Raw genomic sequence first — 72,089 nt, forward strand, 5'->3', positions numbered from 1 at the left:
CTATTGATGAAGATTTTTCTGACAGAGGTCAGGAAAAACAAAATAATTTCCTCTTGTCTCTCACTTCAGGCTACTGCTTATCCTTCAGTGGCTCGATGTATGGAGGTAATCGGTCTGATGGTGGCTTCCATGGACATCATTCCTTTTTCTAAATTTCAGAGCGCTCTTCAGTTGGGCATATTCAGAAAATGGAATGGTGACCACGCCTATCTATCTCAGAGAATAGAGTTATATCAGTCGTCAAGGGACTCTCTCCCGTGGATTTCTCAGGAACATCTGTCTCAGGGCACATGCTTCCTGGGTAATCATGACCACAGACGCCAGCCTGCTGGGCTAGGGAGCAGTTTGGAACTAGTTAAAAGCTCAGGGCTTTGGACTCGGGAGGAGTCTGCTCTTTCCGTCAACATCATGGAGTTGAGGGCAATTTACAATGCTTTATTAGCTTGGCCTCAGTTGTCCTCAGCCCAGATTCTTCAGTGGGCAGAGACCCATAATTGCTGTCTATCTGCCATCCGCATTTCAAGAGTAGATAACTGGGAAGCAGATTTTCTGAGCAGACAGACCTTTCATCCCGGGGAGTGGGAACTCCATCCGGAGGTGTTTTCCAGCTTAGTCCTCAAATAGGGGGTGCTGGAATTGGATCTGATGGGGTCCCATCAGAACACCAAGCTTCCAAGGTACGGTTCAAGGTCAAGAGATCCGCAGGCCGTTATGATAGATGCTTTGGCGGTTCCTTGGGTTTTCAGGTTGGCATACCTGTTTCCTCTGTTTGCTCTCCTTCTACGAGTCATTGCTCGTATCAAACAGGAGAGGGCGTTGGTTATTCTAATAGCCCCTGTGTGGCCTCACAGGATCTGGTTTGCAGACCCAGTGGAGATGTCATCTCTCCCACCTTGGAGACTACCTCTGAGAAAGGACCTCCTGATTCAGGGTCCCTTCCTTCATCCAAATCTCGTTTCTCTGAAGCTGACTACTTGGAGATTGAACGCTTAATTCTGTCTAAGGGTGGTTTTTGAGACCATGATTCAGGCTCGCAAGCCTGTTACTAGAAAGATTTACCATAAGATATGGCGTAAATATCTTTATTGGTATGAATCCAAGGGCTACTCTTGGAGTAGAATTATAATTCCTAGACTGTTATCTTTTCTTCAGGAAGGCCTGGAGAAGGGATTGTCAGTCAGTACCCTGAAGGGTCAGATTTCTGCTTTATCAGTTTTACTGCATAAACGTTTGGCAGATGTGCCAGATATGCAATCTTTTTGTCAGGCCTTGGTCAAAATTAGGCTTGTCTTTAAGTCTGTTGCTCCTCCTTGGAGCCTTAACCTTGTTCTTAAAGTTTTACAGCTGGCTCCGTATAAGCCTTTGCATTCCATAGACATTAAATTGTTATCTTGGAAGGTTTCTTGTTGCTATCTCTTCTGCTCTTCTTATTGTTCATGCCGATAAGGTGGTTCTTCATACTAAGTTAGGTTTCCTTCCTAAGGTCTAATAGAAATATCAATCAGGACATTGTTGTTCCCTCGCTGTGTCCTAATCCTTCTTCTTCCAAAGAACGTTTGTTACACAATTTCTACTAACAGGCGACAGGATTTTCGCCAGTCCTCTGCCCTCTTTGTCTGTTTCTCTGGGAAACTTAAAGGTCAGAAAGCGACTGCTACTACTCTTTCTTTTTGGTTACGAAGTATAATTCGTTTGGCTTATGAGACTGTTGCACAGCAGCCTCCTCAGAGAATTATGGCTCATTACACAAGAGCTGTTTCATCTTCTTGGGCTTTCAAAAATGAAGCTTCTGTGGAACAAATTTGCAAGGCTGCAACTTGGTCTTCTCTACATACTTTTTCCATATTTTCCAAATTGGATATTTTTGTGCTCGCTTTGGCCTCTTTTGGGAGAAAGGTTCTTCAAGCGGTGGTGCCTTCTGTTTAGGATTGCCTGTCTTGTTCTTCCCTATGTATCTGTGTCCTCTAGCTTGGGTATTGGTTCCCAACAGTAATTACTCAAGCCGTGGACTCACCATATCTTAGGAAAGAAAAACAAAATTTATGCTTACCTGATAAATTTATTTCCGGATATGGTGAGTCCACTGCCCCACCCTTTATTTTAAGACGGTTTCTCTTTTGACTATAACCTTGTGTTACTCCTTTTTCTCCATTTCCCTTTGGTCTAAAGACTGGGGGTTGTTGGTGTGGGAGTGAAACTTGGCTCTTTGCCTCCTCCTGCTGGCTGGGGGTGGTATTCCCAACAGTAATTACTCAAGCTGTGGACTCACCATATCCAGAAATAAATACATTTATCAGGTAAGCATAAATTTTGGTTTTTTTGGGTGGTTTTTGTCAACTTTTTTTTTACTTTTCAAATTCTTAGACCTACTGAAAACAAATATTTGCACGTGCTCAATTCACATAAAGTTCAAATTAAACTTTTTAAACTATGAAACTTGTACAAAAAAAATAAATATTATAATGTGTGTTAATTTATGATTGCAATGACGTGTTTGGAAGTTTAGCATGTTAATTATAACATGTATAAAAAATATATGAAGTTGGGGCGGAGCCTGGCTGCTGCCATAAGTGCAGCGTATTTCTGGTGCTTTGCAATAGGGATCCTAACTAAACTATGAAATCCTTAGTATAAGCTTATAAAATACTCAACATACAGTAGCTAAAAATCCGGAGACTATCTGGTACCTTTCCGATCCACTAGACACACCGGATGATGGTATAGCGGAGGAGCTTCGACACATGCAGTCAATGGCCGTGATAGACATAGAGACTGAAGTGAATCCGACGCCATAATCACTCTACACGAGTGCCGGAAACAAACAAACAAGCAGCAGAGAACTCACTATGCCCACTTAAGCACAGCAAAACTTATCCCACCATGCAGCATCGTAGTCAATGAGCCACTACTGCGATATATCCAGAACAGAGTCACCACCATCTTAGGCCTTCTTACATCACAAGACTACACAGATTCCCAGACATAGATGTACATCACACTTGGGAAGTAGCCTCTAGATTTGCACCAGTAAACATGGAATCAAGGCAACTATATTGCAATAACCTCAGCATATGAAAGACATATATTCATAATTTGGGCCAAATCTGGCAAATATTCCTTACTGACACTGATTCAACATATCTGTGCCTAAAAATAATAATAATACATAAATAAAAAAAGAGGTATAAACTAAGCCACCTGGCATCACACAAGCTATATCGCTTAACTCCATAATAGAACATTGGGAGGTGAGGTCACAGAGACTTGTACCTCTATAACCACTGTACGTTGAGAACCTATAGTCAATAAAGGACACATAGACAAAAATTTAAAGCATACATATAGATACCTTTACAACTAAACTGATCTTATATTACTATATATGAGCCACATTGCCTTTCTTAATCTACCAAGGTTAACGACTTAATACTATCCTGCAAAACCTTACAAGGTAAACCAGAAATAGGCGACAAACCTCTTGACCTTAAATGGTAAAAGGCACAATTGTATCTCACTCATATAACCCTGCCTTATAAACATGGCCACCAGAAGAACTACAAAACAAGACAAACCCTCCAAGCCCTCATTAGGGAAGTCTCTTACTATGTCATCCTATATTCAGGGCTTAGATTCCTCTGACATCAGAAACAAAAGGCTTTCTGTGGATCCCCAGATCAACACAGACTCCAGCTCGCTGCTAGATGAAGTACACATGTCTTCATCAATATTACAAGACCTGCCTTCTAAACAAGATATTGCAGACATTGTCCGCACTTGCATAAGGGAAGAGCTTGCAGGATGAAACAAGACATCCACACTTTGGGGTTTCAAATAGAATCCTTAGAAAACTGCCAAGCAGAAATTAAGGACGATGTGCAGAATCTAACTGACCAAGTCACACAACATCAAGAAACTATCTCCTCATAGAATCTCCTTTAGAAGATAGAACATACGAATTAGAGGAGTCCCTGAACGTGTTCTTCCTCGAGACTTTCCTGTCTATCTACAAACATTTCAACAGATAAAATACTCCACTTGTACTACAGAGATACAATGGGTAAGGGCTCACAGGTCACTTAGACATAAACCACCTGATACAGCCCCACCAAGGGACATAATCATTTGTTTCAAGAATTTCTTAGAAAAATAAATGCTCATGAACCATTCAAGGAAATTACAGCCAGTCTGCTACTGAGGCAATGTCTTATAGTTTTATCAAGACTTATCCTTCCAAACATTGCAAAGGAGAAAAGAGTTCACGCCTCTCACTACACTCTTGCGCAACAAAAAGATCACTTATCGCTGGGGCTTCCCTACTCAGGTTTGGGTACTTCGAAACAACACCCGTCTGATTTGCAGAACGTCTGAAGACATCACCTCCTTCTGTAAAACACTGGGAATAGATCCCCCACCAGAACCTGAACCATCAAATACTTCCTCAATACTACCCTCCAGAAGAAACAAAGACCATCCACTTCTTGAACACTGTTGCTAATAAAAAAGACAAAACCAATACGTCACCTAGGTTGACAACCAGCCTTTCAAAATCTACACGCCTGACACAGGACATGCCAGATACAATAAACACTACAAGACGACACTGGTGCTTCGATTTGAATTTCTTCAGAAATCTGTCAACTGTGTATTGTATACAACATCTACACATAAACTATTTCCATTTAAAGGTTTAGCAATCTAATAATCTGTAAAGTTTTATAACTAAATATTCTCTTAAAGCCCTAGAGTAGATAGTAGCTGCAATGCTTAACTATAAAGAACAGAGTCCTCTGGTTAATCCCCTCAATAGATCCGCAACAAGCAGCAGAGAACTCACTATGCCCACTTAAGCACAGCAAAACTTATCCCACCATGCAGCATCGTAGTCAATGAGCCACTACTGCAATATATCCAGAACAGAGTCGCCGCCATCTTAGGCCTTCTTATATCACAAGACTACACAGATTCCAAGACATAGAGGGACATCACACTTGGGAAGTAGCCTCTAGATTTGCACCAGTAAACATGGAATCAAGGCAACTATATTGCAATAACCTCAGCATATGAAAGACATATATTCATAATTTGGGCCAAATCTGGCAAATATTCCTTACGTCCACTGATTCAACATATCTGTGCCTAAAAATAATAATAATACATAAATAAAAAAAAAGGTATAAACTAAGCCACCTGGCATCACACAAGCTATATCGCTAAACTCCATAATAGAACATTGGGAGATGAGGTCACAGAGACTTGTACCTCTATAACCACTGTACGTTGAGAACCTATAGTCAATAAAGGACACATAGACAAAAATTTAAAGCATACATATAGATACCTTTACAACTAAACTGATCTTATATTACTATATATGAGCCACATTGCCTTTCTTAATCTACCAAGGTTAACGACTTAATACTATCCTGCAAAACCTTACAAGGTAAACCAGAAATAGGTGACAAACCTCTTGACCTTAAATAGTAAAAGGCACAATTGTATCTCACTCATATAACCCTGCCTTATAAACATGGCCACCAGAAGAACTACAAAACAAGACAATCCCTCCAAGCCCTCATTAGGGAAGTCTCTTACTATGTCATCCTATATTCAGGGCTTAGGTTCCTCTGACATCAGAAACAAAAGGCTTTCTGCGGATCCCCAGATCAACACAGACTCCAGCTCGCTGCTAGATGAAGTACACATGTCTTCATCAATATTACAAGACCTGCCTTCTAAACAAGATATTGCAGACATTGTCCGCACTTGCATAAGGGAAGAGCTTGCAGGATGAAACAAGACATCCACACTTTGGGGTTCCAAATAGAATCCTTAGAAAACTGCCAAGCAGAAATTAAGGACGATGTGCAGAATCTAACTGACCAAGTCACACAATATCAAGAAACTATCTCCTCATAGAATCTTCTTTAGAAGATAGAACATACTAATTAGAGGAGTCCCTGAAAGTGTTCTTCCTCGAGACTTTCCTGTCTATCTACACACATTTCAACAGATAAAATACTCCACTTGTACTACAGAGATACAATGGGTAAGGGCTCACAGGTCACTTAGACATAAACCACCTGATACAGCCCCACCAAGGGACATAATCATTTGTTTCAAGAATTTCCTTTTACTACAGAGATACAATGGGTAAGGGCTCACAGGTCACTTAGACATAAACCACCTGATACAGCCCCACCAAGGGACATAATCATTTGTTTCAAGAATTTCTTAGAAAAATAAATGCTCATGAACCATTCAAGGAAATTACAGCCAGTCCGCTACTGAGGCAATGTCTTATAGTTTTATCAAGACTTATCCTTCCAAACATTGCAAAGGAGAAAAGAGTTCACGCCTCTCACTACACTCTTGCGCAACAAAAAGATCACTTATCGCTGGGGCTTCCCTACTCAGGTTTGGGTACTTCGAAACAACACCCGTCTGATTTGCAGAACATCTGAAGACATCACCTCCTTCTGCAAAACACTGGGAATAGATCCCCCACCAGAACCTGAACCATCAAATACTTTCTCAATACTACCCTCCAGAAGAAACAAAGACCATCCACTTCTTGGAACACTGTTGCTGATAAAACAGACAAAACCAATACGTCACCTAAGTTGACAACCAGCCCTTCAAAATCTACACGCCTGACACAGGACATGCCAGATACAATAAACACTACAAGATGACACTGGTGCTTCAATTTGAATTTCTTCAGAAATCTGTCAGCTGGGTATTGTATACAACATCTACACATAAACTATTTCCATTTAAAGGTTTAGCAATCTAATAATCTGTAAAGTTTTATAACTAAATATTCTCTTAAAGCCCTAGAGTAGATAGTAGCTGCAATGCTTAACTATAAAGAACAGAGTCCTCTGGTTAATCCCCTCAATAGATCTGCAACTGTTACACGCCAATGAGTATTGCTACATAATAGGAGAAATCACGTTGGGAATAGATTATCCATATTTCATGCTTGTAGTAGAAACAAACCAGACCCACTTAATGGTTAAATGCTCCCCAGAACAGCTTCTAATCCAAAAACTATGTATACAGGTTACCTAAATTTCAATATCCTTGAAGAAAACTTGTCCAGGATACATGTCTCTTAACAAAGTATATCTTCTCATAGGACTTGCTATGCAGATTCCCCCATAAACTGCTCTCAATATAGCCTATATTAGGAAGAGAGTCTTTTACTTGTTTGATTTGTTCAATATGTATTGTTTCTTTATATTGTTATACTTGTTTTAAATGTTATTCATAATAGAAACATGTTACTTCATTATACACTTTGCTTTGAACATTGCTTTGATGTATACAGTTTTGCTTACTATTATACAATTGTTCTCAATATCTGATATTAGTTCACATTATACTCTTATGATACCTATCAAATCCATACTATACAATGACGGCACATGCTAGACTTGACACTATACACCACTTGACTTTATTAACCCAAAATGCAAAAGGGTTAAACTCACCCCACAAAAGATCAAAAGCTTTATCTGACCTAGCTAAATGCCACACCGGCATACTATTCCTACAGGAGATCCATTTCAAGCATCATAAAGAACCCAAGTACTTTGGGAAATTATACACAACTCACTACCATAGCTCTGGTCCGACAAAAAAAAATGGAGTGAGTATTTTAATTAGTAAACCCCTTCCGTTTACTTTAACCCAAAAGGTCACAGACAAAAAAGGGCATTTTCCGGGTTTAGCTGGCCTTCTATATGGGAGGCCCGTTACACTTATAAACATATACACTCCAAACACCAATCAACTCCCATTTTTTCATTACATGTTCAAGAAAACATTTGATTTAGCTAAAGGTCCAGTATACCTAGCCGGAGATTTCAATGTTCCCATGCACCCCAAAACTAATCCTACAATTCAAATCTCACGCAAACTCACCACTACACTTTGGAAAGGCCTAAAAGACTTAAATCTCTATGACACATGGAGATTCATACATCATAATACTAAAGATTTCACCTTTTTCTCTCATCCCAATAAAACATACAGCAGGCTGGATTACATTCTTACTAATCAAAAACGTCTCACCCATGTACACAAATGTGATAAATCCCCCACATCTTGGTCGGTATTAGAATAGGAATAATTTTTATTATTTTGGATAATTTCGTTTGTTATTTTTTGTAATGGTAGTGTTTTTTATTTTTTGTAATTGTAGGTGTTAGTGTAAGGCTGCTTAGGTTTTATTTCACAGTTAAAGGATTACTTTCTGTTATAATGTTTAAGCTAAACAACTAACATATTAAAGTTAATAAACATTAATTAAAACCTACTGACCTATATTTTCTCCAAAACGAAGTTTCATAACATTCTAAAAGTTATATATTTTATTCGCCGATGATGTCACATTATCCTGCCCACTAATTTCAGCACTGCATGTTCAAAATACTTAAAGGATTACTTTCTGTTATAATTTTTAAGCTAAACAACTAACATATTAAAGTTAATAAACATTAATTAAAACCTACTGACCTATATTTTCTCCAAAACGAAGTTTGATAACGTTCTAAAAGTTATATATTTTATTCGCTGATGATGTCACGTTATCCTGCCCACTATTTTCAGCACTGCATGTTCAAAATACTTAAACCAATAACTTTGTGTTTAAAGCGCCATTTTGAAACCTAGGTATTGTAAACGGATTGGTACAGAGCAAAGGATACCCACGGAGTCGGTTTGGAAAACAATTAAATTTGCAGACAAGATTTCTGACATACGGTAGAGATATGTTAATGAAATGCTATTGATAAAAAGCGTATTTGGGGTAGTTAGTAACAGGCATAGAAAATATTTACTTACAGTGGCCCTTTAAACCAATAACTTTGTGTTTAAAGCGCCATTTTGAAACCCAGGTATTGTAAGCGGATTGGTACAGAGCAAAGGATACCCACGGAGTGGGTTTGGAAAACAATTAAATTTGCAGACAAGATTTCTGATATACGGTAGAGATATGTTAATGAAATGCTATTGATAAAAAGCGTATTTGGGGTAGTTAGTTAGTAACATGCATAGAAAATATTTACTTACAGTGGCCCTTAAAGTATGTATTTAGTTTATAATTGTAACTTTAATTTATCTCTTTTTTAATTATGTTAAAGTTAGGGGGTGTTAGGGTTACGTTAGGTTTAGGGTTAGGTTTAGGTTAATAGTTTAATTTAGGTTGTTGCAATGTGGGCGGCTGGCGGTTTAGGGGTTAATAGGTTTATTTAGTGGTAGTAATGTGGGAGGCCAGAGGTTTAGGGGTCAATAACTTTATTTAGTGGAGGCGATGTCAGGGAGCAGCGGAATAGGGGTTAATAGATTTATTATAGTGTGGGCCATTTTGGGGTGCAGGGGACTAGGGGTTAATAACTTTAGTATAGTGGCGGTGATATCGGGAGTGACAGATTATGGGTTAATAGATTTATTTAAGTTGTGGTGATATCGGGAGCGGCAGATTAGGGGTTAATAACATTATGTAGGTGTCGACGATGTTGGGGGCGGCTGATTAGAGGTGTTTAAGACTTAGGGTTTATGTTAGGGTGTTAGGTTTAAAAATATAACTTTTTTTTACCCATAGACATCAATGGGGCTGCGTAACTGAGCTTTTCATTCCGTGCTTCAGGTGTTAGGTTTTTTCTGACACCTTCTCCACATTGATGTCTATGGGGAAAGCGTGCATGAGCAAGTCAAAACAGTGTTTGATATTGGAGCTTAAAAACACCATATCGCACGCACGACGGCTGTTTGTAAACTTATAATGGTTGCGCTATAGAGGGTTAAATAACACAACTTTTGCTGCATTCATTAATTTCCCTATATCACGCATAACTCATAATATAGGTGTATATAAAAAAAGACTCTTTACACAAAACTATTCCTTTGACTTGGAACGATACATCGATGGATGTATATTATGAACACTTTCTGAAAAACAACAAGAACTGATTAATAGACCAATATCCTTACAAGAAACACTATCAGCCATAAAAACCCTGAAAATAGGCAAAAGCCCAGGCCTGGATGACTTTACAACCTAGTACTATCATACCTTCTCCTCTTCTTTAGCCCCTTTCGTTACGTCACTTTTTAAGGAAGCAAGTAAAGACAACCCGTTCCCACCCACAATGCTAGAAGCACAAGTCGTAGTATTGCCAAAACCAGGTAAACCACCCACCATCCCAGCTAATTTTCGCCCAATCTCCTTGTTGAACATAGACATCATACTATTTGAGAAAACTCTGGCCTTTAGAATAAACTCAGTTCTACCCACCATCATACATACCAATCAAGCTGGCTTTACCCCTTTCAGAGAGGCTAGAGACAACACCACTAAGATTCTCCATCTTATGGAATTTGCCCACCAAAAAAAAATCCCTTCAGTGTTTCTTTCTATGGACACGGAAAAGGCCTTTGATAGATTGGCAATTCTTAAATCGCACATTACAAAAATTTGGCTTTAATCAAGAATTTATCGGGAAAATCTTTACTCTTTATAATAACCCACAAGCAAGGATTAGATTAAACGACTCTGTATCCACCCCATTTACTATTGCCAACGGAACAAGACAAGGAATGCCCCCTATTACCGCTGCTATTTGTTATGGCAATGGAAGTTTTAGCCTCATACATCAGGAATAACAGAAATATTCAGGGTTTTAAAATTGGCCCAACAGAATACAAAATAACATTGTACGCAGATTATATTTTCCTAATGCCAACAGACCCTGAAAAATCAATCTCCCCCTGATACAAACACTACAGACTTATAGCCTTTACTCCAATTTTAGCATCAACATCACAAAATCTGAGTTGCTCGGTATTAATCAAACAACACTTAGTTTGAGGACAATCCAAAACCAATTTAGCTTTCTTACTCAAAATAAAGCCATTAAATACCTTGGAGTTTACATCTCGCCACAACTAGAAGATATAATCACATTGAGTTACAATCCCCTTACAAAATACAAAATATGCTTTGCACCTGGAACCAATGACCCCTTTCGTGGCTGGGAAAAATGAATGCACTAAAAATGATCATCCTTCCAAAGATCCTATACCTCCTCCAGACCATTCCCATACCCTTACCAGACCACATGTTATTTAACATACAGAAACAATTGAATTATTTTATTTTGTCACACAAACGACCCTGATTCGCTACTAATACCTTATACAGTCTCAAAGAAATGGGAGGAATTGGACCCCTAACATATATCATTACAGACTTGCAGCTTTTCTAATGAGAATAGTTGATTGGTGTAGACATACATCCAATAAAATGTGGGTCCTATTGGAACACTCACTCACTGGCAGTCTTGGCTTGGGTGGTAACAGCTGAATTCCAGCAACCCAACGATAGTATCACAATACAATAACTAGAAGCACAACAGAAACATATAAAATATGGGATACACGTATCAAGAAATACCCTCTGTTCTCCACCGTATACTCACCTTTAACACCATTAAGGACCGAACCCACATTCCCATTGTGTTGCCTACTTCAGCCACAGACACAACCCTCTCTACAAAACTCACTGCCACACTTACTTCTTCATCATGAAGGCAAAATCAAAACATATGACGAGGGCTAGCCGGGCCGGTGTGTACACACATTGAGGAGAGGCTCTGTGTACTTCCTTCTGACCTGCGGGGAACTTCTAAACCCCAATTATAGTGGCTGACTCCTGGGTGCACCTCCTGCATGGACTTGGAGACTGTTTGTGTCACAATCGGAGTGATCTCACCTGTGCTGGGACACACGCTGTTCCTCTGCCTTATGAGAAGGGCTCCGGTGGCCATCTTGAAGTTGATGCGTAGTTACAGCCCAAGTACAGAGCTACTAACTGAAGAGATCCCCAGGTACCATGTTCACTTCTGAAAGGGGTGAGTAAGGAGAGTCAATGGAGGGGGTTTCCCCACACTACCGGCTGGTGCTTCAGATCCTCTGAGGCAGATTGTGGTGCAGAGGCAGCTCCGGTGGCCATACTGGACTTTATTTCAGGCCCTTACAATACCCTAATATTGGCTGTCTTATAATTATTATTACAAGTCTGCAACTTGGATGAGTGGTGGGGGAGAGGTGACAGAGGAGAAATTTTTAATAACATTGTATAATCCATCACAAGTTTGGCAGTGATTTATTATATTACTACACTCTTGCACTGCTGAGGCTTACTACCTACACCCACGTGGTGCTCTGCATCCTCTCATTTGTACAGCTGTGAGCTGCTAGCACTACCATAAGTGTCTCAAATTGCAGCCTAGTGAAAACCTCTGCCCTAATTTTTTCTAGTGAGTTCCTGGGACACCTCAGCCCCAGATAATATAGAAGATTAAATGTTACTTATGGGGGAGAGGTGTGAGGGATCCCTGGGGCCCTGATATGCTTTAACTCGGGGAATGATCTACAGCACATAAGTCCCTAGATGTCTCCTAGAGGTGCCTGATCTATTCATACAAGTTTGGCTGGTGGTGAATTTTTTCTCTTTTTTGTACTTTACACAGTGTGTTGCTCATAATGATGTCTAATTCTCAGAAAAAGAAAAACAAAAAGGGGATTGTTTTAAAAAGGACTGTTATGGATCATTTTTCCACCCCTCATGATAAAGGGGAGGAAAGGGACACTTTACCCTCTAGCCCTGAGTCATCTCCGCTAATTGATCCAGCGTTCCAAGACATTCAAAATTGGGAACATAATAAAGTGACCCCCTCTTTTATTTTGAATTCCCTAAAATCAATGTTGGACACTCATCACTCCTCATTTTCGGATCAATTGAATTCATTTTTGGCAGAGATTCGCAGAGATATCAATGCAGCCAATGCTAGAATTGATATTCTAGACCACAAACAGGACTTGAGCGTAGACCAGTCTAATTTAACAAGCTACACGCAAAATTTGGCCATTCAGATGTCAGATTTGGAAGATAAAATTGCGGATCTAGAAAATAGATCAGGCAGAAATAACTTGAGAATCAAAGGTGTCCCTGAGGAGGTCTCAAACAAGGATATCAACGGGTTCCTTACTGAACTGTTCTCTCTACTTGCCAATCCAATGTCTGCTAATGATAACCTAATTGACCGGGCCATAGGGTCCACAAACCAAGAGGATCTGAACAGCCCAGAGATATTGTTGTGAGACTCCACTTCTACACTTACAAAGAGAGGGTTCAAAGGGCTCATCTTAGAAAACCTGCCTTGGCAAAAAAATTCAGAGACATACAAATATTTTCGGACCTAGCATCCCGTACACTCCGTAGATCTTTTGGAGAAGTTACCCGCCTTCTGAGACAACACAATGTTAAGTATAGGGGATTCCCTACAAAGCTGATTGTGTCCAGAGATGACCATACATTCATCATTTCAGATGCTTCACATGGCTTACAGCTGGTCCAGTCCTGGAATCTTCACTCTGCTGAGGACTCCCCTTCAACTTCGGCCAAAGCACGTTCCGAAAATACACCTCAGGAGATAACATCAGGAAGCATACAACATGTTCACCCCCCGGTGGCGGGATCTCTGAGAGCGGGAGCTACTAGTTGGGATCCCAAGCCCCAACGGAAAAAATTGCAGGACAATACATAAGTTCGTATTGCCTGCACTCTTGTGATCCTCCTCATCCAGGTCTATCCCTGAGAAATTCAAGGTGGTTGATGGTTCTCCCGAAGTCTTACACTGATAAGTATTATGTTACTTGTTTACATTCTGTATTGTTGTATATAGTTTGAGGCCTGTGCATGTTGCGTTGTTATTTGGGCCTTTCATTATGCCCTACACCATGGGCACTGACTCTTTTTTTTCAGGTGGGAAGAATATATTTGCAGGCCTCTATGACTTTTATTTTCCCCAGCCCTAGTTCTCTGGACTCAGACTCTATCCTCATCTGGGGGGATTAAAAACTTTCCATAATATCTGTGTCTATTACCCCCCTACAGGTTTTTGGTTGTTTGGCTTTATTGGTCTTGTTTTGTTGGGTTGGTATTGTTTTTTATTTTTTATCGCCTAGATTTAGAGTTCTGCGGTAGCCGTCAAAAGCAGCGTTAAGGGCTCCTAACGCTGCTTTTTACCGCCCTCTGGTATTTAGAGTCAGCCAGGAAAGGGTCTAACGCTCACTTCCAAGCCGCGACTTTTCCATACCGCAGATCCCCTTACACCAATTGCGTATCCTATCTTTTCAATGGGATCTTTGTAACGCCGGTATTTAGAGTCTTGGCTGAAGTGAGCATTAGACCCTCTACCGACAAGACTCCATCCGCAGAAAAAGTCAGTAGTTAAGAGCTTTCTGGGCTAACGCCGGTTCATAAAGCTCTTAACTACTGTGCTCTAAAGTACACTAACACCCATAAACTACCTATGTACCCCTAAACCGAGGTCCCCCCACATCGCCCCCACTATAATAAAATTTTTTAACCCCTAATCTGCCGACCGCACATCGCCGCCACTAACATTATACCTATGTACCCCTAATATGCTGCCCCTAACATCGCCGACACCTACATAATATTTATTAACCCCTAATCTGCCCCCGCCAATGTTGGCGCTACCTTACCTACACTTATTAACCCTAATCTGCCGACCGGACCTCGCCGGCACTCTAATAAATGTATTAACCCCTAAACCGCCGCACTCCCGCCTCGCAAACCCTATAATAAATAGTATTAACCCCTAATCTGCCCTCCCTAACATCGCCGCCACCTAAATTCAAGTATTAACCCCTAATCTGCCGACCGGACCTCGCCGCTACTATAATAAATGTATTAACCCCTAAAGCTAAGTCTAACCCTAACCCTAACACCCCCCCTAAGTTATATATAATTTTATTCTAACTAAATAAATTAACTCTTATTAAATAAAGTATTCCTATTTAAAGCTAAATACTTATCTGTAAAATAAACCCTAATATAGCTACAATATAATGAATAATTATATTGTAGCTATTTTAGGATTTATATTTATTTTACAGGCAACTTTGTTTTTATTTTAACTAGGTACAATAGCTATTAAATAGTTATTTACTATTTAATAGCTACCTAGTTAAAATAATTACAAAATTACCTGTAAAATAAATCCTAACCTAAGTTACAATTAAACCTAACACTACACTATCAATAAATAAATTAAATAAATTAACTACAATTACATACAATTAAATAAACTAAACTAAATTACAAAAAAAACAAACACTAAATTACAAAAAAATAAAAAAAGAATACAAGAATTTTAAGCTAATTACACCTACTCTAAGCCCCTAATAAAATAACAAAGCCCCCCAAAATAAAAAAAAATCCCTACCCTAATCTATATTTAAAAAGTTAACAGCTCTATTACCTTACCAGCCCTTAAAATGGCTTTTTGCGGGGCATGCCCCAAAGAAATCAGCTCTTTTGCCTGTAAAAAAAAAAACACACTACCACCCCCCAACTTTACAACCCACCACCCACATACCCCTACTCTAACCTAAACCCCCTTAAATAAAACTAACACTACCCCCCTGAAGATCTCCCTACCTTGAGCCGTGTTCACCCAGCCGGGCACCGTGGACCAAAAGAAGACATCCGGAGAGGCAGAAGTCTTCATCCTATCCGGGCAGAAGAGGACATCTGGACTGGCAGACATCTTCATCCAAGCAGCATCTTCTATCTTCATCCATCCGACGAGGAGCGGCTCCGTCTTCAAGACCTCCGGCGCGGAACATCCTTCTTCAACGACGACTACCTGACGAATGAAGGTTCCTTTAAATGATGTCATCCAAGATGGTGTCCCTCGAATTCCGATTGGCTGATAGGATTAAGGTAGGAAAAATCTGATTGTATCAGCCAATCAGATTCAAGTTCAATCCGATTGGCTGATCCAATAAGCCAATCAGATTGAGCTTGCATTCTATTGGCTGAATATTATGTAGGTATCGGCGATGTTAGGGGCAGCAGATTAGGGGTACATAGGTATAATGTAGGTTGTGGCGGTGTCCGGAGCGGAAGATTAGGGGTTAATAGTGTAATGCAGGGGTCAGTGATAGCGTGGGCGGCAGATTAGGGGTTAATAAGTGTAAGGTTAGGGGTGTTTAGACTCGGGGTACATGTTAGGTTGTTAGGTGCAGACTTAGAAAGTGTTTCCCCATAGGAAACAATGGGGCTGCGTTAGGAGCTTAACGCTGCTTTTTTGCAGGTGTTAGGTTTTTTTTCTGCCCAAACTGCCCCATTGTTTCCTATGGGGGAATCGTGCACACGCACGTTTTTCCAGCTAGCCGCTACCTTAAGCAACGCTGGTATTGAGAGTTGAAGTGGCGGTAAATATGCCTGTATGCTCCCTTTTTGGAGCCTAATGCAGCCCTTCAGAGAACTCTAAATACCAGCGTTGTTTAGAAGCAGCGCTAGAAACAAAAACACGCGTAACTAACGCACCCCTTTAGCCGCAAAACTCTAAATCTAGGTGTATGTTTTTTAATGGTGTATGTTATTTTGTTCTTGCTTAGCACTTAACAATATGATCGTTTATGAATGTCGGGATTGCCAAATTGTTATTTTTTTTATTTTTTTTTTAAATGTTTATACTCCATGCATATGCCTTTGTTATAGGATTTTCAGTATAATTATCTTTAGTATGTTATGTATGCATTGTTTTCTAGGCTCCTTGCATTGTCCTTTAATATGCTCATCTTTTGCGTTCATAATTATGCTTGACCATACATATCATAAGTGCTAAACATGTTTGTCCTACCTCATAGAATGATATTTCATATTGTCTCCTGTCTCTATAACTTTTCTACCTCACCCACTATTTCTATAGGTCTTTACTATAACTGTCACCGTCACATAGTCTATCAGTAGTTACGAACCATCTTTCCCCTAGGCTAATGTCTACTAGCTGCTAGTATTGTTTTTTTTGGGTCCTAGTGATATGATCTGTCCCATTGTTAGATTACCAAAATTTTGACCCTGGTTCTCACCTCCTCTGGTCTAACTGAGGGGTTCATGTGAGATATTACTACTCTGTAACCCTAGGTTGCTTATTACCCTGAGTTTTCCCGTGGTTAGTGTATAGTTATGTTTTGATGCATTATCCAATGTTGCTGATATGGCCTGACTATTTCAGCATTTTCCGTACACTATCTACTGCTATCCCTGGGAACAATTCAGAGACCCTAGACCCCCTGCCGAGTATGTTGGGTCGGCCCAATGGTCGAGATTTTAGTTATTCAAACCATTACCTGTTACCATTATAGTTTTTTATGTTAAAAATACGGTTTGCTATGTATGATCTTTTGTATTCAAATGTTCCCCTTTTAGTACAAAATATTGTTGTACACTTTAGCTGTCCTAATCTTCCTTTGTTACTAATGAAGTTCTTTATAGTAAAAACAAACCTTACATATAAGGATTGTATGGGCCCATGTGTCCTCCTATTGGTTTAAATTGATGTTCTTTTCTTTTTATTATGTGCTGGGGTTAGAAATTTATTTTTGTTATTATGACAGCTCTTATTTTAGCCCTATTGCCTTACACAGCATGGGTCCTTCGGGGCTCTTATACTTCTGGGTTCCTCTGTACCTCTCCCCCTCTTCCTATACCTATCTATCTACCCATTTATCTCGCTCTTCCCTTACCCTGCTTGCCTTGCTGTTGAATTTAGAGCGGGTCCTCCCTTATTTTCTTTCATTTTTTTTTGTTTCTCCCGTTTCTTTTTGCTTGCTTCTTCTGGTCTGGCTGGCTCCTTCCAGTACCCCCCAACTAGGCCTGAACATACCTTTTAAGTGCCTTCTCTGATGTTTTTTGAATAGAAATTTTCTCTTTTTGTTTAGAAGCCTAATTGCAGTTTCCCTTGTAATATACCGCATATTATAGATACCCTTGTACCCGTGGCTCCCTATTTGCAATATACATTTGCTTACTAATAACCTCTCCAGGTTCTTCGTTCTTTTCTTTTAAGTCGGATATTACCCTGACTCTGGTCTCCACACTCTCCCCCTATCACCTTCCTTCCTCGCATCTCCTGCTCCCTTCCCCCTCTTCCTCTCTTGGTAAACCATTTCTTTTCCCCTCTTCTAATTTCCCCTTTCTTTTCCTTTCTACTCCTCCCCCCCCCCCCCCCCCCCTCGGTTTATAATCTTTTTTTTTTTTCTCCCTCTCTTTCCTTTCCCCTCCTCCCCGAATGACGATGGCCGCTGTATGTGTATCTCACAATGTGAGAGGTCTTAATTCCCCAACTAAACGAAGCCTACTCCTTCGCTCCCTCAAATCTCTGCATGCTAAGATAGTTTTCTTGCAGGAAACCCATTGGTTAGCGGATAAACCAGTTTTGCTGAGATCTTCCCTATACCCGCACATTTTCTCGGCATCCTTTACTAAAAAGTCGAGGGGAGTCGCTATCCTGCTACATAAGGATATATCATTTGAACATTTACATACGGAGGTTGATCCTCAGGGTCGTTATTTCATTTTGGTATGTAAACTGGATGACAGGATATACACATTAGCCTCTTACTATAGCCCTAATACAAAACAGATTAGACACCTTAGGAAATTTCTCATTAGGCTACACAAATTTAAAAAAGGATCGCTATTAGTTGCAGGAGATTTTAATATGGTCCTGGACCCAATCCTAGATAAACGTATCCCTCAGTTGCGCAAATTGGATAAAGCCTCCTTTGTGACTGCGAAACACTTCTATTCCCTCTTGGCTCAGGCTGACCTATTTGATGTGTGGCGTTCCCTACACTCTGGGGATAAAGACTTCACCTTCTATTCCCCCGTGCATAATTCTTACTCTAGGATAAATTTTTTCCTATGTAGTTCTTGGCTTTTAGATCAGATATTGATGGCTTTAATTGGTAATTGTACTTGGTCCGACCACTCTCCCATTGCTATTCAACTCACACTAGCATCAACGGTCCCACCTAGACCACCTTGGCACCTTAGGGACTCTCTCCTTTCTATCCCAGGCCTTAGAGAAACTATCTCCGGGGAAATTTCTTACTTTTTGCAGCATAATGACACAGGCGACGTTGATGATTTTTGTTTATGGGGATCCCTTAAAGCCTTTCTGAGGGTCTTTTTATTAAGGTACAAAGTAAAACCCGCAAAAAGTCAACTGCGTCTCTAGCCCAATTACATAGGACTCTTAGATCTCTCATCACCCAACACATGTCCACGTTAAATCCCTCTCTTGTATCTCTTATTGAATCCACTAGGAGCTCTATAAGGATGTTGGAGAATCAAAAGGTGCAGGATTGTCTTAGGGCTAATAGGCGTCTCTGTTATCATAAAGGTAACAGGCCGGTTTTCCTTATAGCGAGAAAATTGAAGAATCACACGGCCCAATCCAGAATTCCCTACCTTCTGAAAGGGGGAACTAAGATCACTAATCCTAAGGATATAGGGGCGGAGTTCGCTCACTATTACTCACATTTGTATAATCTCCGGATGGAGCAGCCTCATTCGAACCTCCCAAGTTTGCCTCGGGAGCAGATGGAAGCAATCGATTTCCCACCCACAGTAGATGAAATTACTTCAGTGATCCTAAAACTGAAAAATCGTAAAGCTCCGGGCCCGGATGGGTACACCTCCCTTTCTTATAGGTCCTTTGTACACCAGATTTCTCCAGTCCTGGCAAGGGTATTCGGTAAGGCAGGGGCCATGGGCTCTTTTCCTGAGGAATTCTTGCAAGCAACCATAGTTACCCTACCAAAGCCGGGCAAACCCCCAGATGCATGTCCTAATTTTAGGCCTATTTCTTTGTTGAATGTTGACACCAAGGTGTATACTAAAGTGCTAGCTAACCGCATGAACGCTATTATCCCCCAATTAATAAACCCTGACCAGGTTGGCTTCACGTTGGGTCGTGAGGGCCCTGATAACACCAGGAGGCTCCTCAATATTCTTCTGGAGGCCGGTCGACTCGGCCAACCTTGTGTCACTTTATCCCTCGACGCTGAAAAAGCCTTTGACCGGGTCGACTGGCTATACCTGAGAGAGGTGTTGCTGGCATTTGGCTTCCCCTTGGCAACCTGTAATAGAATTTTGGCCTTATACTCTTTCCCCTCAGCCAGGGTCAGTGGGATAGGTTTTTGCTCCCCTAGCTTCAAAATTTCTAATGGAACCCGTCAAGGCTGCCCCTTGTCCCCGCTGCTCTTCGCCCTTGCAATGGAGCCATTAGCGGAGAGAATTAGAAGTTCTCCAGAGATCGAGGGAGTTGATATCTCAGGTAGCTTACATAAGGTAATCCTGTTTGCGGACGACCTCACTATAGTTACCTCCAGGCCTTTATCCTCACTTCCAGCCTTGTTTCTTATCCTAGAGGAGTTTGCAAAAGTCAACTATTATAAGCTGAACTTCTCTAAAACCATCGCATATGCGTTAAATATTCCAGACATAGATGTCCAGTCGTTAACAGTCCGGTTCCCCTTCCAGTGGTCCGTGGATAGGATACAACATCTGGGTGTTTATCTTTCTCATGATATCCCCACGGTCATCTCTAGTAATTTTGCCCCTCTCTTTCATAAATTTAAGACCCTATTGAAGCAATGGGACTCCTCATTTCTATCTTGGTGGGGACGTATAGCTGTGGTAAAAATGAATTTACTCCTTAAAATAACATATCTTTTCCACTGTCTCCCAATTCCCATTCCCAAACCTTTACTAATTCAATTCCAAAGGATATGTAATCTTTTCGTTTGGAAGGGAAGGAGAATGGTGGTAAAATACCTATATAATCCAGTTTTGGCAGGGGGGGGGCGCTCTCCCTAATATTCTCAAATACCATGAAGCAGCGAGACTAGCCCATTTATCAGCTTGGGGTGACCACCAGTTAACTAGCAGATGGGCGGCCATAGAACAAAATTCTATACTCTCTGGGATCCCCTTGCACTATTTAATCTGGCTTCCTAAACATGTTAGGCGCTCGACAATCTCTGAGAATTACATAGTACAGGCAAATCTCAGATTCTGGGACAAAGTTCGTCACTCTGCCGGTATATCTCCGCACCCTTCCCCAATTCATCGTTTGGCTGGCCTCTTACAAGCCTTACTGAACTCACACTTAGAGTGGTGGGAGGAACAGGGGTTCTTGACTGTGTCAGACCTATGGGTTGTAGCTGCTTTTCAAACTAGGTTTCCACATAGGCCCCTATTTCATTTTGAATTTTATAGACTAAAGAGCTTCCTGAGATCTTGGGGGTTCCTTGGTGCCCCTCTTAGATCCTGTACTAGGTGGGAGAGAAGATGGAACCCGGAGAAGCGTATCTCTAGGGTATTCTCTATAGCCTACTCGGATATTCTGAATATGCCTGTTTTTTGTAAGACTCCCCAAGTTAAGCAATGGGAGAGAGTGCTTGGATTTGAGGCATCGGAGGAGCTCTGGTCTAGAGCCATATTGCACACCAAGAAAGCTATACACAATGTTAACTATCTGGAATTGTTTCACAAACTTTTATTCCAATGGCATTTGACCCCTCTTAGATTATTTCAAATTTCTCATTCTCACTCCCCCTTGTTCTGGAGGGGCTGCGGGAGACTAGATTCTGTGGTTCATATGTGGTGGTCTTGCCCCAAAATCCATAGGCTTTGGACTAGGGCTCTTCTATGTTGTAGGCGGTTTGGAGTAAGTTGGGGGGACCATGCTCAGAAGGGTCTGTTCCATATGTTCTCTGAGAGGCTGCCAGCCCAGGTTCTCAATTTATGTATATATTTATTTACAGCAGTTAAATTGGCTATTGCCAGATCCTGGCGTCAGCCTAAAAGCCCAGGGTGGCCTCTAGTCCTTACAATTATGTCACAAATGGAGTCTATGGAATGCCCCATCTTTGCGGCTAACAACAAAATTGATATACATTGCCAGAGCTGGGAACTTTGGAGACAATGCCTTGAGTCAGGGGGGACCCCACGTACTTAATACAATAGGCAAGTGCTTTCACCTATCACTAAGTCAGTATCAGTCTGCCGGGGAACTGCCCCCTTTTTGAACAACCTTACGCCCTCCCCCCCCTTTTTTTTCTCCTCCTTCCCATCCATTCTCTATACATTTTTCATTTCTCTATCTCTTTGTTCTATCTTCTTCCAGAGTCAAGAATACTTTCGTTTAAGTTTTTCCTGGACTATCCGAATGTTTATGGAGCCATGGTTCTTAGTTAATATTTCTTACCGCGCAGGTGTATTTATGTTACTACAGTGTATGCACTGTTTGTTTTGTATGTATGTTTATAGGGTGTGATTCAATATGGGTCTTTGATGTTTATATAACTATGTAGTTCATGATATTGTACAGAGTGAGGGGTTATTGGTTAATGAGGTTTATCTCACACCCCAACTCTTTCTCATTCTTGTGGTCAATCCATGATGTGAATTCTTTGAACTTGTATTTTTATGTTACCAGACTGTAATCATTTGGAAAATGTTTACCCTTTTCTTTCTCCGCAACACTGTAACGTATATTTAGTATTTTTGTAAAGTGGTACATATATATGCAAATTTCACACTATTTACTAACACACCCTAACACATCTAATTCCCATTTCAGACACCAACTAACATGTTTTGAGACTATGGGGCCTATTTAAGAAAGTGCAAGTGGGCATGAATCCGATATTGCGAATCATGTCCACTGCACATCGATAATTGCCAACAGCATATGCTCTCAGCATTTATCATTGCACCAGCAGTTTTTGTGAACTGCTGGTGCAATGTTGCCCCCTGGATTGGGTTGATTTTCGGCGATGTCTGTCCACCACCTCAGAGCAGGCGGACAGGTTATGGAGCAGCAGTCTTTAGACCGCTGCTTCATAACTTGTGTTTCTGGCGAGCCTGAAGGCTCGCCAGAAACACGGCGCATCAAGCTCCACACGGAGCTTGATAAATATGCCCCAAAATGTTTTCTTCCCCAGCTCCATAAAGGGATTTTATCATTAATGTATGTTACTGTCCTCAACCTTCTATATCTCTCCCCCTACATATGTGGAAAAATTGGTGCACATTTGACACCCAAAGAGTGGAGCACTATCTTTAAACAAATGACCAAAACCTCATCTTCCATCTCAGTGAGGGAAATGAACATTAAGCTATTAAATAGATGGTACTACACTCCAGCCAGGCTGCATCAACTATTCCCCAACTCAACCAACCAACCCAACTGTTGGAGAGGTTGCTCAGAGAATGCCACCATTTTTCACATTTGGTGGCAATGTCCCAAAGCCAAATCGTACTGGCTCTCTATTAAACCAGAAATCGAAACAGCCCTGACTATAGCCCTTCCCTTTAAGCCTTGGATATTTCTTTTTAATAAATTCCCTAAAGTAAAGTGCAAATTGAGACTAACACTCCTTACCATTATGGCAAACTCAGCTAAAAGACAGATACCACTACAATGGAAAAAAACTGATCTTCCATCTATAGAATCATGGAAATCTATAGTGACACGCACACTTCAACTAGAAAAATATCACTTTACGTTCACTAAATGCATAGACGAATATCACAACATTTCATTCCTTTGGGATGAATATTTAAATACTTAAAGGTTTAAATGTAAATAAATAAAGAGTATTGTTGGATAACGATATAGAAAGTAAACTCCTATCGTAGATAAATTGTACCTATAAATTGTACCTATAATGTGAAACTGTGCAACTAACGTTTCAATTACATACGTGTATCTTGCATTGTAAACTTGCTTAAATTGTTTATTTTGTATTAATCTTATTCTGTATGCCTTCAATTTATTTCAATAAAAATTGCACACGTCATGAATTAATACTACTGTTTAAGTTAAAAAAAATGCAATTAAAACATATTAACCAGTCATTAGCATCAGTGTTGGATTAATAATCTGTCATTTAACTTTTACTTACAGTCAGAGGCGTAACTAGAAACCACAGGGCCCAGGTGCAAGAATCTAAGAAGGGCCCCCCCACCCCCCACCCAAGAATGGTTCAAAGTATCTACTTCAAACACAGGATATATATATATAAAAAAAACAAAAACAAATTGCTCCTAAAATGAAAATTTTAACTTTTTGTTACTCAAACAAAGGTTACACATTGTTTTGTATTCCATAAAAACCTAATTAAAAAGCTGACTGCAAAGTAACAATACCCACAAAAGAGCTGAAACCATTAATGCAAATTTTAACTGTATCTTTGGTTTCAGCTTCTGCTCCAAACACAGGATATATAAAACAGTAAACAAGAATGTTGTTTAAAATGCATTTTTTTTAACTTTGTTACCCAAAGGTTACACCTTGTGTTGTATTCAATACAAACTTAATTAAAAAATCTGAACCATCTGCTCACAAATATTTTACCAATCTAATAAGAATTAAGAAAAACATGAGAAATTGAAAAAAGAGAGGGAAAAAGAAAATAAATAAAAAAATAAAGAAATTAGAAAGTCTTAAATAACTTTTAACTTCTACTAGAGGCCTAGATTTAGAGTTGGGCGGTAACCGTCAAAACCAGCGTTAGAGGCTCCTAACGCTGGTTTTTACCGCCCTCTGGTATTTGGAGTCAGTCAGGAAAGGGTCTAACGCTCACTTTTCAGCCACGACTTTTCCATACCGCAGATCCCCTTACATCAATTGCGTATCCTATCTTTTCAATGGGATCTTTCTAACTCCGGTATTTAGAGTCGTGGCTGAAGTGAGCGTTAGAAATCTAACGACAAAACTCCAGCCATAGAAAAAGTCAGTAGTTAAGAGCTTTCTGGGCTAACGCCGGTTTATAAAACTCTTAACTACTGTGCTCTAAAGTACACTAACACCCATAAACTACCTATGTACCCCTAAACCGAGGTCCCCCCCACATTGCCGCCACTCTATTAAATTTTTTTAACCCCTAATCTGCCGACCGCCACCTAAGTTATACTTATGTACCCCTAATCTGCTGCCCCTAACACCGCCGACCCCTATATTATATTTATTAACCCCTAACCTGCCCCCCACAACGTCGCCGCCAGCTACCTACAATAATTAACCCCTAATCTGCCGACCGCAAAGCGCCGCTACCTACGTTATCCTTATGTACCCCTAATCTGCTGCCCCTAACACCGCCGACCCCTATATTATATTTATTAACCCCTAATCTGCTCCCCTCAACGTCGCCTCCACCTGCCTACACTTATTAACCCCTAATCTGCCAAGTGGACCGCACCGCTACTATAATAAAGTTATTAACCTCTAATCTGCCTCACTCCCGCCTCAATAACCCTATAATAAATAGTATTAACCCCTAATCTTCCCTCCCTAACATCGCCGACACCTAACTTCAATTATTAACCCCTAATCTGCCGACCGAATCTCGCCGCTACTGTAATAAATGGATTAACCCCTAAAGCTAAGTCTAACCCTAACCCTAACATCCCCCAAAGTTAAATATAATTTAAATCTAACGAAATAAATTAACTTTTATAAAATAAATTATTCCTATTTAAAGCTAAATACTTACCTGTAAAATAAACCCTAATATAGCTACAATATAAATTATAATTATATTATAGCTATTTTAGGATTTATATTTATTTTACAGGTAACTTTGTATTTATTTTAACCAGGTACAATAGCTATTAAATAGTTAAGAACTATTTAATAGCTAAAATAGTTAAAATAATTACAAAATTACCTGTAAAATAAATCCTAACCTAAGTTACAATTAAACCTAACACTACACTATCAATAAATACATTAAATAAAATACCTACAATTACCTACAATTAAACCTAACACTACACTATCAATAAATTAATTAAATACAATACCTACAAATAACTACAATTAAATAAACTAACTAAAGTACAAAAAAAAAAGAACTAAGTTACAAAAAATAATAAAATATTTACAAACATTAGAAAAATATTACAACAATTTTAAACTAATTACACCTACTCTAAGCCCCCTAATAAAATTACAAAGCCCCCCAAAATAAAAAAATGCCCTACCCTATTCTAAATTAAAAAAGTTCAAAGCTCTTTTACCTTACCAGCCCTGAACAGGGCCCTTTGCGGGGCATGCCCCAAGAAATTCAGCTCTTTTGCCTGTAAAAAAACACATACAATACCCCCCCCAACATTACAACCCACCACCCACATACCCCTAATCTAACCAAACCCCCCTTAAATAAACCTAACACTAAGCCCCTGAAGATCTCCCTACCTTGTCTTCACCACACCGGGTCCCGATCTGTCCAGAAGAGCCTCCGAAATCTTCATCCAAGCCCAAGCCGGGGCTGAAGAGTGACGTCCATCCTCCGGCTGAAGTCTGGATCCAAGCGGCAAATGAAGAAGTCCATCTTCGGGAAGAAATCTTCATCCTATCCGGGCAGAAGAGGACATCCGGACCGGCAAACATCTTTATCCAAGCCGCATCTTCTATGTTGTTCCATCGGATGACGAGCGGCTGATCTTGAAGACCTCCGGCACGGATCCATCCTCTTCGTTCGACGTCCAACTGAAGAATGAAGGTTCCTTTAAATGACGTCATCCAAGATGGCATTCCTCGAATTCCGATTGGCTGATAGGATTCTATCAGCCAATCGGAATTAAGGTAGGAATATTCTGATTGGCTGATGGAATCAGCCAATCAGAATCAAGTTCAATCCGATTGGCTGATCCGATCAGCCAATCAGATTGAGCTTGCATTTTATTGGCTGTTCCGATCAGCCAATAGAATGCAAGCTCAATCTGATTGACTGATCGGATCAGCCAATCGGATTGAACTTGATTCTGATTGGCTGATTCCATCAGCCAATCAGAATTTTCCTACCTTAATTCCGATTGGCTGATAGAATCCTATCAGCCAATCGGAATTCGAGGGATGCCATCTTGGATGACGTCCCTTAAAGGAACCGTCATTCTTCAGTTGGACGTCGTCGGAAGAAGATTGGTCCGCGCTGGAGGTCTTCACGATGGACCGTTCCTCATCGGATGAAGATAGAAGATGCCGCTTGGATCAAGATGGTTGCCGGTCTGGATCGCCTCTTCTTCCCGGATAGGATGAAGACTTTGGAGCCTCTTCTGGACCTCTTCAGCCACAGGATTATGGATCACCAGCCCCCGCTTGGGTTGGATGAACATTTTGGAGCCAGGACCGATCATTGATACCCGGTGAGGTGAAGATAAGGTAGGAAGATCTTCAGGGGCTTAGTGTTAGGTTTATTTAAGGGGGGTTTGGGTTAGATTAGGGGTATGTGGGTGGTGGGTTGTAATGTTGGGGGGGTATTGTATGTGTTTTTTTACAGGCAAAAGAGCTGAATTTCTTGGGGCATGCCCCGCAAAGGGCCCTGTTCAGGGCTGGTAAGGTAAAAGAGCTTTGAACTTTTTTAATTTAGAATAGGGTTGGGCATTTTTTTATTTTGGGGGTCTTTGTTATTTTATTAGGGGGCTTAGAGTAGGTGTAATTAGTTTAAAATTGTTGTAATATTTTTCTAATGTTTGTAAATATTTTTTTATTTTTTGTAACTTAGTTCTTTTTTATTTTTTGTACTTTAGTTAGTTTATTTAATTGTAGTTATTTGTAGGTATTGTATTTAATTCATTTATTGATAGTGTAGTGTTAGGTTTAATTGTAGGTAATTGTAGGTATTTTATTTAATTTATTTATTGATAGTGTAGTGTTAGGTTTAATTGTAACTTAGGTTAGGATTTATTTTACAGGTAAATTTGTAATTATTTTAACTATTTTAGCTATTAAATAGTTCTTAACTATTTAATAGCTATTGTACCTGGTTAAAATAAATACAAAGTTACCTGTAAAATAAATATAAATCCTAAAATAGCAATAATATAATTATAATTTATATTGTAGCTATATTAGGATTTATTTTACAGGTAAGTATTTAGCTTTAAATAGGAATAATTTATTTAATAAGAGTTAATTAATTTCGTTAGATTTAAATTATATTTAACTTAGGGGGGTGTTAGTGTTAGGGTTAGACTTAGCTTTAGGGGTTAATACATTTATTAGAATAGCGGTGAGCTCCAGTCGGCAGATTAGGGGTTAATGTTTGAAGTTAGGTGTCGGCGATGTTAGGGAGGGCAGATTAGGGGTTAATACTATTTATTATAGGGTTATTGAGGCGGGAGTGAGGCGGATTAGGGGTTAATAACTTTATTATAATAACGGTGCGGTCCGGTCGGCAGATTAGGGGTTAATAAGTGTAGGCAGGTGGAGGCGACGTTGTGGGGGGCAGATTAGGGGTTAATAAATATAATATGGGGTCGGCGGTGTTAGGGGCAGCAGATTAGGGGTACATAGGGATAATGTAAGTAGCGGCGGTTTACGGAGCGGCAGATTAGGGGTTAAAAAAAATATGCAGGTGTCAGCGATAGCGGGGGCAGCAGAATAGGGGTTAATAAGTGTAAGGTTAGGGGTGTTTAGACTCGGGGTACATGTTAGGGTGTTAGGTGCAGACGTAGGAAGTGTTTCCCCATAGCAAACAATGGGGCTGCGTTAGGAGCTGAACGCGGCTTTTTTGCAGGTGTTAGGTTTTTTTTCAGCTCAAACAGCCCCATTGTTTTCTATGGGGGAATCGTGCATGAGCACGTTTTTGAAGCTGGCCGCGTCCGTAAGCACCGCTGGTATCGAGAGTTGAAGTTGCGTTAAATATGCTCTACGCTCCTTTTTTGGAGCCTAACGCAGCCATTCTGTGAATTCTCAATACCAGCGGTATTTAAAAGGTGCGGCCAGAAAAAAGCCAGCGTTAGCTACGCACCCCTTTGGCCGTAGAACTCTAAATCTAGGCGTAAGCTTTTACATATACCCCAAGAGTTAAGCTATTTGTTTTCAAACAAAGTTTAAAAAATAGCATATTCCCCAAGTTAAACTATATTTTCCTAACTTTAAATTCTACACAATTTCCACAAAAGTTCACAAAAGTGAACATTCAAACAAAACCAAATTTGAATTGTACTAGACTATATATTTTAAGTTCAAATCCCATGCAAATATGAGCAAACAAATTCAAGAATAATTAAGAATAAAATTCAATATTTTTAAAAAAACAAATTGATAGAAACTGGATGTTTGTGTATTTACAAAACCAAATTAAATAGTTTTTTTTTCTAAGAGACCACTTAGACTTTAATTCAGAATCAAATTCAATATTTAAAATAAAAATTAAATTTCAAGAAAAACACAATAGAAACTGGATAAATAATATTTAGTAGATACAACACACTCTTGTAGCAAAAGTAGCCAAGGAGCCTGAAATATTCCTTAGTTTATTAAAAGGTAAATCCCTATATAATTTAATCTTCCCCAAAAAAATTATATGGAAATATCTACACTTCGTGATTGCCAAAATGTGTTGGTAATTAGTACCAGAATATTAAACCAAGGGGGTTGCCCACTTTTTAAAATTATTTTATTGGAAGACAAATAATATAGGTATGAAGATTAACAATTATCTATAAACTGCAAAATATAAAACAAGTCTCAAGAAATACCAAAAGCTACAACATCCAGTCCAAATTATACAGGACAACTTTATCTTAAACAAACCCAGATTAAGCAATATTAACTAAACATAGTGAACAAGATAATTTATCCCACAGTAAATGCACAAGAATGCTAATATACTCAGCCAGTTCAGTCCTCCAATGCTCTCTCTCTCATCAGTTGCTTCCAGGGGGTGAGGAAGATAAAAAAGGGTGTATAGTAACTGTTAGCTCCCATTGTATACTTAATTCACTTAAGGTGTGTCCTACCATACACCAATTAAAGGCTACATGGGAGTGTCCTTCTTAGACAAAGACCAAAGGCCTAGTCTATATTTTAAAATATGTTTGTAAATTTAAAAATTAACTACTTGAACACTCTAGGGATAAATTCTTTGGTTTTATGACACCACAATAACCACTGGGTGAATATCCAGGTCATCTGTGATGCCAGGTTGAGTATAATGAGCGTATGCTCTGGACTGTCTGGTTCCAACCACGATTCCTTCATCCTCTAGAATTCTGCCATCTACTATCGGTTCCAGGAGAGATAAATGTCAGAGGGAATCCTCATAGGTAAATATCTCATATATTTATACATATGTATATTATAGATTTTGTTCATTCTGATTGCTAATATCAATGCTCTTTTTCTTTTACGCAGGTGATTCTGGATATTCTTGTCTTCCATGGCTGTTCACACTCGTCCACAACCCCAACAGAGTGGAAGAGGTGGGCTACAACGAGGCGCATTTCGCCACATGAACAGTGGTTGAGCGCACCTTTGGGGTTTCCGCTGCGTGGACATCTCTGGCGGGGTTCTTCAGTACGCCCCCTCTAAAGTCTGTTTGATTTTCCTTATATTCTGTATGTTGCACAATATTGCCATTGAAATCCCTGATATGGAGTGCTTGGATGTCCCTGAATATGGCGGACATTTATCTCAATTAGAGCAAAATGATGCAAGGGGAGTCCAAGCTCGAGAAGACTATATTCAGGCAGTTTTTGGACAGTAATGTTGTCAGTACTGACAGTGCAAAATACAGTATTTTTATTTCTTCAATATTACTTTACACTATTATTTTTGTTCCAAAAAGCTGATATATTTCGGACGTTTTTTGTAATTATTGCCATTTAAATATTGACAAAATGATATTGTATATCACTATCTTGATAATGATTGAAAGTGTTTCATGCTGTCTATCTTGCAATTGTTCAATGTAAAGGTGTTTCAAAACAGATCTTTAAATAAATATCTTCAAATAATTTTTTTGGGGGGTACACTTGACTCTGTTTTTCATTTTAAATTTATAGAAATACACTTTTTAACTTTGTGTTTACCTTCTAACTATGGGCGCCATGTACTAAGCTTCGAATTGACCGTTCGTCTGTATTTCCGCATCAAAATTCGCTCACGATCTGCATCTCGTATTTACCAATCTGCGATCGAATATAAAAACCACTATTTTTCATCAGCTATCGTAATTTTACGCAACTGATCGTTCCTAAGCCTTTTTCCACTTACTACATCTTCAATCGCACGTAAATTCGCTTTAATCGGAAATTATGAATGTTACAACTAATCCGTCCGCTCCAACTTTCACTGTAACTTCGCGTGATTTGCTTCACGACCATTTAGGTAGCGAATACAATAGAAAACCATAGGGGGTATCAACCTGACGCCAGGTAAAAGTACTTAAGTGAAAGGACTAGACTACTATTGTATCATTATTGGTTTTTGGATCACTGAATGAAGATGGAGACACTTTTACACATGTTTCTTTTCCGATTGATTCAATTACGAAGAAGAAGGTCTATACAGGCACCGGTTGACAACAATGGATTGCAAAGAAGGAGAGGTAGAAGAATCAGAGTCCCTAGAGTTTTCCTTCTACGTATGGGTTTGGAAGGCATTTCTGATCGGGAGATTATCCAGAGATTCTGTTTGGACAGAGAAGCTATTATCGAACTTTATAATGAAATAGCAGAATACCTTGAGCCTATGACAGCGCGTTCACAAGCCATACCCGGACTATTAAAACTTTTGGCAGCCTTACACTTTTTTGCCACCGGTTCATTCCAAGCTGTGTCTAGCATTATAATTGGCATCAGCCAGTCTGCTTTTTCGAGGCACTTAACCAAAATAATTAATGCATTGATGGTCATCTTTCCAAGGTACGTGTGCCTTCCATCGACTCCTGAGGATTGGCAATCTGTGAAGTCCAATTTTTATAGAATGTCCAGAATGCCCAATGTCCTTGGAGCCATCGATTGCTTCCATGTTGCAGTCAAACCATCACGAGAACGTGAGGAAGTTTTCAGGAACCGAAAACAGTACCATTCCCTCAATGTTCAGATGGTATGTGACCATAACATGAAAATAATCAGTGTCCGTTCTAACTTCCCTGGATCCTGTCAGACTGCTTTGTAACTTTGCTCTTTCGCGCCGAACGAAGCTTTAAAGTTATCAATAATCCAATTGTCTTCGAGACACAATAGACGCAAAATTTTACGGCTTGGTTTTTAGTACATTCATGTAACGAAGTTCTATCCGCATGGTGCGAATGCCGGCGGGTTAATTCGATACGGTTTGTGCGAAAAATTTGACGCCTTAGTACATGGCGCCCTATGCTTCTGCAATCTGCCCCTTATCATTTCAGTTCTTTTGACAGACTTGCATTTTAGACAATCAGTGCTCACTCCAGGGTAACTTCACGTGCATGAGCTCAATGTTATGTATATGAAACACATGAACTAATGCCCTCTAGTGGTCAAAATTATTTCAGATTAGAGGCAGTCTTCAAGGTGTAAGAAATTAGCATATGAACCTCCTAGGTTTAGCTTTCAATTAAGAATACCAAGATAACAAAGCAAAAATGGTGATAAAAGTAAATTGGAAAGTTGTTTAAAATTACATTCCCTATTTAAATCATAAATATTTTTTTTTGTATTTCCCTGTCCCTTTAAACAACTTTACATTTCACACATAGCAAAAACTTTTATTCATTCTGTTGCTATCATTTGTTGAAGGAGAAGCAATGCAGTACAGGTTTAGAAATGAATACATGTGTAAGCCAATGTCAATATATATATATATATATATATATATATATATATATATATATATATATATATATATATTTATATATGTACAGTATCTCACAAAAGTGAGTACACCCCTCACATTTTTGCAAACATGTTATTATATATTTTCATGTGACAACACTGAAGAAATGACACTTTGCTACAATGTAATGTAGTGAGTGTACAGCCTGTATAACAGTCTAAATGTGCTGTCTCCTCAAAATAACTCAACACACAGCCATTAATGTCTGAAGGGTTGGCAATAAAAGTGAGTACACCCCTAAGTGAAAATGCCCAAATTGGTCCCAAAGTGTCGATATTTTGTGTGGCCACCATTATTTTCCAGCACTGCCTTAACCCTCTTGGGCATGGAGTTCACCAGATCTTCACAGGTTGCCACTGGAGTCCTCTTCCACTCCTCCATGACAAAATCACGGAGCTGTTGGATGTTAGAGACCTTGCGTTTGAGGCTGCCCCACAGAAGCTCAATAGGGTTTAGGTCTGGAGATATGCTTGACCCGTCCATCGCCTTTACCCTCAGCTTCTTTAGCAAGGCATTGGTGGTCTTGGAGGTGTGTTTGGGGCCGTTATCATGTTTGAATACTGCCCTGCAGCCCAGTCTCCGAAGGGAGGGGATCATGTTCTGCTTCAGTATGTCACAGTACATGTTGGCAGTCATGTTTACCTCAATGAACTGTAGCTCTCCAGTGCCGGCATCACTCATGCAGGCCCAGACCATGACACTCCCACCACTATGCTTGACTGTAGGCAAGACACACTTGTCTTTGTACTCCTCACCTGGTTGCCGCCACACACGCTGACACCATCTGGACTAACTAAGTTTATCTTGGTCTCATCGGACCACAGGACATGGTTACAGTAATCCATGTCCTTAGCCGTGAGGTGCCATGTTGAACTTCCAGTGACCAGTATGAGAGAGTGTAAGAGCGATAACACCAAATTTAACATACCTGCTCCCCATTCACACCTGAGACCTTGTAACACTAACGGGTTACATGACACCGGGGAGGGAAAATAGCTAATTGACAACGATTTAGACATTAATGGCTGTGTGTTGAGTTTTTTTGAGGGGGACAGCAAAATTTACACTGTTATGCAGGCTGTACACTCACTACTTTACATTGCAGCAAAGTGTCATTTCTTCAGTGTTGTCACATGAAAAGATATAATAAAATATTTACAAAAATGTGAGGGGTGTACTCACGTTTGTGAGATATTATATATATATATATATATATATATATATATATATATATATATATATATATATATATATATATATATATATATATATATATATAAAACGCGGAAGGGAACTGCACTCTCATACCAGACCGGGTACACATCCCATGACCCTGCAACATGCTCAGCCCTGGGTGCCACTGGCACTCACAGGAAGCTGTGCTGTCCCCAGAGTCACAAGCAGTTAACCCCAGACAGGTCTGGGTGCAAGAACCATAGGGAAAATTACAAAACAAATTAATACAACACACAGAGAAAACCCAGCACTCACTTACAAGCTCTCAGCTAAGATTTAAAAGCAAAAATGGAAAGGTTAGTCACCGCATCTGGCCAAATGGGACAAGCTCAGGTACCACGTCAAGGTCCTCTCCAATACCTGAGACCCTAAAACAGCCACACAATGCAAACTTACAAATCCAAACAAACTGAAAACAAGAAAAGGGTGCACAGGAATATGTAACCACCCTAGACATATACAAAACACGGAAGGGAACTGCACTCTCATAAGGGACCGGGTACACATCCCATGACCCTGCAACATGCTCAGCCCTGGGTGCCACTGGCACTCACAGGAAGCTGTGCTGTCCCCAGAGCCACAAGCAGTTAACCCCAGACAGGTCTGGGTGCAAGAACCATAGGGAAAATTACAAAACAAATTAATACAACACACAGAGAAAACCCAGCACTCACTTACAAGCTCTCAGCTAAGATTTAAAAGCAAAAATGGAAAGGTTAGTCACCGCATCTGGCCAAATGGGACAAGCTCAGGTACCACGTCAAGGTCCTCTCCAATACCTGAGACCCTAAAACAGCCACACAATGCAAAGTTTCAAATCCAAACAAACTGAAAACAAGGGAAGGGTGCACAGGAATATGTAACCACCCTAGACATATACAAAACACGGAAGGGAACTGCACTCTCATACCGGACCGGGTACACATCCCATGACCCTGCAACATGCTCAGCCCTGGGTGCCACTGGCACTCACAGGAAGCTGTGCTGTCCCCAGAGCCACAAACAGTTAACCCCAGACAGGTCTGGGTGCAAGAACCATAGGGAAAATTACAAAACAAATTAATACAACACACAGAGAAAACCCAGCACTCACTTATATATATATATATATATATATATATATATATATATATATATATATATATATATAGAGAGAGAGAGAGAGAGAGAGAGAGAGAGAGAGAGAGAGAGAGAGAGAGAGAGAGAAACTCCAGCACTCTTTTACAATCTCTCAGCTAAGAATAAAATAAAAAATAGAAGGTTTGCACCTTTCACTTGTTCACAGTTTGTTGGATTGAGAGCTTACATTGTGTGGCTGCTTTTGAGGGACACAGGTTTTGGAAGGGACCTTGATGAGGTACCTGTGCTTGTCCCATTTGTCAAAATGCGGTGACTAACCCTTCAATTTTTTATTTTAATCTTAGCTGAGAGATTGTGAGTGAGTTATGGACTTTTTCTGAGTGTTTTCTTTTAAATTAATTTCTTTTGTAATTTTCACTATTGTCCTTGCACCCAGGCCTGTCTGTGCCTAACTTCCTGTGACTCTGGAGACAGCATAGCTTCCTGTGAGTGCCAGTGAGCACCCAGGGCTGAGCATGTTGTAGGTTCATAGGATGTTTACACAGCCCAGTCTGAGAGTGCAGTCCCCTTCCCTGTGAGAGAGAGAGATAGAGAGAATGCAGTTTTAAGAAACCTTCTAATTTTCTCATATAGTCAATTAATCTTATTTCTCTTGCTATCTGGATTTGAAAAGCAAGATTGTAATATTTAAAGACGTGACATTTTTTGTTCTCAACCTGGGTTGTTCTTGCTGATTTGTGGATAAATGCATCCATCAATATGAACCAAAAATTAACATTTTCCTTAGCATAGATGCCTTATTTTTTTAAATAAAGATAGCAAGAGAACAAATATAAATTGCTAATATAAGAAAATTATATATTTTCTTACTATTGCATGCTTTATTAAAAGAAAATATTTGTGTTCAGTGTCCCTTTAATGAAAAAAGGGTTTTTTTAAAAAAAAAAAAGGAAACATGAGGATGAATAAATTTACATAATCTAATTAAATTTCAAATTACTTTACTATCACGTGCTACTTATGACTCCTGAAATTAATGTACCTTTTAATAGAAGTGAGTTGTTTATGCCTAAACTTGTGACTATATAATGAATGGTTTTCTTTTTTTAAAAATTAAAAACAAAAATGGTGTAGATTGACCCTTTAATAAGCAGAGAAAAGTATATCTTACCCATGCATTGAATTTGATCAGCAAGCATTTGTAAAATTTGTATTATGTGAATAAAATAATAACAAACACATTTATTAGGCCAGAATATCATTTATTGATATTTTCTGAAAATAAGAAAAAATATAATATAAATTACATGCATAAGAAAAATTAAACATAAATTAGATTTTAAATAAATTGATGTAAAAAACAAAAATAAACGTTCTAGTCTTTTGCACGCTTAGAGGCATGGGGAGACTGTGGGGGAGATCTCTCCCTTGCTGACTGGCCATGAATTAACATTAAAAATTTCTGTTAAAATGCCGGTTGTCATCGTCTGCGCTCTCCCTATGATCCAATTCAGCCTGCTCTACAGCTACCATGGCCCTGTCTACAGCTAACCTCTACCTATCATAATTTAACCTATCACTATCCCTCTGTCTTTCATATAAATCTCTTTCCCTCTCTAAGTCTAATCTTGCACTATACTTCTGCCTTTCGTATACAAATTTTTCCCTCTCTAAATCTATTCTTTCTCTTTCTATTCTCAGTCTTTCCCTCTCTAAATCTAATCTTTCCCTATCTACTTGAATGCCCCTCTCTAATATATGCCCCTGTTGCTCGACAGATAATCTCAATGCCCCATGCAACTCTTGGTGATCAGCCCTGCACTGCCTGGCCAGATTTAATATTTCACAACTGCTTAAACTTAATTTATTTGAAGCAGTTTGTGGCCAGGGTCAGAACGGCCATGAGCTGCTGGGGCACGAGCAGCTGGGGCAGGAGTGGCACCAGGGTTCATAGAAGCTAGGTCTTCTGGGGCAGGAGGGGCAGCAGGGATGAGAACATCTGTATCTTATGTTTCCTGGGAGATTTCCTGCAACTGGGATTCCTGATATCGGTTCTCTCCCAGGGACTCCTCCTCCACAATTGCTCTCATCTCTTGAAGACACCCGGCGATCTCCTCAAATAAATTGTGTGCACGTCCGGTATCTAAAGAAATGGGAAAATAAAAATAATATAACACTTAATGTAAAGTGAAAGATTAAAGGTAAATAAAAGTAAACATATAGCTTTCATGATTCATATCGAAATAATAAATGTAAGACACTGTATTTTAACATGCAAGATTCCGATAGTTAATGTTATCTTAAAGGGATATTCCATCAAAGTTTTGAATCCACATTATTGCATTTCATTTTTGCTATATACATGTAGTAACAAAAGTGCTCCTAATAAAAGCTATAGCTGTTTCAAACGTGTATTTAAGTATTCACCGTGCACCAACATTTTCAACACAGCACTTGTTAAGAGAACCAAAAGAGCTTTTTTAAAAAAAATTTAGACTCTGTTTTCTAATTACTGACATGATACAAGCCCCACTGGTGCTGTGAGAAGCTTCAGTATTGAAAATGCTGTTGCGCTGAGAATATCTAGCTCTGATCCACATGGACGTGCATGTAAAAATGTTACCAATAAAAACAGTTATAAGTTTTAATTGAGGCATATATATATATATTTTTATTTATATATATATATATATATATACATGTATAACATGTATATGTGTGATAATGGCGATGTTTGCAGAGGTTAAAGGGATATTCTATTAAAAATAGAAGGCTAATGATTGTGATAGAGCATGCAATTTGAAGGAACTTTAGAAATAAATCCAATTAACATTTTTCTTGGTTCTCTTGTTAGATTGTTTTAAATGTATGCTTAGGAGAGCACATAGGTAGAACTTGATGATTGGTGTTTAAACGTAGCCAAACAATCATCAAGCAATACTCAGGTGATGATCCATAAGGTCAGGCTGTGTGGCTGCTGGGAAGAAGCTATAGCTGGACTCAGTATGGATACTGACAGCCAATTGTAGTGTGGCATCATCATCAGTGGCAGCAGCTGCTTTAGCTGCAGCAGCTGCACTGGTAGAGGCTGGAAAACATATAAAAAAAATTAGTAGAAATATTATTGCATATAATAATGTCAAAAAAACAAAAGGCCTATAATTTCAAACAAAATAATTTGCGAGATAAATAACGCATGTAATAGAACTTTAATTACCTGCCAACTCGTCAGTATCATGCCCGACCAAATCCAGACCGAGCATCATATTTCCCCCAACTTCTCCATCAGCTGAGTCTCATATGGAGAGAACTCAGCTGTATACGCATCACCACCGCCTGTAGTGCGTGCAGACTGCCTCTCCCTGGTCAGCTTGGCCTTTAAGATTCTCTTGATGTCTAAGAACCTTTTTTTACAGTGCTCCACCGATTTCGCATGAGTGCCTTCGGCAGAGACACTGCCAGCTATATCTCTCCAGATCTGTTGTTTTCTAGAGAGAGTAGTCTGTTGGGCTTTTGAACCATAAATTTAAATCATAGTGATCCAAAAACTTGGTTACTAGCACCAGGTTCTGTTCAAAATTGAACTGTATATTGTGCCTGGATTTTGACTTACCAGTCTCCGCAGACACCGAATACAGTCCAAAAAAGAAAATACAACAAAGTCGCAAAAAAAAAAAAAAAAAGAATTACTCTTACTGAGCTCACACATAGAAGTTTACTAAGAAACACGTATTAGACTCCATTTCCCATGCCCATTTTATAGTTAATTAGTCAATACGTAAACAATCAGCCGTTAACAATTAAATATACAATCATAAATTACATTTTTTAAGAGTATTATCTTTTTGACGCAGTTATTCAATTCTTTTAGTACATCCTATTCATAAGTCCGTCATTGATGTCGCATATAATATTAAATGTTCAGACAAATGTAATTTTTAAAATTAACTTGTTGATTTATAAAATTGATATTGTTATATAATCAATTACTTCATCAATCCAATTAGTCCCACCATTGATTCAATATACTTATTTAAATAAATATACATTCAATTTGTTTTATACTTGGATCATTAGTGAAACAGAAAAAATATATATTGTTACTGGATACACTTTTCATAACTCAGTCATTGGTGACGCATATTATATAATATGATTACAGTTTCACTGTGGATTACATAGCAATGGTCATGAACACATGATGAATATAATCTGCCAATCAAACATTAATAATTTGTTTCCATTGTCAATAACCAATCAGATTGCTCTCTACTTGGGGTAGTTGTGTCACACTTAAAAATTAATTTAGAGTGAAAGTGATTTTTAGAGATGACCCGACCTCCAGTATTTACAGATGGGGAATTGGTGATATTGGTGTAAGGAATGAACCGTTACTTCCCAAGAGAATTGGAGCAGTGAGGGGGATAGCGCATGAGGACAGGGACAGCATCATCTATGAGATGATGGGGCGGATGAGACAAGTGTCTGGCATCCGACGGTTGCGCCGTCAATGTCTCCGCAGGTTCAGTGACCTGAGGGGGAGAGAATTGGAGTGCTACATAGCGATAAGGTCACTGATTGGGAGATGTAAATGTAATTTATTATATTGTGTATTATACGTACAAATTAATTTTTTCCCATACATTTTTTTTATTGAGGTAAGGCACAATGTAAATACACAAACTATCAAAAATTTGAACAGTCAATATGGACAATACATATATTCATTCAAATATACTTTTGGATATATTCTTAAAGGGACAGTTCACCCAAAAGCTTTCTCCCCTTTAAATTATTCCAATGATCCTTTTTACCTGCCAGAGTGTATTAAATTGGTTGCAAGTAGCTCCTTTACTCATATTTCGACATTTGAAATAGCTGATTTAGCCTGTGGTTTCCCAACCTATACTGAAAGTTTTGATACTGGCGTATACGCTATTGACAAGCCTAAGTAAACACAATCAGCAGAAGGAATTAAACTCACAATGGGGGGCATGATAGTTAAGTAATGAAATGATAATTTTCCATTGTTCTCTCTATGTATTGAGCTTTGGTGTTCCAGACAAATATAAGATAAGGAAGCAAGTCTGTGTACACCAAGTGTTAACATAATGAGATCTGATATTACCTGAAGCTCAACCCATTGTAATAGGCTGTGGTTTCAAAGCACAAAACCAGCTACTTCAGATAAACAAATAAACCCGAAAATGCAATTTCTCAAATATTTTATACTCTGCAGTTGGTATAACAAGTCATTTAAAATACATTTATGGAAAAACAATTTTACAGTGTACTGTCCCTTTAATTATAACAAAGATTTCTAATATGATACCTCCAATTTTATTCTTTTGTTTTACCTCTATACAAATTATTTCACTAATAAGTTGCCCAGAAAGTGAGTCATGAAAATATTACCATGGCACTTTTTGGGAGGTAAATTATAAAACTGAAATGAAACCACATTGTGAAGATTGCACCTAGTATAAATAAACATTGATAGTCCTGATTGTGTAGCGGGAATTCCCTTATAAACTATACATTGTGCTGTTCCGCAAGAGATAATTAATCGTTCTTAGTAGGTTTTGTCAGCGAATCTTGCTATGGTTATCTGTAAAACGGTGATTTTACAAGCTCTTCTTTTCCCCGCTCTCAATTTTGCAACCTACCATGGCTGCTGCCCAGACACGCCCCCACAAATTAATTTAATGTGAATTTTGCATTATTGACAAACATGACGCAAGAAAAAAATTGTAAAGTATAAATGATTATTCAATTCTTAATTGCTTAACTATTAAAGTATTTTTAGAAAAAAATAATAATTTGAAGATGAAAGATAAAAGCAAATGAGAATAATATATATATATTTTCATATATATATATATATATATATATATATATATATATATTTATATATACTGTATATATATATATATATATATATATATATACACATTAATATACATATTTATTTATATATATATATATATATATATATATATATATATATATATATATATATATATATATACACATTTATAGATATATAGATATATATTATTATTTTTTTGTGGTTGTGAATATATATATATATATATCTCAATGAGTATATTAACAGAGATACTGTATGTACAATGGTTTGAATAATGAGAGTCTTAAAACACAGAAAGCTTATGTTCGATGCTGCAGAGAATGAAGTATATTACATAATAAAAGTAAATTAGAAACTTTATTAAAATTGTATACCTTTTCTAAATCAAACAATATTATTGTTCCACATTTGGTGCACTAATAGATATAGGGATAAAAATTAAAAATACATTATTACTTATGGATTATTTTCCAAGTTTCACATAAAGGGCATTATCACATGATCAATAAAAACATCAAATCAAAAGTTACAATACTTTTTCTACTCTATAACCAATCAGATTGCTCAAAAATTGTATCATTAGTGTCCCAGATAACCTTTTTTTTCATAACATTTCATAGTTGATCATGGTGCGCCCACCTCCATTCTCTGAGGGAGAACTTGTCTGTCTTGTATACGGGATGAACAAGTACTTCCCGAAGAGAATTGGAGGACTACGTGGAGTCGCACATGAAGATCGCAACAATATTGTCTATGAAATGTTGAGACAAATGTATCACGTCTTGGGTGTGAGAAGGTTGCGTCGTCATTGCCTCCGGAGGTTTTCTGACCTTAGACGGCGTGAAAAGGAGCATTACAGGGTGCTACAATTGCTCATTAGGGCTTGTAAGTAGCATTTATTATATTGGGTATTATATTTATAAATGATGTATTTTCAATGACACTGAACCTATATATTTTATTTCATGGTAGAGCATTACCTACCTTCTAATGTAATCCTATTATTCATTTTATTTAATTCTCTTTTGATCTTTATTTGAAAATCAAGAATGTAAGTTTAGTAGCAGGCCCATTTTATTTTTAAAACATGGATTGATTTTGCTAATTGGTGGCCACCAATAAAATAGTGCTGTACAGGATGCTGAAACTAAAATTGGCTGCCTCCTTAGCTTAGATACATTATTTTTCAAATAAAGATAGCCATAGAAAGAAGAAAAATTGATAATACGAGTAAATTAGAAGGTTGATTAAAAATTCATGCTCTATCTGAATCATAAAAAATCTGAAATAAAAAAAATATATCTATATATATACTTCATGTGTTTATATATATATAATTTTAAATAGGTTGTTATTTTTATCAGAGGAAATAAAGATTACATGCATTACAACTAAAGATACATTACCCAAAAGAAAAAATATCACATGTATCTAATGTTGACATACAACTTTATATGTTCACAGATCTCAGATGGCCAAAGGACAGAATCCCCCAGTACATCAGGTCAGTGTCAATGGAGACACCAAGGAGCAACCTCTCTTCTCCCCCGCTGCCATTGACACTGCTTGAGGGTCGTCCAGAGGATGAGTTAGGGACAGATGTGGACGTCCCTGATATCCAAGGTAATTTTCAAGTAGAATACTATGTTTGCAGTATTTAACATTAAAAAGGGATTTTTCTACAGGTTCATTCAGGATGCCGGTTAACGTAATGGATTGTGTTTTAGAATTAAAATGTTTGTACGAGTTTTTCATCATGTGTTCATAACAGAATACAACAATGATGTGTATAATATAGGCCTTGTCACATATTCCTCATACTAACAATGATTTGTGTTTGTGCTTCATCTCTGACAGACGACCAAGTACCGGGGGATGACACTGCCCCAGCCATCTAGTTGGCGCTGGCAGATGAGGAGGTGGCTGGAACACTATGTAAGAAAACAGATTATGTTTTAACACAATAAATAATTGGTAGAAAATATTTTTTTATTTTTTGTTTTTTAACAAGGATGTGTATAATATAAACCTTGTCATATATTCCTCATACTGAAAATGATTTGTGTTTGTGCTTGATTTTTGACAGCTGACCAGGAATCCATCCTGGGCGCTGCTCCTGCCATCTTGCTAGCGCTGGCAAAGGATGAGGTGGCTGGAGGAGAATGTAAGAAAACGTAATATTATGTTTTAACAATTGTATCTTGACAAAGAATTTGTAGAACATATTTTATTTTGTCTTTTTATAGCTCGCAAATTCGCAATCAGGGGACACAGACCGAACCCTTCTGCATGATTTGTTCCATCAACAGGTGGAGGGGCTCCAGACTGTCGCCACTGCAGGGGATACAGGAGGACATACTCAATGTTTTCTAAAAAGTTTGTTGAAATAATATGTATTTAATAAAAATTATAATGTAGCTGTATTCATTTAAATATTATTTTGAAGGGACATAAAGGCAAAATATGTGTTGAATGATGTATAAATACCATGCAATGTGGTAAATTATTCTTTGGTTGTATATATAATTTTAATATATATTTTATTTCTCTTCATTTTTTAAATAGCCTTTGATGAAGAGCATTTGCAGATAAACTATGTAGCTTCTGATTGATTACTGCACATAGATGACTCATATGATTGGCTTGCACATGTGCATCGCTATTTCTACTAAAAAGGATATCTGAGGAATGATAAAAGTACAAAGGTTGTAATGTTGCTTGAGATAGTCTTCTATATCTTCATAATAACATTTCTGATATGAGTTTGATGTCCCTTTAAGATAAAAAATAACACTATTTAAAAATAAAAATATGAAAAGAATAATATATATATATACAGTATATATATATATATATATTTTATATATATATATATATATATATATATATATATATATATATTATTCTTTTCATATTTTTTATATTTTTAAAAAATTATGAAATATTAAGAAGGCAATTTTTGCAGCATTAAGGAAAAAATGGAAAAAAGTTAAAATATGTGAAATAATTTGTGGTCTCATGTGTCTTGAGGTGCGCCAATACCTGCTCTTATTATTAAATACATTTTCGTCCCTTTGGCAGCACTCCACAATATGTGCATTTAAAAACATATGCTTTTATTAGATGTGCTTAACCATTTTTTCTTACTGATTTATCACTGGGGAAACTGACCAAAGCCCTTTTGGTTTAAAGCACTCCACCCAGTTCAGGTGTGTTCCAGACACAGATATTTAACTGGGTGTATATAAAGCCAGAAAACCTCATCCCATGCAGTCTGGATGAGAGGTATAATATTGTAATGTTGGAATGTTATTTTGGTATATTAGAATTGTATTGGCTAACTTCATAGTGTTAAGAGGTGTTGAGATGGCAATTTTTTGCAGCATTGGGAAACAAGTTTGAAGTATGTGTAATAACATGTAGCCAGGAAGCCTCATCCCATGCAGTCTGGATGAGAGATTGGAAATTCTATTTTGATATATTAGAATTGTATTCTTGAGCTTAGCTTGGCTAAAATTTTAGAGTTAGGACCAGTCTTTTATGGGACACCTTGATAGTGGTGACTGGCTTAAGCAGAATATGGCCATATTGTGTGACTAAGATCCCATCTTTATTTAAAAAAAATTTAAAAAAAATATGAAATATTAAGAAGGCAATTTTTGCAGCATTAAGGAAAAAATGGAAAAAAGTTAAAATATGTGAAATAATTTGTGGTATCATGTGTCTTGAGGTGCGCCAATACCTGCTCTTATTATTATATACATTTTGGTCACTTTGGCAGCACTCAACAATATGTGCATTTAAAAACATATGCTTTTATTAGATGTGCTTATCCATTTTTTCTTACTGATTTATCACTGGGGAAACTGACCAAAGCCCTTTTGGTTTAAAGCAATCCACCCAGTTCAGGTGTGTTCCAGACACAGATATTTTACTGTGTGTATATAAAGCCAGAAAACCTCATCCCATGCAGTCTGGATGAGAGGTATAATATTGTAATGTTGGAATGTTATTTTGGTATATTAGAATTGTATTGGCTAACTTCATAGTGTTAAGAGGTGTTGAGATGGCAATTTTTTGCAGCATTGGGAAACAAGTTTGAAGTATGTGTAATAACATGTAGCACGGAAGCCTCATCCCATGCCGTCTGGATGAGAGATTGGAAATTCTATTTTGATATATTAGAATTGTATTCTTGAGCTTAGCTTGGCTAAAATTTTAGAGATAGGACCAGTCATTTATGGGACACCTTGATAGTGGTGACTGGCTTAAGCAGAATATGGTCATATTGTGTGACTAAGATACCATCTTTATTTAAAAAAAATTAAAAAAACTATGAAATATTAAGAAGGCAATTTTTGCAGCATTAAGGAAAAAATGGAAAAAAGTTAAAATATGTGAAATAATTTGTGGTCTCATGTGTCTTGAGGTGCGCCAATACCTGCTCTTGTTATATATATATATATATATATATATATATATATATATATATATATATATATATATATATATATATATGTCATGAAGAAATGAAAATCCAGCGAGCCGTCTGTAAAACTTCAACACTTTATTCTCCAGGTACAACATTCAGCATAAAACAGGATAAAAAGTAGCTGACGACTCCAGATTAAGCCGTAGCCGGTCTTACGCGTTTCGGCTTTAGAATTGCCTTAATCACAGACCATAATGCCACATCCGGTGTTATCCCTTATATAGCAAGAAGTCAATTACAAGGGATAACAGCTGTGTCTGGCTGTTTGAGCAATAAACAGACAAAGAAAAAAGACAGTCTCTGTGCACATGAAGAACACTTAGAAAGATTGCTATAATAGGTAGATAGGGATATGCTTGTGACTGTACCTAATAATGCCTCTCCTTTAGAATTAGATATACCTAATGTACTCAATTCAAACCTAGATAGGTCTCGGATTATTTGTACCTCCTAATGCTACTGGGGTGTGGGAAAGCAAAAGCGTTAAACTTTGGTGCAGCTTAATTTTTACAATATAGAATGTATTTAACAACAATGAAAAAAGCAATAATATCACAGATCTAATGAGTGGGAATAGTAGCCATTATATATCCTCATATGATCTATCTTTGCTTTCATATTTATAAGAAAATGTATCTATATTTAGTGATGTCGCAAACCTAAAAATTTGGGTTAGCAAACTGGGAACGCGAACTCCCGCAAAAGTTTGCGAACCGGCGAACCGGGCGAACCCCCATTGACTTCAATGGGCAGGTGAATTTTAAAACCCACAGGGACTCTTTCTGGCCACAATAGTGATGGGAAAGTTGTTTCAAGGGTACTAACACCTGGAATGGGGCATGCCAGAGGGGGATCCATGGCAAAACTCCCACGGAAAATTACATAGTTGATGCAGAGTCTGGTTTTAATCCATAAAGGGCATAAATCACCTAACATTCCTAAAATGTTTGGAATAACGTGCTTTAAAACATCAGGTATGATGTTGTATCGATCAGGTAGTGTAAGGGTTACGCTAGCTTCACAGTGACAGACCAAACTCCCGCAGCGGGTACAACATCATCATCATCATCACACCGTACGTCCATGTGTGTAATGCTGCCTGACTGAGACATATCCCTGTTATCTACATCCACTGACAATAATGGTTGCGCATCACTCATTTCTTCCAACTGATGTGTAAATAACTCCTCTGACAGATCAAGTGAAGCGGCTGTGGTGCTAGTGTTGGTGGTGGCGGCAGGCGGGCGAGTGGTAACTTGAGAGGTGCTGCCCGAAGGTAAGCTGGAGGAGGATGGTGCGTCAAGGTTCGGAGCAGAAGCTATTGGGTGTCCTGTGTTAAAAAGTCAACTATGTCCTCAGAACTTTTTTTTTTTTTTTATATATTTTTATTGAGGATAAGAAAAGAAAAATTATACATACACAAGTTTGCAAGGTACATATAAGATCACAATTACACATATTATTGTTGGAAAAACAAAGCTTCAAATATTCACAGCATATTTGATTTGTACTATTGTACCTAAATGAAAAATAAGTTCTTTCCTCACTTTTTATCCCCTTGACTTACAGATAGGTCACTCTTGGACCCTATTATTAAGCTTTATTGCAATCAGGGGTTAACATTATATAAAAAAAAAACAAAAGCATCACTGAACTGAATTATGTTAGGCTGGTAATGACGTACATATGGTAGGATGCATACGCCAGAGCTAGAGACACGCAACAAACATGAAACAATATTAATTAAGTTGGGGGTGGCTTATATATTTTCTGACTAAAACAGGGGAGTGAAAGATTCAACTAACATCAATTTATACTTCTTCTGGCAAGTTTCTATTATTTTATGCTTGAGTTTATATACTGTGTCTGCAATATTGGGTAACGGCACTAACTCAAGAGGAGACTAGCCTAGCTTGGCTCAGCTTGGTTCCCTAGAGAATAAGTATATGCAAATGGTTTCCAAACTTCTATAAGTTATTAGGCAGAGAGTTGTCTATGTAGAATAGGTTGACGTGTGCTATACAGAGTCTTACACTATTAGTATCTCCCCTATGCTACGGCCGCTAGCCCTAGGGGAGAAGCCTGTATTAAGTAAAAATAGCCTACATTACAAACCCATCAAGAGTGGCAACATCTGTTGTGTAATTTGTGCATAAATTTGTCATTCCGGAGGTCCCCCCTCAAGACCCCCCAAGATGAGAACACAAACAAAGCAGTATATTCTCCACAATAAACATGACATTAACAGGAAACAACTAATGCTTACGGTAGGATAAATGGGTTATTTGGAAACTGAAGCTGCAAGATCCCAATATATAGCAATAGCAGAATAATAATTATGAAAAAACAATGTCGCTAATTATAATTATATGCTCTAATCTTGCTTTGGGTACACTCTACTTGCAATTTACCCCCTATGTTGAGACACGTGAATAAAAGAAATAATACTAAGTACATTTAAATTGATAATAACATATTAACTACGGTAATGACGTCTAGAACCAGAGATGTATATTTTTTATGAATATAAGGTAAGACTAGTTAGACTCGTGAGAGTAATAAACTTCAAACATAACAGTGTGAAAAACCTATACTCGGTAGTCCAAGCAGTATGCAAAGGGCCCCATAGTACAGAGTCTGTAATGTCCTCCGGAGCTCTATGGTACCTCAAATGCCCATCTTCCATGCGTTATGTCTGCCCGTGAGCAAAGCAGATCCCCAGAACCTGCACAGAAAATAAACCCTGGGTGATATAAACCAAGCCACCTTGGGAGACCTGAGTGTTCTCTTGAAGCATCGGCTGGTGGCATTTTCTGTAAGCGCCTGTTCCCCAGGAGGTCCAGCGACACCTCCAGGGCCCTGATCCCCTGGGTACCCACTAGGCTGCTGTCTGGAACAAGGCCGCAGGGGAGCCGCTCCATCCACAAGGGCCAGCACAACATGCCGGCTCTGTCTGCAGTCACAGCTATAGAAGAAGGCGATCCTCCCCCACCGGCATTGATGATCGGGGTGATCGCCCCTGAGGATGGGATCTGGGCACTCGATAGCTTCATGGACGCCATCTTAGAATACTCGGCTGAGTATCCCCGCTCCTCCGCGCCAACTGCACCAAAGAGGTGAATAACTTGATAACCCAGGTGGGCTAAATCTCCTCTGATGATATGTTCAACGTCTAGCAGCGTTAATAGAAGCGGGTCTCTCACTATATTTCCTGAGCGTTTGTTCTCTTTGTCTAAGAAAACTGTTGGTTGTGTGTTCTTATCTCCCCAGCATGTCACATCTGGTTTATCCCCGTTCTGATGCTGTACGGATGGTACATGTTGTTCCGGGGTAATTTTATCGATCAGGCTCTGGAGATCCCGTTCTGAAGGTGCTTTGTCTATTAGAGTTTGCAGCAGATTTTCCAATTTTGCCAAGCCCCAATCTATATTGTCGGATGAGTTAGTGGGCCTCATGGTTCCAGATGCGTGTTGAATCACCACTTTTTACTTGTTGTGTCCGTATCAGGTAGTGGTATAGACTTGACAAGTTATGTGATGCTTTTGCGTTAAACGCGCTCTGCTCTGGCTAGATACCCCGGTTTCCCAGGGGGGGTGCGCTGCCTGTAAAATTGCCGCCACTACAGGCCTCAATTGTCCTGTCCCGCCTCCTGGGTCATAAACACAGCAGATTCGGCTATTAAAGGTTTCTCCCTGTGATAGTGGTTACGATACCAGTCGTAATTCTTATGGATGCTGTAATTATATAGCAATAATTGGCGGATTACCGCTATTTCTCCTGGAGCCTAAGGAAGATGCGGCCATTCAGAGCCGCTGCTTGGACACGCCCCCCGTCCTCAGAACTTTTTGAGTTCATGGTACGTGGCCTCTGAACACTGGGCATTATTCTAGGGCCAAAGGGAATCACAGCACCACGACGGCACCTGCGGGGTGGCCTGCCTCTGCCTGTCATTTTTTTTTAAATGTACACTTACACTACTATTAAACAAGATATGAGTGGGTGCCACTGGGCAAGTGGGCACAGTATAAGCTGTGAGCCTGACACAAAAATGCAGACTGATGTTTCACAGTCCAAAAAGTTTTTTTTGTTTTTAAATGTACACTTACACTACTATTAAACAAGATATGAGTGGTGGCACTGGGCAAGTGGGCCCAGTATAAGCTGTGAGCCTGACACAAAAAAGCAGACTGATGATTCACAGTCCAAAAAGTTTTTTTGTTTTTAAATGTACACTTACACTACTATTAAACAAGATATGAGTGGTGGCACTGGGCAAGTGGGCACAGTATACGCTGTGAGCAGGAAACAAAAAAGCAGACTGATGTTTCACAATCCAAAAAGTTTATTTTTTTAAATGTGCACTTACACTACTATTAAACAAGATATGAGTGGTGGCACTGGGCAAGTGGGCACAGTATACGCTGTGAGCAGGAAACAAAAAAGCAGACTGATGTTTCACAATCCAAAAAGTTTATTTTTTTTAAATGTACACTTACACTACTATTAAACAAGAAGATATGAGTGGTGGCACTGAGGATGGAAGTAGGCACAGTATATGCTGGGAGCCTGACACACAGGCTATCACTAGGCTGACCTGGCAATTGGCAATTAAATAAAAAATTTACACTAATGTTACAACAGATATGAGTGGTGGCACTGAGGAATTAATCACAGTATATGCTTGCTGTGGGCCTGGCACACAGGCCTGATGGAAAATGAAATTAGATTAAACTTGCAATTAGCAAACTATTACACTAACAAACTAATGTAAATTTGTTTTTTTCTAAATTTACAATAATGTTACACCACCAGATATGAGTGGTGGCACACAGCAATTAATCACAGTATATGGTTGCTGTGGGCCTGGCACACAGGCCTGATGGAAAATGAAATTAGATTAAACTTGCAATTAGCAAACTAATGTAAAAGTTTTAATTTTTAAATTTAAAATAATGTTACACAAGATATAAGTGGTGGGGGTGGCACAGAGCAATTAATAACAGTATATGCTGTGTGCCTGAGAGACCCAGGCCTGATGGAAAATGAAATTAGATTACACTAACAAACTAATGTAAATTTTTTTTTTTTTTAATTTACAATAATGTTCCGTTACACCACCAGATATGAGTGGTGGCACACAGCAATTAATCACAGTATATGGTTGCTGTGGGCCTGGCACACAGGCCTGATGGAAAATGAAATTAGATTAAACTTGCAATTAGCAAACTAATGCAAAAGTTTAAATTTAAAATAATGTTACACCAGATATGAGTGGTGGGGGTGGCACAGAGCAATTAATAACAGTATATGCTGTGTGCCTGGGAGACCCAGGCCTGATGGAAAATGAAATTAGATTACACTAACAAACTAATGTAAATTTGTTTTTTTCTAAATTTACAATAATGTTACACCACCAGATATGAGTGGTGGCACAGAGGAATTAATCACAAAATTAGATTAAACTTGCAATTAGCAAACTAATGTAAAAGTTTTTTTTTTTTTTTAAATTTAAAATAATGTTACACCAGATATGAGTGGTGGCAGTGAGCAAGTTGGTACAATATATGCTGTGAGGCTCACACACAGGCTGGTGGCAGGCAGGCAAATGCCAAAAAAAAAAAACGACTGGAGTTCTAGCCCTATGCAAAAAAAAAAAAAAAAAAGACTAATGTAGCCCTAAAAAGGGCTTTTTGGGGTGCTGTCCTTACAGCAGAGATCAGATGAGTCCTTCAGGACTGTAGTGGAGACTGAATACACTAGCCTAGCTATCAATTTCCCATTAAAATCTGGAGCTGCAACACTAAACCTCTTCTCTATTCAAAAGCTGCATCACACTGATTCTAAAATGGCTGCTGCCCGTGACCTGGGAGGGTCTGGAAGTGAGTGTCTGCTGCTGATTGGCTGTAATGTGTCTATAGACTGTGAGATACAGGGTCAAAGTTTCCTCAATGATGACGAATAGGGGGCGGATCGGACATCGCACATGTTCGCCTGCGGCGGCGAACGCGAACAAGCTATGTTCGCCGGGAACTGTTCTCCGGCGAACAGTTCGGGACATCACTATCTATATTATGTTCCCCATTAACAACTCTATATTCTATTTATTGAGTTGCCCTGAACATTAATGTATACACCCAAATAATGCATTAAATGAATACAAGGTAAAGAGAGGTATCCTAGTCCACTAAACCTGGCCCTACTACCATATTGTAATTTGACGTAAAATTGTGAAATGTGTAATGTCTCAATCAGAATTGCCAATGATTAATAATATCTCCTGTTGCATTGAAACCCTGCGGACGTCTAGTCCGCAGGGTGAAGATCCAAAATGCCTCTCTGTGTAATAATTTAGCTGTTCTGTCTCCACCTCGCGGAGTACTTCTTATTAATTCAATCATTTGCCATTTAAATGTTTTAACCACTTTGTTGTGAATCGTGATGAAATGATGGACCAGATCAGAGACATCAATATCCTTCTCAATATTGTTTAGATGTTCTCGGATTCTGAATCTCACCTCGCGTGTCGTGCAACCCACATACTGTTTATTGCATTCTGTGCACTCAGCTACATATACAACATACGTGGTTCTGCAATTAGTACAATTAGATAAAAGAAACACTCTCTGTGTAACCTTTGATTGAAAACGATTAGTTACACTTGTATGGCTGCAAGCTATACAAGCTGTAAAGTGGCATTTAAAATGCCCCTTGACTGAGAGCCAGCTGCTCCCTCCTGTACTTGGCTTCCTTAACATACTTGGGGCTAGGGTATTCCCTATGGTACGTCCCCTTTTGGAGACAAAGTTACAGCCTTCATCAACCAAAGGTTTGAGACTGTCATCGCCTGTCAGAACTGAAAGATGTTTACTAATAATGCCACAGATCTCCCTGAACTGTGGACTATAAGTAGTGGTAAATGTCGGCTTACTTAAATCAAAATTATCACTGAGACTATTGCTCTTCTGTTGGAGCATACTTGCTTGCTCCATTCTATTAACCTCCAAATAGGCTCTCTTGACAATTTTGGGGTGATAGCCTCTCTCCAGTAGTTGTGTCTTGAGGATATTAGCTTCCTTCTGAAAGTCAGAATCTAGGGAGCAATTCCTCTTTAGTCTGATCATCTGGCCTTTTTCCACTCCAAACCCAGTATGTCTGGGATGGCTGGATTTGGCATGTAAAATCGTGTTTGATGTAATGGGCTTCCTATATAAAGTAGTTATCATCTGTTGACTATATGGGTCTCCAATCAGAGAGAGATCCAAATATGGTACAGACCATTTGTCCCAAACAAATGTGAATTGTAAATTCACACTGTTGGAATTTAGGTGTGTGTGGAAATGTGCTGCTTCGTCCTCAGTCCCAGTCCACACAAAAAGCAAGTCATCTATATATCTTTTATACGATCTTATCTTGCTTCTCTGTATATTCTGTTCTCCAAAGGCGTGGGCTCTTTTCCACCAGCCCATGAAAAGATTTGCATAGGCTGGGGCAAATTCTGCGCCCATAGCGGTCCCACGCCTTTGAAGATAAAGCTGGTCTTCAAATTTGAAGTAATTGTGGCTTACAAGAAATTTTAGAACCCTTAGTATGTATGACTTTAGATTTTCATCGTAATTACTATACGTCTAGTGAGAATCTGATAGATTGACGAAAAAATAATATGGCAAAGTCCCAGTAGTAGATATATAAAAATTCAAAGTTTATTGGAACAAGGTTAAAACATGAAAAAATGTAGGTGTAAAAGCATAGAACGGTCTAACGCGTTTCAGCTAGCTCCTGCCGTAATCATAGACCATGTCTATTGTATGTTTTACAAAGGCTTAAATAAGTGTCAAATTACATGTTAAACCAAATCAGCTGAATACTTAACCCTATCTGGCTATGTGGAAAACTGCTGTCTATAATGAACTGCTCAGAATATCAAAAATACAATTTCTTTTTTTCTTTTTTTCTGTTCTATTAACTTCACATATAGATTCTAAGCCAAATTCGTGTGGGATATACGAATACAGGCCCACTACATCCACGGTTATCCATGAACACTCTGCATCCCAAATCACTTGTTCCAGACTGTTCAATAGATGCGTGGTGTCCTTTAAATATGAGGGCAATTGTAATACTATGGGCTGCAGGAAGGACTCAACCCAGCCAGAGATCCTTTCGAATAGAGACCCAATGCCTGAGACAATGGGCCTCCCTCTCACCTCCTCCAAGGTTTTATGCACCTTGGGGAGGTGATGAAAAAACATAATTTATGTAAGAACTTACCTGATAAATTAATTTCTTTCATATTGGCAAGAGTCCATGAGCTAGTGACGAATGGGATATACATTCCTTCCAGGAGGGGCAAAGTTTCCCAACCCTCAAAATGCCTATAAATACACCCCTCACCACACCCACAATTCAGTTTAAAGAATAGCCAAGAAGTGGGGTGATAAGAAAGGAGCAAAAGCATCAACAAGGAATTGGAATAATTGTGCTTTATACAAAAAAATCATAACCACCACGAAAAAGGGTGGGTCTCATGGACTCTTGCCAATATAAAAGAAATTAATTTATCAGGTAAGTTCTTACATAAATTATGTTTTCTTTCATGTAATTGGCAAGAGTCCATGAGCTAGTGGCGTATGGGATAACAAATACCCAAGATGTGGAACTCCACGCAAGAGTCACTAGAGAGGGAGGGATAAAATAAAGACAGCCAATTCCGCTGAAAAAACAATCCACAACCCAAATCAAAAGTTTTAATCTTTATAATGAAAAAAACTGAAATTATAAGCAGAAGAATCAGACTGAAAGAGCTGCCTGAAGTACTTTTCTACCAAAAACTGCTTCTGAAGAAGAAAAAACATCTAAATGGTAGAATTTTGTAAAAGTATGCAAAGAAGACCATGTTGCTGCTTTGCAAATCTGTGGTTAAGAATAAGGGTTGGCGCTAACTGTAATCCTAAAAGCCTAGTTATGAAAACTACTCCTCCTTAGTAGTTTGATTAAAGTTAAATAAAGAAAACTAGAGGTGAATAACTGGCGCTAAATGAATAGCTAGGATTACACTACCTACGGTGGAAATACAATCAATACCTATATATTAAATGTCAGTGGTAAATAAAACTCGTATTACAAAAATAACATATATGTGAATTAACCTAGAAATGACTAGTGCACTTGCTACTTAGTGTCAAACCTTAAAAAGCAAATATTGAAACTCTGTGGTCTAATCCGTGCTATGGTGTGTACTAGAATCTAACAATAGCCTTAACTAGTATTAAGATGCAAGAAAAAGGATACAGTGTGTTAAAAATTAATCAAAATACAAATGAGGTGTTAAGCGGTCTGCTAAGTGAAACAAAAATCTGTTGTAGTGTATAGGTTCCGGTATATGCAAATAAATCTCTCTGACTATAGTTTAAAAATTATATATATATATATTTAATATTAAACATTAAACATTCATATAAAAATGTAGCTGACTGATATATAAAACTCACACTAGGGACGTCTCCCTTAAGTGTAATAGGAAAGAAACAAATATTGGCTCCAAATAGAATGAATATATCACACGGATGTCTGATATAACAAAGTTCCTGTATGATGGGAAAGTCACAGTTTTATAACTAGTAAGGTACCTTACTGAACTTGGAGTTATGGGAGCTGGCAGCTCGACCATATGTTGATTCCTAGTGCTTACTTCGGCGTCTGTGTCTTACGGGGTATTTTGCGGCTAAACAACAAACCGCCCACTTTCGTGATGATTGGCGGTTTGGGCCACACACCCTTTCTCTGATAGGCCGGATGGATCCTCTTACTGAGTATGTGTGACGGTACCTCTGATGATAGGTGTAACAGTCCGGTCAATGTTACAACGTCACAAGGTGCCTGTGACCCTTAAATACGGTGGAAGTGTTCCTTAAAAACTGCACTCCATGCAGTATTAGCAGCAAAATAGGACAATTAATATTGGCGCTGATCAGATCCCTGGTCCTCAAGTGGCAGTTGGCTTTGTTCGTCCACAAGAGGGGGCTGGATCGCAGCTGTTAGTGTTATATAAGTCTCTTAGTGTCCAATATTAAAAACAAAAACACTGGAGTAAATTTCTACGCGTTTCACCCCAGGAGGGCTTTATCAAGATACTCCAGGTATATTTCACACACCTTTTAAAGGTGTTCCTTAGATCTCATTGGCCAGTAGATAACCAATCTTATTGGAGCCAATAAACACCACCTCTTTCTTCTTAAAGGTGGAAATTCCTAAATCTGTACACTCACATATGTTGATGTATATAAAGAGAAAAAGAACACTAATAAAACTAATTGTCAACGTTTTTTTTAACCATGGTGAAAATGAAATGTAAACCTAATCTATTGTTAATAAAGAAAATATAAGAGAAAATATAAGAGTAAGGTGCCACCTATACCTTATAAGTTATTCATATATTAACTTAGTGTGATGATACCAACTTTAATATCAAATATAGTACTGACTCTGATACTTTCTTATTGAATAAGGACCTTAGGAGTTATAAGTAGAACCTAAATCTAAATCTGGACATTTACATATGCTGATTTATATAAAGAGAAAAATAACACTAATAAATTTAACTAATTGTCAACGTTTTTAAACATGGTAAAAATAAAGTGTAGATCTAAGTGTAGGAAATATAAGAGTGTGGTGCCACCTATACCTTATGTGCTAATCGTATATTAACTTAGTGCAATGATACCAGATTCTTTCTTATTAAATAAAAACCCTAGCAGTTATAAGTAGAACCAAACTGAAGTAGTAAATAAGATGTAAATATAATGATGTGAAACATAAATGTTTGAAACCTAATGAACAACCATGTCTAAATGCGGATAGAACATCTCAATAATAAAAAATGTTTACTAAACATATACCTATGTTTATTATGTATATTTGAATAATGTAGTGCCTGCTAAATCTCTCAGGCTGGTTATATATTGACATTAATAATATCTGCTTCATTATAACTCTGATTCTTTCTAATAGACAAATACATCTATATGGACTGAATCATGAAGTATGTGAAGTCTAATAATGTGGCGGGTGGTTTAGTTCTATATAGTGCACCCCAAAGTAGTAATGATAGATGGTTACAGAAAAATGGATATTTCTAATTCTGAATTAAGTCCCTGGGGTTGTAAGGTTTGTAAAGTGTATATAGTTTCAGATTCGATTCTAAGTAGTTCTGTTTCCAAATTACCCCCTCTCCAATTCCTAGTTACTTTTTTGATACCCCAAAATCTAAAATCTGCCAAATTATTATTGTGTTTATCTTTGAAGTGTTGATATAAAAATGTATCTTTTTTCCCTTTTTCTATTATCCAAAGGTGCTCACGGATCCTTTCTCTAAGGCTTCTTGTTGTCTCACCAATATATTGTTTGTTGCATGTACATTGAATCATGTATATTACTCCTTTGTCTTGGCACCTAATTGTACTATCTATTTTGTAAACTTTTCCTGTTTGTGTCGATTTGTATTCCTTAATTTTGTGACTGTGTTGGCATGACTTACAGTTGATACAGGGGAAGAAGCCATTTAAATTTTCTCCTGACAGACTAATTTGTTTTTCCTTATTTTGTTCATTTTTGAACTCACTTGGAGCTAGGATAGTTTTAAGGTTCCTGGCCTTTTTGTAGATGATATTAGGGTATGGAGGGACTCTGTTACCAATAATCGGATCATTCTGCACCAAGTGCCAATGTTTATTCATGATTTTTTTCAGAGTCTTATAATCCTCATTATAATTCGTGATTAATGGTGTATTGATGTAATTGCTCTCTGAAACAACTGTCTTAGATTTATCCTTATATTTAAGAAATTCTTTCCTATCAATGGATTCGATATCTTTTTTGGCTTTAGTAATTAAATCTTTTTTATATCCCTTCTCAAGGAATTTTCTTTCCAGAAAATCTGCTTGTTCCAGGTAGTCTGCATTATTTGAACAATTTCTACGTAAGCGGATACATTGACTTTTTGGGACATTTTCTTTCCATCTTTTCAGATGGCAACTATCTGAATGTATCAGGTTGTTAGCATCTACCTTTTTGAAATGTGTCTTCGTATTTAATGAATTCTCCACTATTTCAATCTCTAGATCAAGGAACACTATTTTTTCTTTACTTATAATGTTAGTAAATTTTAAACCTAAAGTGTTACAGTTCATATCCGCCAAAAATTTTTCTAGACATACGACATCTCCACTCCAAATCATTAAGATATCGTCTATATATCTTTTATAGAGCACGAGGTTTGCGCCAAATTCATGGTCTCGGATAAAATTTTGTTCCCAATTACCCATGAATAAGTTTGCATAACTTGGCGCAAACCTCGTGCCCATCGCTGTACCTGTGATCTGTAAATAGAATTTCCCATTAAAGGAAAAATAGTTTTGATTAAGGATAAAAGTGATGCCATCTAATATGAATTTGGCCTGCTCTTTTTGTAGTATTTTGTCATTATTTAGATAACTCTCCACCGCCCTTATACCTTCATCATGTTTGATGCTAGTATAAAGTGATGATACATCACTTGTTATAAGATAGTAATTGTTTTTCCATTCTAATTTTTCTAATATTTGAAGTATTTCGGTTGTATCTTTCAAATAGGAAGGGAGAGTTCTAACATATTTTTGCAGGAATTTATCTATATACTCAGAAAGATTACAAGTAAGTGATCCAATGCCAGAGATAATTGGCCTCCCTGGTGGGTTATTTAGGTCTTTGTGTATTTTTGGCAAATAGTAAAAAATGGGTATTTTCGGAAATTTTGGTGATAAATATTTGAATTCTCTGGCATTTATAATGCCTTTATCCTTTGCTCCATCTAGTAGTGAATTTAATCTATTAGAATATAAAATTGTTGGATCTGATTTAAGTATAGTGTAAGTAGTTTTATCATTAAGTAATCTGCTTGTTTCAGTCAAATAATCATCTTTGTTTAAAATGACAACTCCTCCCCCTTTGTCTGCCTGTTTAATAACTATGTTTTTGTTCTTTTGTAAACTTTGTATAGCTTGTTTTTCTCTAACAGACAGATTGTATTTAATATGTGTGGTGGGTGTTATGCTTTGTATATCTTTTTGTACTAGTTGCTCAAAAAGTTCCAAATTGCTTCCCCGTTCATGTTTTGGATAAAATTTTGATTTTTGTTTTAAGTCTGTGTGTATATATTGAGAAGTTTGACCTAGGCTAATGTTCTGATGTACGGGGTTTGAAAAGTTTCTTTCAATCGGATTCTTTAGAAAATACTTTTTTAGGGTTAATTTTCTAACAAACTGGCTAATATTGATATGTGTCTGGAATTTATTCAATCTAGTAGATGGTGCAAAGGATAGACCTCTGTTCAGAACATTGATTTCTTCTTTGTTTAGTGTGGTACTACTAAGATTGAAAATTCCCTTTGTCACTACTTCGTTCTCTTGTAGTCTCTTGTTCTCCCTTCTTCCTCTTCCTCTACACCCTCTCTTGACCTTTTTCTTGGACTTCTTTGTATTTTTGGTGCATCTCTTTCTAGCCTCTGTTCTAATCTTGGAGTTTCGGGGGCTTTTGGGCCTTGATATAAAAAATGATGATTTGGTGATTCAATATCTCTTTGGGTTTCAATATTTTGGAATCTATTATAGGTGGGTATTTGCCAGGCAGAATTGTCATATGTATGATTGTGATTGTTATTCCTGGAATAGCTCCAAGAGTTATCGTTTCTCCAAGAATTATCATTTCTCTCATTCCTCCTATTATATCTATTACGTTCTTCCTGGGGGGCTTGGTATTGGTTAGGATGATTATAGTTATTTCTTCTATAATACTGATTCCTATATGTATCCCCAATGTTATAATGTGTTTGATAATAGCCATTGTATGTATTATCCATGTTAGACCTATTTTCTTTATTGTGATATGTCCTATTCCAATCTCGTCTGTCAAATCTGGGCTCCATATCATGCCTTCTATCTCTATTATAAAAGGGTTTATTCCAATCTCTTCTGTTATAATTATCATTCATATGATTGGAATATTTTTGTTTATTAATATAATCACCCCTATTTATTCTATTTGTTTGATGTTGAGGTGTAAAGGGACTTTTAGAATTGTGGAACTGGTTTTTATATTTATTATCATGATTCCTCTCAGTATTAATATTGGTGGTTGATTGGCTAGAAGTGCCTGGTTGTATATCTATATTAATCGGCTCTGTGGATTGTTCTAAGTAATCATTTTGGTCTCTTTTTAATTTTCCCCATTTCGTATTCAATAGGTCTTTCCTAAGTTCTCCTAATTTATCTATGATGTCTCTTTGTCTGTCTTTGTAGTCTTTGTTCTCTTTTTTATCTGATAATTTAATTTTAATCTCTGAGATGTTAGTCTCAATATCTATAAGAGATAATTCTCTTGATTTTTTAATAATCCCCTTTAGTGTTATAGATGCTTTTTCTAAGGTGTCTTCCCATTCTTTTTCAAACTGTGATTGTAACTCAAAGTTACATTTTTTCTTCAATCTCAAACCTCTTGGGACTATATTTGAGTCGATATATTTATTCATAAAAATCAGTTCTGTTTTCTGTTTAGCTTCTTTTGTCATATATTTCTCTAAATCAAACATTTCATCTTTGATGTTAATCGAAAAATGTATCTCATCATTTTTGATCATATAATTATCATTTAGATTTGCCAGGAGGTTGTCTCTGAATGTAAACATATCTTCTTCCATATTAGAAAAAAGTTTAAAGTGAAGCTAAATCTAAGGTTTTTGTAATATTGTTATATTTATGTGTTTCCTATACTTAACAAATGTATAAGATAGCTGTTGGCGCGGCAACTCTTAGCAGAAGGATAGAGAGGGTAACAGTTAGTGGTTAAGAATAAGGGTTGGCGCTAACTGTAATCCTAAAAGCCTAGTTATGAAAACTACTCCTCCTTAGTAGTTTGATTAAAGTTAAATAAAGAAAACTAGAGGTGAATAACTGGCGCTAAATGAATAGCTAGGATTACACTACCTACGGTGGAAATACAATCAATACCTATATATTAAATGTCAGTGGTAAATAAAACTCGTATTACAAAAATAACATATATGTGAATTAACCTAGAAATGACTAGTGCACTTGCTACTTAGTGTCAAACCTTAAAAAGCAAATATTGAAACTCTGTGGTCTAATCCGTGCTATGGTGTGTACTAGAATCTAACAATAGCCTTAACTAGTATTAAGATGCAAGAAAAAGGATACAGTGTGTTAAAAATTAATCAAAATACAAATGAGGTGTTAAGCGGTCTGCTAAGTGAAACAAAAATCTGTTGTAGTGTATAGGTTCCGGTATATGCAAATAAATCTCTCTGACTATAGTTTAAAAATTATATATATATATATTTAATATTAAACATTAAACATTCATATAAAAATGTAGCTGACTGATATATAAAACTCACACTAGGGACGTCTCCCTTAAGTGTAATAGGAAAGAAACAAATATTGGCTCCAAATAGAATGAATATATCACACGGATGTCTGATATAACAAAGTTCCTGTATGATGGGAAAGTCACAGTTTTATAACTAGTAAGGTACCTTACTGAACTCGGAGTTATGGGAGCTGGCAGCTCGACCATATGTTGATTCCTAGTGCTTACTTCGGCGTCTGTGTCTTACGGGGTATTTCGCGGCTAAACAACAAACCGCCCGCTTTCGTGATGATTGGCGGTTTGGGCCACACACCCTTTCTCTGATAGGCCGGATGGATCCTCTTACTGAGTATGTGTGACGGTACCTCTGATGATAGGTGTAACAGTCCGGTCAATGTTACAACGTCACAAGGTGCCTGTGACCCTTAAATACGGTGGAAGTGTTCCTTAAAAACTGCACTCCATGCAGTATTAGCAGCAAAATAGGACAATTAATATTGGCGCTGATCAGATCCCTGGTCCTCAAGTGGCAGTTGGCTTTGTTCGTCCACAAGAGGGGGCTGGATCGCAGCTGTTAGTGTTATATAAGTCTCTTAGTGTCCAATATTAAAAACAAAAACACTGGAGTAAATTTCTACGCGTTTCACCCCAGGAGGGCTTTATCAAGATACTCCAGGTATATTTCACACACCTTTTAAAGGTGTTCCTTAGATCTCATTGGCCAGTAGATAACCAATCTTATTGGAGCCAATAAACACCACCTCTTTCTTCTTAAAGGTGGAAATTCCTAAATCTGTACACTCACATATGTTGATGTATATAAAGAGAAAAAGAACACTAATAAAACTAATTGTCAACGTTTTTTTAACCATGGTGAAAATGAAATGTAAACCTAATCTATTGTTAATAAAGAAAATATAAGAGAAAATATAAGAGTAAGGTGCCACCTATACCTTATACGTTATTCATATATTAACTTAGTGTGATGATACCAACTTTAATATCAAATATAGTACTGACTCTGATACTTTCTTATTGAATAAGGACCTTAGGAGTTATAAGTAGAACCTAAATCTAAATCTGGACATTTACATATGCTGATTTATATAAAGAGAAAAATAACACTAATAAATTTAACTAATTGTCAACGTTTTTAAACATGGTAAAAATAAAGTGTAGATCTAAGTGTAGGAAATATAAGAGTGTGGTGCCACCTATACCTTATGTGCTAATCGTATATTAACTTAGTGCGATGATACCAGATTCTTTCTTATTAAATAAAAACCCTAGCAGTTATAAATAGAACCAAACTGAAGTAGTAAATAAGATGTAAATATAATGATGTGAAACATAAATGTTTGAAACCTAATGAACAACCATGTCTAAATGCGGATAGAACATCTCAATAATAAAAAATGTTTACTAAACATATACCTATGTTTATTATGTATATTTGAATAATGTAGTGCCTGCTAAATCTCTCAGGCTGGTTATATATTGACATTAATAATATCTGCTTCATTATAACTCTGATTCTTTCTAATAGACAAATACATCTATATGGACTGAATCATGAAGTATGTGAAGTCTAATAATGTGGCGGGTGGTTTAGTTCTATATAGTGCACCCCAAAGTAGTAATGATAGATGGTTACAGAAAAATGGATATTTCTAATTCTGAATTAAGTCCCTGGGGTTGTAAGGTTTGTAAAGTGTATATAGTTTCAGATTCGATTCTAAGTAGTTCTGTTTCCAAATTACCCCCTCTCCAATTCCTAGTTACTTTTTTGATACCCCAAAATCTAAAATCTGCCAAATTATTATTGTGTTTATCTTTGAAGTGTTGATATAAAAATGTATCTTTTTTCCCTTTTTCTATTATCCAAAGGTGCTCACGGATCCTTTCTCTAAGGCTTCTTGTTGTCTCACCAATATATTGTTTGTTGCATGTACATTGAATCATGTATATTACTCCTTTGTCTTGGCACCTAATTGTACTATCTATTTTGTAAACTTTTCCTGTTTGTGTCGATTTGTATTCCTTAATTTTGTGACTGTGTTGGCATGACTTACAGTTGATACAGGGGAAGAAGCCATTTAAATTTTCTCCTGACAGACTAATTTGTTTTTCCTTATTTTGTTCATTTTTGAACTCACTTGGAGCTAGGATAGTTTTAAGGTTCCTGGCCTTTTTGTAGATGATATTAGGGTATGGAGGGACTCTGTTACCAATAATCGGATCATTCTGCACCAAGTGCCAATGTTTATTCATGATTTTTTTCAGAGTCTTATAATCCTCATTATAATTCGTGATTAATGGTGTATTGATGTAATTGCTCTCTGAAACAACAGTCTTAGATTTATCCTTATATTTAAGAAATTCTTTCCTATCAATGGATTCGATATCTTTTTTGGCTTTAGTAATTAAATCTTTTTTATATCCCTTCTCAAGGAATTTTCTTTCCAGAAAATCTGCTTGTTCCAGGTAGTCTGCATTATTTGAACAATTTCTACGTAAGCGGATACATTGACTTTTTGGGACATTTTCTTTCCATCTTTTCAGATGGCAACTATCTGAATGTATCAGGTTGTTAGCATCTACCTTTTTGAAATGTGTCTTCGTATTTAATGAATTCTCCACTATTTCAATCTCTAGATCAAGGAACACTATTTTTTCTTTACTTATAATGTTAGTAAATTTTAAACCTAAAGTGTTACAGTTCATATCCGCCAAAAAATTTTCTAGACATACGACATCTCCACTCCAAATCATTAAGATATCGTCTATATATCTTTTATAGAGCACGAGGTTTGCGCCAAATTCATGGTCTCGGATAAAATTTTGTTCCCAATTACCCATGAATAAGTTTGCATAACTTGGCGCAAACCTCGTGCCCATCGCTGTACCTGTGATCTGTAAATAGAATTTCCCATTAAAGGAAAAATAGTTTTGATTAAGGATAAAAGTGATGCCATCTAATATGAATTTGGCCTGCTCTTTTTGTAGTATTTTGTCATTATTTAGATAACTCTCCACCGCCCTTATACCTTCATCATGTTTGATGCTAGTATAAAGTGATGATACATCACTTGTTATAAGATAGTAATTGTTTTTCCATTCTAATTTTTCTAATATTTGAAGTATTTCGGTTGTATCTTTCAAATAGGAAGGGAGAGTTCTAACATATTTTTGCAGGAATTTATCTATATACTCAGAAAGATTACAAGTAAGTGATCCAATGCCAGAGATAATTGGCCTCCCTGGTGGGTTATTTAGGTCTTTGTGTATTTTTGGCAAATAGTAAAAAATGGGTATTTTCGGAAATTTTGGTGATAAATATTTGAATTCTCTGGCATTTATAATGCCTTTATCCTTTGCTCCATCTAGTAGTGAATTTAATCTATTAGAATATAAAATTGTTGGATCTGATTTAAGTATAGTGTAAGTAGTTTTATCATTAAGTAATCTGCTTGTTTCAGTCAAATAATCATCTTTGTTTAAAATGACAACTCCTCCCCCTTTGTCTGCCTGTTTAATAACTATGTTTTTGTTCTTTTGTAAACTTTGTATAGCTTGTTTTTCTCTAACAGACAGATTGTATTTAATATGTGTGGTGGGTGTTATGCTTTGTATATCTTTTTGTACTAGTTGCTCAAAAAGTTCCAAATTGCTTCCCCGTTCATGTTTTGGATAAAATTTTGATTTTTGTTTTAAGTCTGTGTGTATATATTGAGAAGTTTGACCTAGGCTAATGTTCTGATGTACGGGGTTTGAAAAGTTTCTTTCAATCGGATTCTTTAGAAAATACTTTTTTAGGGTTAATTTTCTAACAAACTGGCTAATATTGATATGTGTCTGGAATTTATTCAATCTAGTAGATGGTGCAAAGGATAGACCTCTGTTCAGAACATTGATTTCTTCTTTGTTTAGTGTGGTACTACTAAGATTGAAAATTCCCTTTGTCACTACTTCGTTCTCTTGTAGTCTCTTGTTCTCCCTTCTTCCTCTTCCTCTACACCCTCTCTTGACCTTTTTCTTGGACTTCTTTGTATTTTTGGTGCATCTCTTTCTAGCCTCTGTTCTAATCTTGGAGTTTCGGGGGCTTTTGGGCCTTGATATAAAAAATGATGATTTGGTGATTCAATATCTCTTTGGGTTTCAATATTTTGGAATCTATTATAGGTGGGTATTTGCCAGGCGGAATTGTCATATGTATGATTGTGATTGTTATTCCTGGAATAGCTCCAAGAGTTATCGTTTCTCCAAGAATTATCATTTCTCTCATTCCTCCTATTATATCTATTACGTTCTTCCTGGGGGGCTTGGTATTGGTTAGGATGATTATAGTTATTTCTTCTATAATACTGATTCCTATATGTATCCCCAATGTTATAATGTGTTTGATAATAGCCATTGTATGTATTATCCATGTTAGACCTATTTTCTTTATTGTGATATGTCCTATTCCAATCTCGTCTGTCAAATCTGGGCTCCATATCATGCCTTCTATCTCTATTATAAAAGGGTTTATTCCAATCTCTTCTGTTATAATTATCATTCATATGATTGGAATATTTTTGTTTATTAATATAATCACCCCTATTTATTCTATTTGTTTGATGTTGAGGTGTAAATGGACTTTTAGAATTGTGGAACTGGTTTTTATATTTATTATCATGATTCCTCTCAGTATTAATATTGGTGGTTGATTGGCTAGAAGTGCCTGGTTGTATATCTATATTAATCGGCTCTGTGGATTGTTCTAAGTAATCATTTTGGTCTCTTTTTAATTTTCCCCATTTCGTATTCAATAGGTCTTTCCTAAGTTCTCCTAATTTATCTATGATGTCTCTTTGTCTGTCTTTGTAGTCTTTGTTCTCTTTTTTATCTGATAATTTAATTTTAATCTCTGAGATGTTAGTCTCAATATCTATAAGAGATAATTCTCTTGATTTTTTAATAATCCCCATTAGTGTTATAGATGCTTTTTCTAAGGTGTCTTCCCATTCTTTTTCAAACTGTGATTGTAACTCAAAGTTACATTTTTTCTTCAATCTCAAACCTCTTGGGACTATATTTGAGTCGATATATTTATTCATAAAAATCAGTTCTGTTTTCTGTTTAAGTTCTTTTGTCATATATTTCTCTAAATCAAACATTTCATCTTTGATGTTAATCGAAAAATGTATCTCATCATTTTTGATCATATAATTATCATTTAGATTTGCCAGGAGGTTGTCTCTGAATGTAAACATATCTTCTTCCATATTAGAAAAAAGTTTAAAGTGAAGCTAAATCTAAGGTTTTTGTAATATTGTTATATTTATGTGTTTCCTATACTTAACAAATGTATAAGATAGCTGTTATTAGAAAGATAGCTGTTATTAGAAAGAATCAGAGTTATAATGAAGCAGATATTATTAATGTCAATATATAACCAGCCTGAGAGATTTAGCAGGCACTACATTATTCAAATATACATAATAAACATAGGTATATGTTTAGTAAACATTTTTTATTATTGAGATGTTCTATCCGCATTTAGACATGGTTGTTCATTAGGTTTCAAACATTTATGTTTCACATCATTATATTTACATCTTATTTACTACTTCAGTTTGGTTCTACTTATAACTGCTAGGGTTTTTATTTAATAAGAAAGAATCTGGTATCATCGCACTAAGTTAATATACGATTAGCACATAAGGTATAGGTGGCACCACACTCTTATATTTCCTACACTTAGATCTACACTTTATTTTTACCATGTTTAAAAACGTTGACAATTAGTTAAATTTATTAGTGTTATTTTTCTCTTTATATAAATCAGCATATGTAAATGTCCAGATTTAGATTTAGGTTCTACTTATAACTCCTAAGGTCCTTATTCAATAAGAAAGTATCAGAGTCAGTACTATATTTGATATTAAAGTTGGTATCATCACACTAAGTTAATATATGAATAACTTATAAGGTATAGGTGGCACCTTACTCTTATATTTTCTCTTATATTTTCTTTATTAACAATAGATTAGGTTTACATTTCATTTTCACCATGGTTAAAAAAAACGTTGACAATTAGTTTTATTAGTGTTCTTTTTCTCTTTATATACATCAACATATGTGAGTGTACAGATTTAGGAATTTCCACCTTTAAGAAGAAAGAGGTGGTGTTTATTGGCTCCAATAAGATTGGTTATCTACTGGCCAATGAGATCTAAGGAACACCTTTAAAAGGTGTGTGAAATATACCTGGAGTATCTTGATAAAGCCCTCCTGGGGTGAAACGCGTAGAAATTTACTCCAGTGTTTTTGTTTTTAATATTGGACATTAAGAGACTTATATAACACTAACAGCTGCGATCCAGCCCCCTCTTGTGGACGAACAAAGCCAACTGCCACTTGAGGACCAGGGATCTGATCAGCGCCAATATTAATTGTCCTATTTTGCTGCTAATACTGCATGGAGTGCAGTTTTTAAGGAACACTTCCACCGTATTTAAGGGTCACAGGCACCTTGTGACGTTGTAACATTGACCGGACTGTTACACCTATCATCAGAGGTACCGTCACACATACTCAGTAAGAGGATCCATCCGGCCTATCAGAGAAAGGGTGTGTGGCCCAAACCGCCAATCATCACGAAAGCGGGCGGTTTGTTGTTTAGCCGCGAAATACCCCGTAAGACACAGACGCCGAAGTAAGCACTAGGAATCAACATATGGTCGAGCTGCCAGCTCCCATAACTCCGAGTTCAGTAAGGTACCTTACTAGTTATAAAACTGTGACTTTCCCATCATACAGGAACTTTGTTATATCAGACATCCGTGTGATATATTCATTCTATTTGGAGCCAATATTTGTTTCTTTCCTATTACACTTAAGGGAGACGTCCCTAGTGTGAGTTTTATATATCAGTCAGCTACATTTTTATATGAATGTTTAATATTAAATATATATATATATAATTTTTAAACTATAGTCAGAGAGATTTATTTGCATATACCGGAACCTATACACTACAACAGATTTTTGTTTCACTTAGCAGACCGCTTAACACCTCATTTGTATTTTGATTAATTTTTAACACACTGTATCCTTTTTCTTGCATCTTAATACTAGTTAAGGCTATTGTTAGATTCTAGTACACACCATAGCACGGATTAGACCACAGAGTTTCAATATTTGCTTTTTAAGGTTTGACACTAAGTAGCAAGTGCACTAGTAATTTCTAGGTTAATTCACATATATGTTATTTTTGTAATACGAGTTTTATTTACCACTGACATTTAATATATAGGTATTGATTGTATTTCCACCGTAGGTAGTGTAATCCTAGCTATTCATTTAGCGCCAGTTATTCACCTCTAGTTTGCTTTGCAAATCTGATCAACAGAAGCTTCATTATTAAAAGCCCAGGAAGTAGAAACTGACCTAGTAGAATGAGCCGTAATCCTTTGAGGTGGGGATTTACCCGACTCCACATAAGCATGATGAATCAAAAGCTTTAACCAAGACGCCAAAGAAATGGCAGAAGCCTTCTGACCTTTCCTAAAACCAGAAAAGATAACAAATAGACTAGAAGTCTTTCTGAAATCTTAGTAGCTTCAACATAATATTTCAAAACTCTGACCACATCCAAAGAATGTAAGGATATTTCCAAAGAATTTTTAGGATTTAGGACACAAGGAAGGAACAATGATTCCTCTATTAATGTTGTTAGAATTCACAACTTGAGGTAAAATTTTAAATAAAGGCAGCAAAACCACCTTATCCTGATGAAAAATCGGAAAAGGAGACTCACAAGAAAGAGCACATAATTCAAAAACTCTTCTAGCAGAAGAGATGCCCAAAAGGAACAATACTTTCCATGAAAGTAATTAAATGTCCAAAGAATGCATATGCTCAAACGGAAGAGCCTGTTAAGCCCTCAGAACCAAATTAAGACTCCAAGGAGGAGAAAGTGGCTTAATGACAGGCTTGATATGAACCAAAGCCTGAACAAAACAATGAATATCAGAAAGATTAGAATTTTTTTCTGTGAAACAGCAAAGAAAGAGCAGAGATTTGTCCTTTCAAGGAACTTGCAGACAAAACCTTATGAAGAAACTATAAAATCCTAGGAATTCTAAAAGAATGCCAAGAGAAATTATGAGAAGAGCATCATAAGATGTAAGTCTTCCAAACTTGATAATAAATCTTTCAAGACACAGATTTCTGAACCTGCAACATAGTATTAATCACTGAGTCAGGGAAACTTCTATGACTAAGCACTAAGCGTTTTAATTTCCATACCATCAAATTTAATAATTTGATTTCCTGACGGAAAAAACTAATCTTAAGATATAAGGTCTGGCCTAAATGGAAGTGACCAAGGTTGGCAACTGGACATCCAAACAAGAACCATATACCAAAACCTGAGCAGCCATACTGGAGCCACCAGCAGCACAAATGATTGCTCCATGATGATTTTGAAAAATCACTCTTAAAAAGAAGAACCAGAAGGAGCAAAAATATAGGCAGATTGATAACTCCAAGGAAGTGTCAATGCATACACTATTTCCGCCTGAGGATCCCCGGACCTGAATAGGTACCTGGGAAGTTTTCTTGTTTAGATGAGATGCCATCAGAACTATTACTGGAAACCCTCACATCAGAACAATTTGAAAAAACACATCTGGGTAAAGAGACCATTCTCCTGGATGTAAAGCTTGATTGACAGAGATAATCCACTTCCCAATTGTCTAATCCTGGCATATGGACCGCAGAAATTAGACAGGAGCTGGATTTAGCCCAAGCAAGTATCCGAGATACTTCTTTCACAGCCTAAGGACTGAGAGTCCCATCCTGATGATTGACATATGCCACAGTTGTGACATTGTCTGTCTGAAAAACAATAACGTCTCTCTCTTCAAAAAGAAGCCGAAACTGACGAACCTCCTGAGATTTCCAAACCCCTTGTGCTGACAGATATCCCCAGACAGCCTCCCAATCTAAAAGACTCGCATCTGTAGTGATCAAGGTCCAGGTTAGATGAATCGAAGAGACCCGTAGAACTATATGATTGTGATCTAACCACCAAGTCAAAGATAGTTGAACATTGGAATTCAAAAATATTAAAAATGATATCCTAGAATCCCTGCACCATTAATTCAGCATAAAAAACTAGAAAGGTTTCATATGAAAATGAGCAAAGGGAATTGAATCCAATGCTGCAGCCAATAGACCTAAAACTTCCATGCATATAGCTACTGAAGGAAATAATAGAGACTGAAGGTTCCGACAAACTGAACCCAATATAATTGTCTCCTGTCTGTTAGAGACAAAGACATTGACACAATCTATCTGGAAACCTAAAAAGGTGACCCTTGTCTGAGCAACCAAGCATCTTTTGATAAAAAGATCCTCCAACCATGTCTTAGAAGAAACAACAAAAGTTGAATCGTATGAGATTCTGCAGAACGAAAAGACTGAGCCAGTACCACAAGATCGTCCAAATAAGGAAACACTGAGAACCTTGAAAAGATTCTCAGAGCTGTCGCTAGACCACAAGGAAAAGCAACAAATTGGTAGTGCTTGTAAAAAAAAAGAATCTCAGAAAATGAAAATAATCTGAATGAAAACAGAAGAAGATATGCATCTATTGTATCTATTGTAAACAAATAATGCCCTTACTGACCAAAAAGGCAGAATAGACCATATAAACAACATTCTAAAAGAAGGAACTCTTATATGACAAATCAAAAAGATTTTCTATCTTTGGAACAATGAATAGTTTTGAACAAAACCCCAAACCCTGTTCCTGAAATGGAACTGGTATGAATACCCCAGATAACTCCAGGTCTGAGCAGCGCCTTGAGACCCCAACGAGTAACCAGTCGCGCCTCACAAGTACCCAACACATACAGGTCAGAAACATACTTCAGAAAAGTGTGAGCCTTTACTGGAATAGCTTGAATATGCTAGAGAGAAAAAAAAATTCTCACAGGCGGTTTTACTCTGAATCCTATTCAGTACCCCAATCTAAGAAGTTTGGACCGAATTGAACCAAACAAATTTAAAAAAGTCAAAACCTGCCCCTTACCAGCTAAGCTGGAATAAAAAAATGCACCTACATGCAAATTTGGGGGGATGACTTTGATCTTTTAAATAGATTAAATTCATTCCATGTTGAAGAAAGCTTCCAATTATAAACATGTTACTTGGGGAAGAATTGGGATTCAGTTCCTTATTAAGAACAAACTAATATAAGTTTAAGATTTACTCTTAGAACTCAATCTTGAAGCAACAAAAAACTCCCTTCCCCAGAGTAACAGTTGGAAAAAATTGAATCCAATTGTGAACCAAATAATTGATTACCTTGGAAAAAAAGAAATATGAATTTTAGAAATCAAATTAGCATTCCAAGATTAAGTCACAAAGTTCTTCTAGCTAAAAATAGCTAAAGACATAGATTAAACCTCAATTGTGAAAATATCAAAAAAATTATGACACAAATGAAATTATTAGCATGTTGATCAACTTAACAATGCTAAAACAAATCATAATCCGATACTTGCTGCACTAAAGTATCCAACCAGAAAGTTGAAGCATTTACAACATCAGCCAAATAAATTGCAGGCCTAAGAAAAAGACCTGAAATAAAATAATTTTCCTTGAATAAGATACGTTTCCCATCTGAAGGAAAAAAATAAATACTATTTTCTATAGGAATAGTAGTATGTTTAGCAAGAGTAGAGATAGCCCCATTAACTTTGGGGATCTTCCTCAAAACTTTAAACTAACTGCCGGCAAAGGATACAATTTAAAAACCTTAAAGAAGGAATAAAAGAAGCCCCAGGCCTATTCCATTCCCTAGTATGATGAACTGGGAAAAAAACCTCTGAAGAAACCACAGCAGGTTAATGAGCAGAATTTAAATGTTAGCTAGTCTTAAATCAAAAGAACTAGACTCCTCAATATCCAATATAATCAACACCTTTTCAACAACGAATGTACTCTATTTAAAAATAAAAAAGTAGATTTGTTAGTGTCAAATATCTGATGAAGTATATTCTAAATGAGAAAAAACATCATCAGAGAACGATAATTCAGTATGTTGTCGGTCATTTAAAAATTCATCATCTAAATGAGAAGTTTAAAAAAGACATATAAATTTTATTAGAAGGCAGGATGTCAGACAAAGCCTTTAGGATAGAATCAGAAAAACATTCTCATAGATTCCTAGGTATGTCTTGTACATTAGATGTAAAAAGAATAGCAATAGATAATGCATAAATACTAATGGACTCTGCATGTAAAAGTTTATCATGATAACTTATTACAAACCATAGCTAAAGATAAAATTCATAACATTAAAATAAATGAACTTAGCTTTGGTAGGACTGATATCAGTCATCAGGAATCCAACAGTATTTTCTGATACAGG

The 72,089-nt window shown here is 37.3% G+C and overlaps 1 long non-coding RNA gene across 1 annotated transcript; it reads left to right on the plus strand.

Annotated features, from left to right (window-relative positions):
• Positions 1-42,260: 42,260 nt before the first annotated feature.
• LOC128665185 (uncharacterized) lies at positions 42,261-43,169 on the plus strand. The gene is made up of 4 exons (XR_008403022.1): positions 42,261-42,375; positions 42,610-42,687; positions 42,839-42,916; positions 42,999-43,169. It is a non-coding gene; the product is annotated as an uncharacterized LOC128665185 (long non-coding RNA).
• Positions 43,170-72,089: the final 28,920 nt, after the last annotated feature.

The sequence above is a fragment of the Bombina bombina genome, chromosome 6 (genome assembly GCF_027579735.1).
Source record: "Bombina bombina isolate aBomBom1 chromosome 6, aBomBom1.pri, whole genome shotgun sequence".
NCBI lineage: Eukaryota > Metazoa > Chordata > Amphibia > Anura > Bombinatoridae > Bombina > Bombina bombina.